This window comes from Brassica napus, chromosome C5 (assembly GCF_020379485.1).
Source record: "Brassica napus cultivar Da-Ae chromosome C5, Da-Ae, whole genome shotgun sequence".
Lineage (NCBI taxonomy): Eukaryota > Viridiplantae > Streptophyta > Magnoliopsida > Brassicales > Brassicaceae > Brassica > Brassica napus.
The window spans coordinates 17,854,143-17,924,566 of record NC_063448.1 but is presented as its reverse complement, the minus strand read 5'-3'; the positions used below and the strand labels follow the sequence as shown (position 1 = coordinate 17,924,566).

General features: G+C 36.8%; 8 protein-coding genes, 1 long non-coding RNA gene and 1 pseudogene across 10 annotated transcripts; 7 read left to right on the top strand and 3 right to left on the bottom strand.

Annotated features, from left to right (window-relative positions):
- The first annotated feature begins 1,237 nt into the window (after positions 1–1,237).
- Positions 1,238–4,666, top strand: LOC106400619 (WAT1-related protein At1g25270-like). Of its 2 annotated transcripts, XM_013840976.3 has the most exons (8): positions 1,238–1,971; positions 2,389–2,451; positions 2,570–2,686; positions 3,156–3,253; positions 3,359–3,414; positions 3,751–3,909; positions 4,008–4,159; positions 4,264–4,666. In XM_013840976.3, the coding sequence occupies exons 1-8, from the start codon at positions 1,742–1,744 to the stop codon at positions 4,430–4,432; spliced, it is 1,044 nt and encodes a 347-aa protein (XP_013696430.2). In that variant the 5' UTR covers positions 1,238–1,741; the 3' UTR covers positions 4,433–4,666. The 2 variants fall into 2 exon arrangements, with proteins under 2 accessions (XP_013696430.2, XP_013696428.2); XM_013840974.3 differs by having other exon boundaries at positions 1,240–1,971; positions 3,156–3,414.
- A 2,379-nt stretch (positions 4,667–7,045) lies between these two features.
- LOC106400070 lies at positions 7,046–9,337 on the top strand. Its single transcript, XM_048757279.1, has one exon. The coding sequence runs from the start codon at positions 7,046–7,048 to the stop codon at positions 9,335–9,337; it is 2,292 nt and encodes a 763-aa protein (XP_048613236.1).
- Positions 9,338–10,941: 1,604 nt separating this feature from the next.
- Positions 10,942–15,237, bottom strand: LOC106402284. Its single transcript, XM_013842989.3, has 6 exons — positions 14,689–15,237; positions 13,397–14,250; positions 12,615–13,316; positions 12,081–12,355; positions 11,905–11,986; positions 10,942–11,827 (listed from the first exon to the last, which is right to left on the bottom strand). The coding sequence occupies exons 2-6, from the start codon at positions 14,246–14,248 to the stop codon at positions 11,141–11,143; spliced, it is 2,598 nt and encodes an 865-aa protein (XP_013698443.2). The 5' UTR covers positions 14,249–14,250; positions 14,689–15,237; the 3' UTR covers positions 10,942–11,140.
- Positions 15,238–28,126: 12,889 nt separating this feature from the next.
- On the bottom strand, positions 28,127–29,381 carry LOC106398798. Its single transcript, XM_013839307.1, has 3 exons — positions 28,908–29,381; positions 28,572–28,835; positions 28,127–28,459 (listed from the first exon to the last, which is right to left on the bottom strand). The coding sequence occupies exons 1-3, from the start codon at positions 29,379–29,381 to the stop codon at positions 28,127–28,129; spliced, it is 1,071 nt and encodes a 356-aa protein (XP_013694761.1).
- A 537-nt stretch (positions 29,382–29,918) lies between these two features.
- LOC111206310 lies at positions 29,919–33,343 on the top strand. The gene is made up of 2 exons (XR_002658512.2): positions 29,919–32,931; positions 33,017–33,343. It is a non-coding gene; the product is annotated as an uncharacterized LOC111206310 (long non-coding RNA).
- A 2,317-nt stretch (positions 33,344–35,660) lies between these two features.
- LOC106397100 (tubby-like F-box protein 10) lies at positions 35,661–38,527 on the top strand. Its single transcript, XM_013837656.2, has 5 exons — positions 35,661–36,027; positions 36,411–36,801; positions 36,880–36,967; positions 37,448–37,574; positions 37,650–38,527. The coding sequence occupies exons 2-5, from the start codon at positions 36,451–36,453 to the stop codon at positions 38,389–38,391; spliced, it is 1,308 nt and encodes a 435-aa protein (XP_013693110.1). The 5' UTR covers positions 35,661–36,027; positions 36,411–36,450; the 3' UTR covers positions 38,392–38,527.
- Positions 38,528–39,881: 1,354 nt separating this feature from the next.
- Positions 39,882–41,575, bottom strand: LOC106398797 (annotated as a pseudogene).
- Positions 41,576–51,370: 9,795 nt separating this feature from the next.
- Positions 51,371–54,594, top strand: LOC111206302. The gene is made up of 2 exons (XM_022702859.2): positions 51,371–52,060; positions 53,198–54,594. The coding sequence occupies exons 1-2, from the start codon at positions 51,676–51,678 to the stop codon at positions 53,284–53,286; spliced, it is 474 nt and encodes a 157-aa protein (XP_022558580.2). The 5' UTR covers positions 51,371–51,675; the 3' UTR covers positions 53,287–54,594.
- A 503-nt stretch (positions 54,595–55,097) lies between these two features.
- On the top strand, positions 55,098–58,070 carry LOC106398796 (receptor protein kinase-like protein ZAR1). The gene is made up of 2 exons (XM_022703690.2): positions 55,098–56,744; positions 57,262–58,070. Exons 1-2 carry the CDS (start codon positions 55,283–55,285, stop codon positions 57,897–57,899), a joined length of 2,100 nt encoding a protein of 699 aa, XP_022559411.2. The 5' UTR covers positions 55,098–55,282; the 3' UTR covers positions 57,900–58,070.
- Positions 58,071–62,518: 4,448 nt separating this feature from the next.
- Positions 62,519–64,118, top strand: LOC106399744 (transcription factor MYB62). The gene is made up of 3 exons (XM_013840203.3): positions 62,519–62,859; positions 63,030–63,159; positions 63,308–64,118. Exons 1-3 carry the CDS (start codon positions 62,709–62,711, stop codon positions 63,891–63,893), a joined length of 867 nt encoding a protein of 288 aa, XP_013695657.1. The 5' UTR covers positions 62,519–62,708; the 3' UTR covers positions 63,894–64,118.
- Positions 64,119–70,424: the final 6,306 nt, after the last annotated feature.

Below are 70,424 nucleotides of genomic sequence, written 5' to 3'. Positions count from 1 at the left end.
TTTTCCTCTATTTTGGAATTCTCTTGTGAATGATGTTTACAAGGTTGACTTTCTTTGGTCTACCTAAAAACGGTTCTGAAGGAGGAAACTTTGTCAAAACGTTGAAATAAAAATCCAATGAAACTGTCAACTATCCAATATTTTAGTTGATTTAAATATAAAATATTAGTAATCTATAACAAAAATATTTTTATTATTAGAGAATTTGTTGGTAGATGCTCATACTATGAGAACATGACCATTTAAATATTTCCCTAAAAGAAGCTCACAATAATAGAAAAAATTAAGTTAAAATTATTATTTTATTAGGTGGCAGATATTTTTAAATATTTCAAAAGAAAAAATTCATATTTTAAAATAATTATTAATAAAATAAGATTTTTATTTAACCTTTTTATTTTTATAAGATATTTTGGTAAACGAAAAAAAACACAGTAGAAATTATATAAATTGATACTCAATAAATTAATAAACAATATAAATTAATAAATTTTGTCAGTTTCGAATTAGGCCGGTTCAAAATATGATAAAAATAAAATAATAAAATAATATTTTTTAAAAGATCACATGTAAATATTTAGTCCTATTAAAGTCATAAATTAATAACTTATATATATAATTTATATAAGTATAAATAATATATTGTATTAATTTTTATATTTATAATAGATTTTATCTCTGTTTTTATTAAAATTTAATAATATTTTGATTGTACCTAATAAAGTTATCTCTAAAAACACATTTAAATTGCATGAGAATTGAATTTATAAATTTTAATGAGTATATAAACAGTTAAATCAATTATTCTTATCATGCAAAAAAAAAAATATATAAACAGTTAAATCAATTATTCTTATCATGCAAAAAAAAAAATATTTTTTATAAATTAATAGCTCTATAAATTAATACAATCCTATAGTCATAACATTATTAATTTATAGAGTTTTTATTGTATGGTGTTCAGATAAAATTGGACAATCCATACACGAACATTTTGCTAATTAAATGAAACACACTAGAAAATGGAAGAGAATCCAAACCCAAAACTTCCGAATTTTGATCTTTACCAAGTGTACCAAGGCTTTTATCTCTTTTGGAATTCTCTCGTGTGGCAAGCCACGGAAGGGAACTATATATAGAGCATGCTTAGCACGTGTCAACGTCAACCCAATATGTCGCTTTTATAATCTTTTTAAAATTTACAATTAATGTTAATAAAACGAACTACCCTGAGCATGCATACAAATGTTTGCGGCACCAAGGCAATGTACATGTCCAATATTGTTTCTCTCTTTTCTTTTAATAAAAGAGAAAAAGAAAGATGCTTTTGCAACGACTACAAAAAGATGCTTCTGCGAACGCTCTTAAGATCTCGTGGTCGTGAAGGTCCATTGATTATAACGATAGTTAAATAGTTCTTTCTTTTATTATGCATAACCGCTTCACTTACGTATTCTATTTCCCTTTTTCATAATATATTTGTATACATAGTATCTCTTTCACACTCACTAAGCCTTCAAAGTTGTATCCTTAACAACTTTTGCTACTTTGTTCACCAGTTTCCATAAACAAACACTTGAATTTTACATCTTCTTATATCACATAATTTTTTTTCATGGTCTCTAAATTTTAAGTGGAGCACAATGGAAAAGGTATAGGAATATAATTAAAGACGAAGACACGTTGGCTAGATAAATAAAGCTGATCATACAAAAGCTCATCCAACTACAAGGGATAGTTAATGGTTAGACTGGGTATCAAAGTACAATATAGAAGTTGTGGGCGAATTGAAGATATGTTGAAAGAAGTTAAAGCTATAAGTATAATGCTGGTGGTCCAGTTTATTTTCGCAGGAATGTACATTTTGTTTAAGCTAACGGTCGATGATGGTACAAATCTCAGAATCCTCGTGGCTTATCGTCTCTCCTTCGCCACCATTTCCATGCTTCCCCTCGCCCTCATCATCCAGAGGTTTCCTTTTTGTTACATATTTTATATAATTGTTATTTTTGCATTATATTAAACCATATATTTTTATATATGCCAAACCGGATTTAAATACACTTTGGGTTACATAATGCGCATCACGACCGTTCTTCAAATTTTAGGGGTGATAGACAAATTAAAAAGATTTTAGTTAAAAAATAATAATAATTTTCGGAGGCTATATTATGTAAATTATCTCTTAAAATTTGGTGTTTATAGACCAATGTTTTATTTGCTCATTTGACCATGACCGGCTCTGATTTGAATGACCATGTTGGAATCTGGCGTCCAACAGATCTACTACATTAAGTCATACATTTGTGTGTGTGTTCATATTCAATAAATTAAATACTCTGATGTTATTTCAATCAAATGTTTTGTTTTTGGACTCTATGTGATCAGGGATAAGCGGCCAGAATTTACATGGAGACTGCTCTTTCTAGCCTTTCTTTCGGGGATGCTTGGGTACTTAGAACTTAGTACAGTAATTTCATTTGAACTGTTACTGACAATCATAAACTATTATAGATATATACATGGAATTTTATAGATGATGTGATTCATGTATTTGACTTCTTTACAGAGCGGCGATACCAAATTTTCTCTATTTGCCAGGACTTGCTCTTACATCAGCTACCTTTTCGACTGCGGCCAGTATCCTTGGTCCGTTGATCACCTTGGTATTGTCAGTCGCTTTTAGGTAAGGCACCGCACATCCAATGCTAAACAATAACTTTTTGGAAAAGTATGATATATTCATTTGGTTCCCAAAATTATACTCTCTCCTTTTCAAATATCTGAAATTTTAGAATTTTTTTCAGTTAAAAATTAGATGAAGTTTTCAGTTTTCAATGTAAAACTTTTTTAAGTTGTACAATATTTATTGGTATTGTGCAGTTTATTTTATTATTGGTTGAATTATGATTAGTTGGATAATTAATGATGGTTTTGTTAGAAAATTTTAAAATTAAATATTTTCTTAATAAATAAGCACAATTTTAAAACATTATCTAATAAAAAATGGAAGGAGTATATGTTAGTTTTTTTCGTGTTTGAATGGAACTTCTTAAACTAAGAGAATATGAATCAAGGGTTACTTCATCTGCAAACTTGGCCTGTCGAGAAATGAAATGAAAAGGCTAACTAATGATATAATTCTGATTTAACAGGATAGAGACTCTTCGGCTGGGAACGAACGAAGGGAGGGCTAAGCTTGTGGGGACGTTGCTTGGTGCCGGTGGGGCTCTCGTATTTGTATTCTATAAAGGTGTTGAGATTCATATCTGGTCAACACACGTTGACTTACTTAAAAACTCGAACACTGGTCAATCTTCTGGCCAAGCCACTGAGAACCACCACATCTCAATTCCAGGAGTTCTTATGGTTTTTGGATGTAACGTTTCCTTCTCACTTTGGTTAATATTGCAGGTAAGTGCTGCTTTTTCATATACCAAACGATTATTTTAAAATAAGAAAAAGAAATCTAACGTCGACATGTTTTATGTGTGATTGTGTTTCAAATCTGAATAGAAAATTATCATATTACTTCCTAGACATTTAATTTATACTGATAACTACAACTAAATACATATTCTTTGTGAAGTAATACACATGTATTTTTATGTACCTTATATATATATACAAAATATAATTTAATATGTTGAAAAAGAACCTCTGTATATTGGTCAAGAAACGTAAAGTGTTTTCTTTCATGTTTTTGGCGTTCATATGATGTTTCAAGAGACGTAATTTTTTTCTTTACAGGCAAAAATAGGCGATCAACTTGGAGGAAGTTATTGGAACGTAAGTCTGATGAATGCGATGGGAAGCTTGGTTTGCATGATTGTTGCTCTCTGTTCAGAACGTAACTGGAAACAATGGCGATTAGGATGGAACATCAGCCTTCTTGCTACGGTTTATTCGGTATAAAACAATCTACCCAATGATTAAGGATCATTTAAGACGTGGTTGTGTATACTTGATACACGTTTTTAATTGATTATCTTGTCCGTGACTTGTAGGGAGTTGTGGTCTCAGGAATGGTCATACCTCTTATTGCTTGGTGCATTAAAACAAAAGGACCGTTATATGTTACAATGTTTAGCCCTATAAGGCTTGTGATCGTAGCCCTCGCCGGATCATTTGCTTTAGAGGAAACGCTTCATTTGGGAAGGTACACCCAAATCATGCATGTGTTTCATCAAACTAATGTTTTAATTGTGTATGATATATATAGTATGTAAATTTCATTCTCTTTTTATTTTGCGGAACGTACAGTATAATTGGTGCTATGATAATGGTGGGAGGTGTATACCTAGTTATATGGTGTAAAATGAAGGAAGCCAAGAGTGCCTCTACTGCATTGGACCTCATTGAAACAAACAAGAATATCAAAGAAGTGAACCTTGGCAATCTCTCAGCAGTAAATAATAGAGATGTCCCGTGAAACAACCATATAGCTGCATCATCAAATAAAGTCCGTAGAAATGGAATATATACGGACTACTAGATGGAGAATTTGGACAATGTCTTTGATTTTTCACCCTGACTTCAATATTAAAACACTATCTATAACTTGCTACTTATATCTCTTAAAAAGCTATGTTCTATGTTATATCGTGAAAATTTCTGTCAACTAATTCACATTGCTCATGATACAAATAGAGTCCTAAGTGTCTAGCTACTTTTAATCGGCTTAAATTTAAGAGCATCATTAACGATAAAACTTTGTAGAACCTTCTCTCACATGTATTATATTGATATACTCCTATATAACTTTTTTTATTAAACTTTTAAACAAAAAGAACTTAACCAATGAAACTGGAAAAGAACAAATGAAAAGAGAGTATCTCGAAAGTGGTTGAAAATCTCTCGCTCAAAAAACATTTCTTGTGATTTTCTGTGTTTCTCATTTTATGATTACTTTCACCTGTTTGCCCGTTTTTCTTCTCTTTTATATAAGACTTCCGACTTCTTTCAATGGATATGTAGCTTTTGCTATTTGTTCATCTTGTCATTTGGGAGTCGTCAGATAAAAGCAAGGTCTTCTCTGAATTTTCTTTAGAGACCAGTTCGATTCGGTTCATGGCATGGCTCCTATAGTGGAATTGGATTAGTGTGGTTTAGAGCCTTAATAAGAGTGTCATGTTTGGTCCTTCAATAATTTCAACTGTGGATGTTGACGTCCCTTTATGTCTTTTTATCATGTTTTGGTTCTAAATTGTATTGTTAAGTTCTTAGCTTGTATATTTGTTTATGGTTTTTGGGGACTTGCAGTTCATCCGCGGACTTAATCTGTAGGGAAGTTTTTTATTCGGATAGATGTTTATGGGGATTGTGTGTGTTCGATGGTTTTGTCATTCTACTTTGTAATGTTGTTATGATCAATGAAATTTATCAAAGAAAAAAATGATTACTTTCCATCTGTAGTAAAGTTCTCTAATGTAATTGTCAAAAAAGTCTAGTTATAAAAAAATTATCATTGTCTTCTTCCTATGATAGTTCAAAATTTCAGGTTTACGACTATGATTACTTTCCAACATGTAGTAAAGTTCTCTAATGTTATTATGACTATGATTACTCAAGTTATGTGACACGTCAATCCATTGGCATCTTAATAGTCTAGTTATAAAAGAGTTAAGATCAAAGGAGACTAAAAAAGGTTTTCATGGTAACACGAGACTTTTATCCGAGATCCGGATTCGATCTGAGATTCGATCCGGATCCGATCCGAAAATCCGGATATCCGGAGGGGCCGAATCCGGATCCGGATAGTAAAATGTTGGATCCGGATATCTTGATTTTTAAGTTTGGATATCCAGATACGTAAGTTTTATTAATAATTATTTCAGAAATAGTAATATCTGTATACGAAAACTAATTTTATTTAATATATTTTCATTTTTATAATAGTATATGTAAATTTTATGTAAATTTTGTAATATTATACATAGAAATAATTAAAACATTATATATTTTTTTAATTCTAAATTATTTTTCATATTTATATATATATTAATATTATTATTTTTATTTATTTTAAGGATCCAAATCTGGATCCGGATATTACAATTTTTAGAAGGATATCCGACACCCAGATATCTGAGAACCCCGGATCCGGATAAAAATAGTAAAATGATAAGGATCCGGATCCGGATACTTTAAAAATGTCCGGATACCAGATCCGTCTTAGGCCCATGGAAGATAGCATAAACGTAAATGATTTACCTTTTAAAGATTCCTCTTCAAATTTGCTTCTGTTTTAATAATAAGGGGATGTTGGAAAGCGGAACAAATTTACTTTGGGAAAATTGCCAAAAGAGAACAAGAAAACAGCATAGTTGTCCCTATGGTATAAATCTTTTTTTGTCCATTTTTTCTCCGTTTTACCCTTTCCATATGTTAAAATTAATGAAATAAATAGTTATATGAATCAGAAAAATTATTAAAAATATAAACAATTAATAAAACACCCATTTACACAAACACATATTTTTTTTTGGGTTAAAAAACATAATAAATAATATTTTTAAATTACGTTCTACTAAAAGTAGAATTCTGTTTCTACACAAAACGGGTAAGTAGAAAATGAATTCTAGAATGAACACATCCATCTACTTGTTTTAGAACGTACAAACTACTTTTTACTATAATTCTAAATATGGGGAATACGTATTCTACTATTTGTAATGATCGCTACTTTTATTCAGAAAACTGTTTCTACTTTTATTGAGTATTCTAAGTTATCAGGAATGCAAAATCTAAAACATATACGAACGTCCACATAGTGTAGAAATTACATTCTGGAATTTTGTTATGTTCTACACAGTGTAGAAGGTGCCTTCTACGGATAAAAAAACTGAATTTTCGAAAATTAAGGAAGTTGCAGTTTTTAAAATATTCTCAAAATATTCTAACTTCCTAAAACGTGTTTTCATTGATTTGGTTCGTGAAAAATTAAAAAAAAAATCGATTTTGAATGTTCTTCTTCACCAATCTATGATTTTCCAATGATTTCTCTATAGTTTGTCTTGTGATTTTTACAAACTCTTGTTCTATGATGCATATCTATACAACATGTGGTGTTTGGGAGTTTGGAGCAACCACGGGATGGGTTTTTACGGCTGATGAGAGAGGGGCTAGGCTACTGTTATTGGAATCAACTTCTACCTTAGAGGATTTTAAAAGAATGGTTTTGGAAGATTTTGATATGGAAGAAGATAGCTTACCCGATTTGGAGTTGAGTTATCTACCTAATGAGTTGATCAATACATCAACTTGTCCGCCTGTGATCATTGCAAATGATCGACAGCTTCAGAATTTTGTTTGTTTTGTTCAAAAGTGTGTTTCTACTCGATTGTGTGTAACATCTAAAGCCAAAGTTGAGAATCTGAATGAACCAGACTTTGATCTTAACAAGTCGCCAGCTGATTCAACTACTGCTCAAGAGGAGGGAAACTCGGTTGATAGGGGGAATGAACCAGCTCCTGTGTTTGTTGAGAGGCAGTGCGAGGAAAAGAAAGAAAAGATTAGAAGAGTCGAAGTTGATGAGGATGCCTATCATGCCGATACCATGATCTCGGCCAAAGAGGACGTACATAAGATGTCAAAGTTTTCTGTGCTCAATGTTGTTAAGAAGGGACAATTGTTTGAGAACAAAACTTTGCTGAAGGCGACTTTTGAGATATGTGCAATGAAGCATAACTTTCACTATGAGGTTATCAAAACGGATAGACAACTTTGGTACGTTAGATGTGAGGATAATGCATGCAATTGGTGTGTTCGAGCAGAGTGTTTGCAGGATTCTGAATATTTCATTATCAAAAAGTATGTCGGTGAACATACATGTGCACCTTCAAACAAAACCAAACCGGGTAGGACTGCTTCGGCCAAAACTATAGGCAGTCTGATTATGCATAGGTATGAAGGGGTTAAGGAAGGGCCGAAATGCAATGATATAATACAGATTATGCTTATGGATCATGGCTGTGAGATCACGAAATCTTTAGCATGGGATGCTCGTGAATATGCGGTTAATGCTGTTAGAGGTATACCAGAGAGAAGTTATGGAAAAATACCGAAATACTTGCACATGCTCAGAGAGGCTAATCCGGGAACACATTCATCGTATGAGATTGACAGCAAAGGGAGATTTCGGTACCTGTTTATTGCATTTGGGCAATCGCTACGAGGATTTAACAGAGTCATAAGGAGGGTTATTGTGGTTGATGGCACTTTTCTGAAGAACAAATACAAAGGAGTTCTATTGGTTGCAACTGCTGTAGACGGAAATTCTAATTTGTATCCTCTTGCATTCGGAGTAGTCGACTCAGAGAATGAAAATTCTTGGGAATGGTTTATGAGACAACTAAATAGTGTCATTGCTGATGATCATCATTTGGCTTTCATTTCGGATAGACATGCGGCCATTGCTAAGGCGCTTGAGACTGTGTATCCAACAGCTAAACATGGTATTTGCATTCATCATTTGTTGAATAATGTGGTAACATATTACCATGGGAAAGGACTTGTTGGGTTGGTTGCAAAGGCGTCCAAGGTTTATAGAGTTGCTGAGTTTGAAAAGATATTTGCTAATGTGTGTAATATCAGTCCGGCAATTGGAAAATACCTAAGGGATGCTGAAGTCCAAAAGTGGGCAAGATGTCAATTCTCTGGATATAGATATGACATAAGGACAACAAACCCTGCCGAATCCATCAACTCTGCTTTGCGTTCGCCGAGAGAGTATCCAATCATTCCCTTGTTGGACAGTATCAGAGAAATGCTGACTCGGTGGTTTTATAACCGTAAGAAAAAGATTTCAAAGCATAATCATCCTCTTACCGAAGATGTGGAGAAAAAGATTGAAAGGAGAACCGAGAAAGGCAAAAGATTTGCAGTTTACCCTGTCAGCGATGGTCGCTTGCTTGTTAGAGGTGATAAAATCGACTGCTTAGTTGATTTGGATAGACGTACTTGCTCATGTGGGAAGTACAACCTGATGAAGATACCTTGTCGGCACGCAATTAAAGCTGGGTTTCATGTTGGCAGACAGCCACACACATTAACTGATTTATTTTACACTACAGAAGCTTGGCGAGAAGCTTATCATGAAAGCATCAATCCTATTGCTGTTCCTGAGGATGCTTGGTCCATGCCAGAAGATGTTGTCGTGGACAATGTGCTACCACCAGAGTCAAGAAAATCAGTTGGAAGGAATAGAAAACGGAGATATGAAACTGTTGAAGATAAACTTCGGTCATCGCAAACATCACAAAAGAGGCAGCTTCGCAAGTGTAGTAGATGTGGTATTAGTGGGCACAACAGAGCAACTTGTAAAATACCAATATAGTCAGTCACATATGGTAAGGGTCAGCTTATATAGCCAGTTCGTTTATATGTTTTTCAATCTCGATTTAATTGTGTTTCAGGTATTTATTTTTCTGTTACAGGTTGGTCTGTTCAAGTATGCAAGTTGTGGTGTTTGAAAGTGCAGTATTGCCTTGTCTCGTATGGTTTTTTCTTCTAAAAATAATCAACTTTGTTTAACTTTGGATACTTTGGATAATTCTTGTATGGTTATTTTATCAGTTTCATTGTTATACATTGGTATTATTTTCACTTCACTTCTCTATCTCTCTGTTTGTTTAGTTATGTTCAGCTATGCTTTTGAGTTCGAGTTTAAGTTTGTTTGACAATAGCTGATGTCTGATTTTTCAACAAAAAAGGTGGATTGTAAGAACAGATCACTGAGCACAAAATATAAGAACCATTTGACTGGTAAAGTCGACACAAATATTGTTGCAACAAAACACTTATTGAAGCCAATACTAAGAACCAAATGACTGGTAAAAATGAAAAAAACACACTAACAAGAAGATACTTAGAACCAGTAGACTGATTTCACTCATTCTTGGCTTCTTAATCTTCCAAAAAGCCATAGAATGCTTCCTAAGCAACCTAATTCGAGTGAATTTTTCTGCTTCCTAACTTCTTCTTCTATTCTCTGTGTGATACTACTTTTCAGATCTTCAATCTCTTCTACAATTCTCCCTTGCTCAGCCTCTACCCTTCGAATCTCATCAAGCAAGGCGTCATCAACCCACTTAAATAAATGATTTTCCTTCTTTCGCTACATAGAAACGAAAATCAAATTAGGAGAAGTAAAATGGAATGAAAAAACATGATGTTTATCCTACACAATCGAAAATCGAATCAGACAAAAAAGGAACATAACAAATCGGTAATTGAATCGAAAAACAAATCAAGACTATGAACCTGTGCCCCTATTTCACATCTATAGAACCGTCGGTAAGGATTGTCATCAGTTCTCGAGTAGAATATCACAACCCCTTTCCCGCACCAGCACCTAGATGGCACCCCGTATGAATGTCGCCTTGAAGTATTCATGTGTGTGAGAAACTGCTTCAGAGAGAAAAAGGAGATTGACGAAAAAGAAGAACAGAAAAAAATGGGAAAAGTCGGGTTTGGTTGCTGAGTTGGTGTTATATATGTCGGGTTTTAGGTTTATTGTGGATCTAGTTCTGGTCGGGTTTGATTGTTGAGTTGGATCAAAAGTCTGGTTTGCAAGAAGCCAAGTTAAGTGTATTACATTTGATTCGATTTATTTACTCCTACGGGATGATCTAGTAAAACAATTATTCTAAATGTTCTTGTGGTCTTGTTCCGGGTTTTTGTTTCGTTTAGGGTATGTTTAGGGTTTAGGTTAGGTTTGACTGTGGTCTTGTTATGGGTTTTTGTTTCGTTTAGGGTATGTTTAGGGTTTAGGTTAGGTTTGACTGTGGTCTTGTTATGGGTTTTTGTTTCGTTTAGGGTATGTTTAGGGTTTAGGTTAGGTTTGACTGTGGTCTTGTTCCGGGTTTTGTGTTTCGGTTAGGGCATGTTTAGGGTTTAGCTTAAGGTTCTAATTTAAAACAGTGTTAAATTCTAGCATTCTTCAGCTAAAAACTCTTAATAACAAAACCACAAGATGTACATTTGATTACAAGAGTCAATCCTAAAAATCATAATTAAACACTAGAAGTTATACAATAAACTAAGCAGTCTTGTTCCTAAAAATGATAATAAAATCTAGAAGTTATACATCAGATTAAGCAATCTTGTTCATTACATTAGAACTTGAAACCAAGCAGTCTCACAAAATCTCTTCTACAGTCGAAGAGAGACACTCCGGGGATTGATACTTTGACATCCTATCAATCAATTCCGGATCATTAGCTGCTTCCCAAAGATCCCATAGAATCCTGTGGCGAGCTTCGATAATGTTACCATCATGCAACAACGACAACTCCAATCCAAGCGCATGACACTCAATGAACTTCACTGCATAGACGCCACAGTCGCATGCACTTTTATTCAGATTCCCAACGGGGACATAGGAAACAGTATATGCACCGACTGCGAAATCCTTCTGGTGTCTCATAGGCTGAACTGCCTTGACAATACGCGGAATAAGGTTTGCGAACCCATCCACCTCCTTGTACCTTTTCTTACCCGAGCAGTCGAACACTTCAATGCTCCTCGTCACGAAACTGATGCACAAGGCGATCCAATGATTCCCACTGACATGAACAGGGACATACAGGCGATCCACATCTATATTCCATATCTCATGTGTCCTGCCATGTGGTGGAAGGACTCCTTTACCGAACTGCAGTAGCAAATTATGAAGCATGTAGCTCTTTCTACCCTGAGCTTCTAAATGACCATACTCTTTTTTAATCATATTGCTGAAGACGACAGTCATGAAGGCGACACGATGAGGTCTCCATCGTTTCAAAGATGTTCTCTCCCGGAATACGTACATTGCAGCGTCAATCTCCTGCATATTTTGAAAATCTTAGCACACACAATGTATTTAAAAGACACATATGGAAGCAAATAGTCTCTAAGGTTTACCAAGCTATTTAACCACTCAGATTTATCCATAAGACGATTAGCAATCTCAAAATCTAAAGTGGCAGGTCCAATCCGTATAGGTCTGAAACCAAATACAATGATAAAATTGTAAAACATTCATTAGTTTATTTTAAATGTATTAATACATGTCAGATGAATGAGAATAGAGTACTTACGTGGAGGAAGTTGACCAAGTTCTAACTTTTTCCCAATCCTCTTCACGGAAAAACACCAACGCGGCATCTGGCGAGTCTTCTTTGGTTCGATCCATTTCCTCATCATTCCACTGCAGTGGAGCCATGTTAAACGGTTTCGATTTACTTAACGTCTCAACTTTCACTTGAGACAGATCAAAACCGTCAACAAATGTAGCTTGGGACAGGTCCCGCAAGTCTTGTGTACTCAATCCAAAATCAAAATCATTAGTTTCTGTAGCAATCTTTTTCCCGTCCTATTCATTAAAATTTAAAACATTGCATATAAGAAGAAGCCATTTATTCATAACACAAACAAAGCATTACATTCATAGAGTTTAATACACAAACATTCAAACATATTACACTTTAGAAACCTATTACACAAAGTTTCACATTCCATATTACATAATATTACACAGTCAATATAAAGTTCCATAAGCCTAGCTCCAGCACCCTAACTCAAGCATCCTAGTTCCAGGTTCATCAAGTTCTACACTTTCTCTTAGGTAGTACCTTTTTTGTTGGAGTAGGTTGATCGCCTTTGCGCTTAGGTTGAGCTTGAGCGCCTTTGCTCTTAGGTGGAGCTTGAGCGCCTTTGCTCTTAGGTGGAGCTTCCTTGGCTTTGCTGTTTAGTGGAGCTTCTTCAGTTTCTTTCTTACTAGGATAGCTTCCTTCACCAGTCAAACTGATTGCGTCCTTGAGCTGTGAAACCTCAATCTCCATCTTTCCCATCCTCTCTGTAAACACCCTCTCCATATTCGCCATTTGCATACTGAGCACATCTCCCAATGAAGTGACAGATGTGCGGATAAGACCCTCAATGAAACTCATAGTTTCAGGACCAAAAGTCAGAAACTTTTCTGCTGATCGCTTACACAGCACCTTCTTCTTTCTTGTCTCTGCTCCTTCATCAAGAAACTTTCTCTTGCCTTTTCCTGCGACCTTAACCGAAGAGTTCTCCTCGTCTGCTACAACATCCGTATGATCCACGATCTTATCAGCTTCTGACCCTCTATCATGGCTGTCGGGTTCCTCCATTTTAGACTCTTCAGGGTCTAAAACTGGCCAGTCTGTGTTGCTCCAATCATACTTGTTCCTGATCCTCCCCAAAACAAGGTCCACTCGTTCATCTTCCATCTCACCCTCCCTTGTGTACTGAGCATCTAGAAACACATCACCATTACCAGTCACTGATATGACCGAGAAGAAGTTATCCTGCAAACAGTTAAAACATGAAAATCCAAACAAAATATATACAACAACCATATAAAAGAAAAAAACAGAGAGAATGTTACCTTCTTAGTTAAGGAGTCCTCGAGCTCAATGATGTCTTCATAAGAAACTTTTGCAACTCCTTTCCAATTGCCACACCTTGGACCTTTGAAGCTGTCTGAGACTCTTCTGCCTAATATTTCTCCAAAATCAGGAATTGCCTCCATAATCCAAATCTGGAGAGCATAGGAGAAACCCTCGAAAATGTAGCTCTCCTTCTTACCCAACTTCTTCATTGCCTTCTCAATCGAACTCAACAGGAAATCATACGAGTGAAGACCCCAATGGAACTTCCGAACCTTGTCAAAATCCATCACCAACTTGATGTACATATGAGGGATGGACACCTTCTCATCTCTCCCCATCACCACACCCACTATTACACACAAGTAGATCAACCTCATCCTATCAAGCCGCGTCCAAGTGTGAACTTCTTGTAGATGAACCTTTCTGATCGACTGCAAGGTGATCTTACCACCTGTGTGCAGTAGGTTACTCCAAAAACCCCCGTCGTTTTTCCATTTCACTACGTCACTGTTAGTTTCCCGTGTAATCTTGAGGCCTGTCACAGCATGGTACTCCTGAAGCGAAAACCGGAGAGGCGTCCTCGCAAAAACAAACCACTTCTCATGCAGCTTTGAGGTAATCAGCTGTCTACATATGAAGCTATCCACTAGTTTCCCAGAGAACTTGAGATCATTTTCGGCAATAGCCATGATATGTGTGAAAACAGGATCTCTCTTCACATCATCGTACTCTGCACACATAGCTTTCTTCAGATCTCTGATAAGTTCCATGCGGCAACTGTTGTTGATCTTCTTAACCCGAGGTTCTGAACCCTCTGCATATAATCGTTTAGGTAGCTCCAGCTCCATATCTACAAAAGATAATAAAACACATGGTTGTTAACAGCAATATCATAAACATGCAAACGCCCGAAACAAGCGTAAGAGTGAAACTGAGCCAGAGTGAAACTGAGCCAAACACAAGATAATAATCAAAAGCAAAACACCATTGTCTAATCAAATTTAAATTTAGAAACACAGTAGATCGATTAATCAAATAAGACAAGTCAATCTCCATCTCGCAATCAAATCAGCAAATTAAGACAATTAACAGTCAAATACACACAAACTTTGTTCAGCGAAATCAGTATCGTAACACTCATAAAGACAAACACAAACACTAACATTGTTCACCAAAATCGGTTCACATAATCAAAAAGTCAATTCAGACAAGCAAACAAATATTGATCCAAGTCAAAGTAACAAACTTAATAATGAAACAAAGACTAAGACAAATCAAAGAAACAAACCGTTCACAAATTGAGACCAGATAGCCGGATGAGAGAGGCGGAGAAGGGGAGAGAAGCCGAAAGGTGGAGAGAAATGGAGAGAAGCGACGAGAAGCAGAGAGGCGGAGAGTAGCGGAGAGGTGAAGAGAATCAGAGAGAAGCGCCGAGAAGCGGAGAGGCAGAGAGGCGGATAAGCTCGATTTTGCCTTTGATTTCACTGGTTCGTCCACAAGATCGCCATCTTCAAAGTCTCAATTTTTTGGCCATCAGAGAGAGGCGGTGAAACAAAAACGAAATTAGTTCAGAGGTGGAGGCAAACAGAGAGAAGCAGCGAGCAGCAGAGAGGCGGAGAAGCTTGATTTCGCCGTTGAATTCACCGGTTATTACACAGGATCGCCATTTTCAAAGTCTCGATTGTTTTTCTTGAGAGAGAGGCGGAGAAACCAACAAGAAATTAGGGTTACGTGTTTTGTTCCCTTTTTGTTTTAACTTTTTTAATATATCTTTGTAACACGTTTTTAAAAAAAAAAAAATTACTTAGCACATGAAACAAACACAATTAAATTATGTTTAATTAGATTAATTCAAGGTTAGTTTTGGAATTTTGGAAAATTTTATACTAAAGGGACAATTTAATGATGGATTTATACCATAGGGACAACTATGTTGTTTTCTTGTTCTCTTTTGGCAATTTTCCCATTTACTTTTATGCAAACTACAAGATTATTGGGAAATCTGTTTTTTTAGAGCAAAAAAATGGTAACTATGTCCCTTTAGACTAAATTATACTACTTTATGTCATATTAGACTATTTTTTTCCAAAATGGCAGTAATGCCCTTAAAATTGTAATCTTTTTAAAAAGATATATATTGAGTTCGACAAGGGAGATCGATCGATCCCACTTTACAAGTTATAGTGGATCGATCGATCCCGATCATTATTCAGAACAAAAAAAAAACGCGAAATATATATAATGATCGACCTGATCCATTTCACTCGATCGGCGAAGGTCGATTTACACAGATCGACCGATCTGTAAGAATAGATCGATCGATCCCGTGCCGAGGAAAGAATCCCAAATCGATTTTTTTGGTTTTGTATGATTATATCCGGATTGATTCCCACTTGATTTAAACCGACCAAGCATGATTTCAACTCTTTAAACTCGATTTCTCTGGGATGAAAGTGAATATTCTCAAATATTCTCAAATATTTGAATTTCTAAAAATAGGAATTTGAATTTCTAAAAATAGGACACGCCTCTTCAAGAATGTTCCATTGACAACAACCAGTAGCACCCCTTGAATTTGAATTTCTAAAAATAGGATATTTTTCTCTGGGATGAAAGTGAATATTCTCAAATAGATTTGTCGCTTTTTTTTGTTCCTTTTTCGTTTTTTTTTTTAAATCGATTTTTTTAAAAAAATATAAAAGTGAATATTCTCAAATATTTTGTTTCCATATTTTTAGGAACAGATTTCTTATCCGTACAATACAACTAATATGTAGAAATCAGTTTCTACAGTTTTTTAGAATTATAGTAATGTTTAGAATTTGATTTCTACATGTTTTAGATTTATAGTAAATCTGTAGAAGTCGGTTTCTACATGTTTTAGAATTAGATTAATGTGTAGATTTTGATTTCTAAGAATTTTAGAATGGTAGGTTAAGCGCGGAATGTGTATTCTACATATTTGTAGAATATTCCTATTTACGTAGATCACGTATTCTAAACATTGTAGATTCAATTAAAAAAGTAGATTTCGTTTTCTACTTCGTAGAATGTCATTTCTACTTTTTTAGAACATAATCTGAAATTTATAATTTTAACTTTTTTATAACTGGAAAATATACCATTAAGTTCATATAGGTATTTTAACAAATGTTACTATTTTTCCAAATTTTTTTTGTTTGTAAAACTATTTATTAAAATTATTTTCATAAATATTAAAGGATATTATAGGAAAATATGACACAAAATATAGATTAGTCTAAAGGGACATAGTTACTATTTTTTAAAAAACAGTTTTCCCAAGATTATTTTAGTACAAAAATCGATCCGCATAGTCTGCATAAAAAATATTGTACTTGTACTTGTCTATTAATTAAATTGACGAGTGATCTAGGAAATCCGCATAATATTAATTCTAATAAGATAATTATTTATATATTTCTAATTATATTTAGAAAATAAAATATATTTATAATTAAAAGTAAATAAATATTTATAATTTTACAAAATATTTTTTAGTTTTTTTTAGAAATTGTGGATTATCAGGTATCAACTGTTTAAGTTCAATCCGGTTGGTTCCGCATCAAATCAATTTAATCCATATCTGTATTTGCATCTCAAACATTCTAAGTTGGTCAGCGTGCATCTGCCTGCTGTAAATTAAATAGGAGGATGAAAAGTTCAACCCGGTTGGTTCCGCATCAAATCAATTAATGACTTCACAGTGGCTGTACAATCAGTCTTTCGTTATGGGTTTCTGCCCAAAGGAATGAATTCTACAATTCTGGCCGTAGTTCCTAAAAAAACAGACTCGTTGGAGATGCGAGACTTCAGACCTATTGCTTGCTGCAATGTGCTATACAAGGTGGTCTCAAAAATTATTGCTAATAGGTTGAAGCTGCTCCTTCCTCGTATGATCACAGAGAACCAGTCAGCTTTTGTAAGAGGTCGACTACTGCTGAAAAATGTTCTACTTGCATCAGAGTTGGTTAAAGACTACCATAAAAAATCTGTTTCTCCTCGATGTGTAATGAAGATAGACATTTCGAAAGCTTTTGATTCAGTGCAATGGTCTTTTGTGCTGCAGTTGCTAGAGGCAGTTGGCGTACCAGCTAGGTTCATTCACTGGATCAAACTGTGTATATCTACTCCTTCATTCTCGGTACAAGTAAATGGTGAATTGGCTGGGTATTTTCAGAGTACGAGGGGGTTAAGACAGGGATGTTCTCTCTCTCCCTACCTTTTTGCCTTGTGTATGAATGTGCTCTCGCTCAAGATAGACAAAGCTGTAAAAGAGAAGAAGTTCAAGTTTCATCTTCGGTGTAAATCACTTTCCCTCACTCATCTATGCTTTGCTGATGACCTCATGGTGTTCATAGAAGGAACCAAAGCATCTATTGAAGGGGCTCTATCAGTATTTGAAGACTTTGCTAAGTGGTCGGGGTTGAACATAAGTATTGAGAAATCGACTTTGTATATGGCTGGTGTGTCTAAGGATGAAAGAAGTAGAGTACTGATGAATTTTCCATTCGCTGAGGGTAAGCTCCCTGTTCGTTACTTAGGACTTCCCCTGATGACAAAAGTAATGAACAAGCAGGACTACTTACCTCTAGTGGAAAGGATTCGCAGTAAGATTAACTCATGGACGTGTAGATTCCTATCTTACGCAGGGAGGCTACAGCTGATCAAGTCTGTGCTGATGAGTATCATTAACTTTTGGGCAGCAGTCTTTAGGCTTTCAAGCAAGTGTATGAAGGAGGTTGAGCAACTGTGTGCTTCATTTCTTTGGTCAAGTCTGGCTTTAAAGTCAAGAGGAGCTAAGGTTTCTTGGAGAGACATATGTAAACTCAAAAGTGAAGGAGGATTGGGGATTCAGGTGCTAAAGACTGAAGGAGGTTAATATGGTCTATGGATTAAAAATCATTTGGAGGATGTTATTGGGTAACTCGCTGTGGGGTAAATGGATAAAGTTTAATCTTTTGAAAAAGAAGAGTTTCTGGGAAGTTAAGGTTACAATTCAAGCAGGGTCTTGGATGTGGAGAAAATTATTAAAACTGAGGGATGTTGCGAGAACTTTCTGTAAAAAAGAGGTGGGAAATGGTCGCCATGTCTCGTTTTGGTTCGATAATTGGTCTGATAAGGGGGTGCTCTTTTATATTCTGTGGGAAAAAAGCATCATTGATATGGGATTTAGGAAAGAGGCTACATTGGAGGAAGCTGCAGAGTGCAGCAGGAAGAGAAGAAGGCATAGATCTGTGGTTCTTAATGAAATTGAAGCCGAGCTGATAGCTGTTAAGGAGAAGATAAGACACAATGTGATGGATGTGGATTTATGGAGGAGGAAGTCGGGGTTTAAAGCTGAATTCTCATCTTATGAGACTTGGTTACTGCTGCGAAAAACTTATGCTCAATGTTCATGGGCAAGATGCGTTTGGTTCTTGATGGCTACTCCAAAGTTCGCATTTATTACTTGGCTGGCAATGTTAGACAGGTTATCAACTATGGATAGAGTATCTAGTTCTCTAGTTGGAACCAGAGAGTAGACACTACTTGTGTGTTATGTAAGAACGCTGCAGAGACTAAAAACCATTTATTTTTTTATTGTTCTTACTCATCTCAGCTGTGGAAGCACCTAACGCTTGGTATCTTGCGAGGCAATCACACCAGTGTTTGGTCCTCCATAGTGACTCTGATATCAGGAAACTCTCTGAGTAAGATGAGCTCTTTTTGTGTACGCTACTCCTTTCAGGCTGCAGTGTATGCGATATGGAGAGAAAGGAACAAAGCAAAGCATGGGGAGCAGGCTTTGCCAATCTCCATTTTAAAGAAGCTCACTAAAAAAGGCGTTAGAAATAAGCTAAGCTTAATGAGAATGAAGAGGGGGAGAGGGCTGGAAGGTGGACTCCAGTTTTGGTTTGGAACTAGAGTATAAAAAAAAAGTAGTAGCTGTTTTTAGTCATTGTCTACACTTGGATGTAAAAAGGCTTTTTGATAAAAATTTAACATTCATTCCAAAAAAAAAAAAAACGTTAGGAGAGGAATATGCGCGGCACATGGACTAGCGGTCAAACCTGGCAACGGTGACATTTCTATAAACACTCACAAAAGCTCACATTAAAAGAGAGAGAAAGAGAAAGAAACCAGAAATAATAACAAAGAAGATCTAAAGAAAAAGAAGAGTGATGAAAAAGCAAGTGACAATATTGGCGGCTCTTCTGATCATAATGGCTTTTTCTTCCAACTTAGATATGGTTGCGGAGGCTCAGTTAGGCCCCGGAGACTGCTACGATAGTTGCTCCACAGGCTGCGTCCAGCGCGACTGTGAGCACTTTCTTCTTTGTCAATAAGTTTTTCTTTCCCTGTATATGAATCCTAGATGCTATAAAACATTGATGCTTAGTCTCAATTTTGATTCGAGATTTCTGGTTACAAAGGAAAACGAAAACATAACCTTTTAATATTCTCTTTTCTGTCTCCAGCGAGAAAGATCGCCCGATGCGATAGCAAGTGCTCCATTCGGTGCGGCCCAGGTAAATTAATGAAACCGGATCCTTACCAGACCGGGTTGTGATATACTTTATATAGTCGATAGCAACCATAACCGAACCGGGTCGGTTAGGTTTGTAGATTATCATACATGTAATGTACTTAAAGACCATGTTGTCTAGCAGAATCGGATCATACGCTGTGGCCCGCGGGATGAGTTTTTGGAGCTGAATGAAAACCAAAAGCGGACTTGGAACAAATGTGTTTTTTTTTTCGTAATTGCAGATGCTAAAAAGGCAAGAAAGACTGGTGCATAAATCTTTATATCCACTATGATCCAATTAGATTTAATGATGTTGTAATCTCCATTCATAACTGCATCGCTTCAAAACATATTTCGTATTGTGTGTTGTTATCGTAATCAGTTAATAAGGCAATACAGCTACAATGCTTGATTTCACTTCTAGTACTATAATGTATTAACAACTTTGAAATGTAATGAAAACCGGACCAACCGGTTTACTAAAAGGCTGTCAATCTCAATCATACGCTGTCTACTATATTTTCTCATTTTCGGCTAAATCTATGCATCTACTAGTTCATCTCCTTTTCACTGAAACTGAAACTAATATTTTAAAATGAGGGAGAGTAGTTTAAGCTTGAACTTTTCATTAACATCAAAGTATGTTTTAACGAATGTGTGTATTAGTGTAGATAACCATGTAATCAATGTTGGTTTAATGCGGTTTAGCTATTATGTCATGTAAACTAGAGATAAACTCATTATATAAAAACAATGTTGTACTCATTTACGGATAAGATGAATGAGGAAGCGTGTTATACTTTTTCTTCCTCCAGTTCATCAACTGTACTAACGTTAAGGTTCAAACCTCCAATCGACTTTTTTGCTTTTGACCTAGATTAATCGGTAAGTTTCTCGATTAATTCTTCTTAGCTTGGTGAGAGTCCTTCGGCAATTCCATCAAAACTAGGTTTAAATCACGAACAAATAATCGACATTCATAGTGTGTGTATACTCGTCGTGGGGTATCTGTTTCTGTTAGGCTGGTCTGAGTAGAAGTTAAATAAAAGCGGTTGATATATTCCCTCGGAATTTTTTTTGTATGATGTTTTAGAAGATAGTTTTGTTTCAATTTGTATAATGTTTTTTGAAGGTTTCTATGCAAAACTATTATAACAATTGCTTAAAATATTAAAAGTTAATATGTAGCTTTTGTTTTATTGGTTCAGAATAACAATGATTAACTATTTTTAGTTACTTTTTTATTGTAATCAAGTAATTTTATCTAAAGTAAAAAAATTCTTAATTTATGTGTTTATGCTAAAACATCTTACAAAAAGAAAGGAGTATAATTTTGCCGTTAATACTGTGAACAATGATGATAGATAACACTATGTGACAATTGTTGGATCTAATTTCGGTCAATGCATTAATGGGCCACGGTTAAAAATGTGAACCGTAAAGAACTGGAGCCCATAGCAAGCATACGAGCTCGAGACAGAGACCTCGAGGTCCCAGAGATCACGGAACAGGATACGGAGATCGCGGAGCGGTTACGGAGATCACAAAGTCGACCTACTATAAAGAGAAGGAGAACACACACGGAGGAGGACACGTTGAAAACCCTAGAAAGAGCTACACCCACACTTGGACCTTGTTTTCATCGATCTTTAGATATTTTCTCTTAACGATCTCGTTGTAACATTCAATCTTATTTTACTCATTGTATTTGATCTCCTTCATCAATAAAAGTCCATTTTTTCCTACCGAAAACTGATTATATCGTTGTGTTCTAAAGATATCGTTGCCTACATCATTTATCTTCTCCTGATTTAACTCCCGATCACTATCAAATTCTTAGTGTAGATTTTAGGATTTACATTTTGGCGCCGACTGTGGGGAAGATAAATGAAAAATATCTTTGCTAAAGAAACCGATCTAAGTTTCCTAAGCGCGACTATGGATCCCAATCAAACTGTCGGAACCATGCCATCAGGAATCGACAACATCGATCCTACCGGATCCAACTCGAGAACCGATACCTTACCCGTAGGACCAACAGGTGCCGATGGGACGACTGGAACGACCCATACGCAACAAAACCCTCCAATCGGAACCTTGAACCAAGAGCGATCATCAGTCCACTATCGATCCTCACCACCAGATCGAACCGGAGCTAGAGTCTGGAATCACCCCGGAGAAAGACAGGCCGCTGACTACCTAATCCGATCTCAATCATCTAGACCTATATCTCCGACCCCGCTAGCACAGACTCGAGAAGAAGTGATCGAGCTTCGGGAAATGGTCTCGTCATTAATCGACGAAGCTCGCAACTAAAAGTCCGCCTGTCGCGCCATGGCCAACCGACTGGACCAAGCCGAGCGGGAACTCGCAGAGCATCGAGCTAACGCCCGAGAGAGACACCAATCGCCTCCTGATCCATTAAGAGAAACGCTAAATCCTCAAAACGTCGGAGCCTTCGGTACTCCAGAAATCCCGAGCGCCCGATTCGGATGCTACATGGGAAAGAACTCGCAACGACCTCCCTACGTTGCATGGAAGCGTGCCTGAAGTTGTGGTTCCTGGTTCCGAAGCGGAAACGGATTCGGAAGCGCTCGGAAGCGTGGTGGAATCGCGAATCCGGAAATATAGATTTTGGAAGCGTAATGGAATCAGTGATTCCTATTTGGAAGCGTTAAAATTTGAAATCGGAATCGTAACTTAAAAAATAATAGAAAAAAATATATGTTTTATGTTTTATTTCCTTAATGAAAACCCTAATTAAAAAGTGGCAAGACTAAGTTAATGAAACGTCATTCCTTGTCGCTGCTTTCTTCTTCTTCATACTGGAGCCAGAGAACTAACAAGGTAATTTTCTCAGATGTGTTCTTCTTGTTTATCAGAAAACAAAAACAAAACTATTGATAAGTGATAACATGATTTTACGACAGATGTTTTTCTAATGTGTTGGTGTGATGATGAAATTTTGTCTTTTATAGAAACATAAACCTCTTTTTATATATAGTTTGATGAGTGAATGGTTGGTAATGGTTGGAAGTAAAATTGAACTTGAATTCTTCAACTAAAGTTAAAGTTTTATGTTAATAACTTAATATCAAATTGTGCTTTGACTGCACAGAACGTTTTGTTTCTGCGACATAACGTACGGTAATGTCTTCATCATCACAATTTTTTTAAAGTTAATTGCCTTTTTTATATTTAGATCATTACTGTGTGAAGTATCCGCATACATAAAAGAACTTTATGAAGATAGGATGTTTAATTTGTTGGTTAAATTTTAACAATTGTTTCAGGAATATGAATTCATCCGATGATGCTGCTGTGGATGATAAAGCACCTTTATGGATTTATGTGAACAAAATTGAAAAGATAGCAGGAGGGGGATCGTGGAGGTTTGAATGCAAATTCTGCAGTAATACATATGTTGAGTCTTATACTAGAGTTCTGGCTCATCTTCTGCAAGAAGGAGTTAAGGGAATCAAACGATGCTTTGTGGGTTTTGGACATTTTTAAATTTTCAGATTTATTTTATATGTGGGTTTTTAATTTATATATATATATATATACGCTTCCAACACGGATTAGCTTCCTATTTTTTTAAAAAACTTGTTTCTACTCTTCCATACGATTCCGCTTCCGCATTTCCGCTTCCCACTACAAGAAAACAGGGGGATTCTGATGGCCGAAATCGTCGGTAATTCGTCGGAATCGGTCTATTCCGACGAATTTCCGACGAACCCGTCCGTCGGTATCGTTTCGTCGGAAAAAAAAAATTCGTCGGAATTTCGTCAGAAATTCCGACGACTTTCTGACGAATACCAAGAAACGTCATTCTGACGAACTTCCGACGATATTACGATGCGGCTACACGAGACTAGAGTTCATCGGAAAACTACAATTCCGACGAACGTGGTTCCTCGGTTTATTCCGACGAACTGTAGGCGTCGGAATTTACCGACGGACATCAGTCGTCGGAATATACCGACGAACCACGTTCGTCGGTATATTCCGACGGAAATGAGTTTGTCGGTAAATTCCGACGGATATATGTCCGTCGGTATATTCCGACGACCGTTGTCCGTCGGTATATACCCTTTTTTTTTTACAAATTAATTTTGCATTTTTATATATTTTTTGATATTAATAAATTTAAAAAATTGGAAATTTAAAACTAATAATATTATAAAATTTAAATTCATAAAAACCGAAATAGGAAAAAAACATTCATAAAGTTTAAAATTCATACAAACCGAAATAGAAAAAAAAAACATTCCGAAAGTTTTATAAAGCCGAAATAAACTAAGAAGAACTCGAAGACATCAAACGATCTAGCTTCTGCATAATCTCGGTGTTGAACTTCTTCTGGGATGCCAACTCAGCAAGGATAGTGGCATTCTCCGAACGGATAGTGGCATTCTCCGAAAGGATAGTGGTGTTCTGCTCCTCCAATGCCCCAATCCGTTCATCTTTGTCATGTAGCTCCTCGAGAATCATGGGATCGGCATACGGAGCTTGCGAAGAAGATGCCGGATACGAAGAAGCACGACGGGCCAACCCAACTAAACGGCCTCCTTTCCTTTTAGGAACCGCCTACAAAAATATTTAAAGTAAGTAAATATGGACAAGTAAGTAATCGACATTATAAAAAAAATATATAATAATAAAAAAATTACCTTTTCAACCATCTCATTTATTTGCAATAGAGACAGGTTGGTTGAAGCTCCCGTGGAGTCGCAGTCATCAGAGAGAGGCTGAGATTGAGAAACTATCTCAGCTTCCACCAAATCAACTACACCTCTGATCACGGGGTCCTGAATTTGACCCGTCGTCTTGTTAGTGTGAGCCACCTTAATGAGTTGGAGACGATCAACGGGATTACCGTCATTTGCTTCGATCTAAAAAAACCGCCATTATTAGCCAAAAAATATATAAAATATTTATTTAAAAAATATAAAGATAAATAATAATAAAAAACTTACAAGTTCATCCTCCTTAGTAGACATGGAGCAAGCGCCGAGGTTGTGCACATACATACCTTTCCCGCCACGATCGCTCTTCCGGTTCCTGGAGTTCCTAGAAGACGTCTCTGCAGTGTCTTCCCTCTCCCAATGAGCTATCATTTATATGTGGGTTTTTAATTTATATATATATATATATATATATATACGCTTCCAACACGGATTCGCTTCCTATTTTTTTTAAAAACTTGTTTCTACTCTTCCATACGATTCCGCTTCCGCATTTCCGCTTCCCGCGTTTCCGCTTCCGTTTCCATATAACGTAGCGACCTCCGCAGCAGAGCATGCCGCAGCGAAGTCTGAGTTACAGCGGGCTGGACGAAATAGACACCGGACTACAAGCCCAAAAAAGTACTCCGATCCAATCGCAAAATAGATATACGGAAAGAACCAGGTAGCCTAGAAATCGAATGCCGCCGCTCGGAAACCTAACCTCCGAGAATCGAACTCCATCAGCTCCCAGAACCGCCCAGCAAACGGGATTCGGCGAACCAATAGGACAAGCTCGCGGTTACGACACCCGAAGACCTATCGGCACAGATCCTCAAAGAGAAAATCTGGGAACCCCGAGCGAAACTGGAACGTTCCAGAATTATATCGAAAGAAACGATGCCAATCTCAAAAGAATACACGCCATCGTCCATATGGCAACGAGCTCCCCTCCAGACATAGATATGGTAATTGAGGAAACGAGGAGAACCCCATTCACGAACCAAATTGCCAGCGTAAGGCTACACCATGTCGGAAAACTCAAATTTCCCGAGTATGCAGAGAACACAGATCCGAAAGCCCACGTACGAGCCTTTCGACTAGCGATATCAAGAGCGCACCTCAACGACGATGAAAAAGAGGGTGGCTACTGCCGCTTCTTTGCCGAAAATCTCACTGGGGGCCGCTCCTGAATGGTTCGCAGGGCTCGAAGAAAACTCAATCGACAACTTCACCCATTAGTATGTACATTCCTCAAATAGTACTCGGTTTTCATAGAAACAAAGGTCACCGAGGCAGACCTCTGGAATCTCAAGCAAGCACCTTTCGAACCATTGAGAACATACATATACAAATTCAGGGAGATCAAAGCCAAGATCTCGCACCCGAATGAAGTCGTAGCCCTGGCGGCGTTAAAAAACGGCGTTTGGTTCTCATCCAAGTTCAAGGAAGATATGGCAGTACGGGCACCAATCTCATTTGACGATGCCCTACATCGAGCTTCATACTTCGCTACCCACGAAGAGGAGGTCACAGCCTTGAAGGAACAGTATAGCGCAAACAAAAATAACATCGCCAAAAAGAACACTGCTCCTAAAGAACCAACAACTAAAGGGCAACACTCGTATGCTATAAACAATTCTCCACAAAACAAATCGTCTACATACGGCCCTAGCAAACACTGCACATTCCACGATCGGAAAGATCATTCGACTGAGGAATGCCGAGCGGCACTTCGTAGTCAAAGCGAAAACAAAAAGACCATCGAGGATACCGAAGAAGAAGAAGAAGAGCCGGGGACCCTAAAATCTAATCGGAATACTAAAGGCTCTTCGAATAAAAGAAGCAGAAACTGAGCCAGAGTCTCCAAGCTCTCCCCTCCAGCGCCGAAGAAAAGAGTCGACATGATCTCGTGGGGACCAGAAAATCATACACCTGAAAGAGTCAAGAAACAAATCGAAGGGAAAATATCCATCGACATTACGATAACAATCCGAACACAAGAGAATCTCAACGAATCTACTCCCCCTCCCAACATTACTCGATACAACCCAAACCTGGGGTCTCCTTTCAGGAAAATCCCCAACTTCAAACGAAAGCAGAAGATGGCCTGAATCCGTGAACTGCTAGAAAGACCGAGTGCCCCACGAATTCAGAAGAAAGACAGCACGCGAACCCTTAATCGCAACCTGTCTAGGGGCAGAGACAATACCAACCAACGCTTACTAAAAGATGGGACTTTTCGATAAACCACAAAGGCAAACAACGAATCGACTTTATCTACGGAGGCTCCAAATTTTGCAACTCGGTTAACTCCATCAAGGCATACCAACAAAGAGCCGAAAACAGCGTAGGAGTTAGAGAACCCTTATCAGGTCCCGACCACGAAATCATTTTCGCCGAAAACGAGACCACAGATCTTGACCAACCACACGACGACGCTATCGTAATACGCGACGTCGGCGGCTGTGAACTATCTCGAGTAATGATCGACACCGGAAGCTTGGCTGATGTCCTCTTCTACGACGCTTTCAAAAGAATGGGATTCACCAAAGCACTCCTAAAGCAAGAACGGACCCCCCTCATCGGGTTCGCAAGAGAAACCACATACTCCTTCGGATCAATCGAGCTCGCTGTAACTGCGGGAGAAATCATGAAAATCGTAGAATTCATCATGATAGACCGTTCGGCCCCATTCAACGCAATCCTTAGAAGGCCCTGGCTATACAACATGAAGGCAGTTCCCTCAACCTACCACCAATGCCTGAAATTCCCGACTCCAAAAGGAATCGAAACCATTAGAGGCAGTCAGAAGAGCTCCAGAACGTGCTACCTTAATCGGGCGACCAAGGCCAACAGCAGACGTACACATGTACACGAACAGCCGAACTAAAGACCCTGTCCAGGGAAAAACAGTCAAACTACGTTATGACTTGATCCTTCACCGAGGGTACGTAGGAAACTCACGACACGAGTTCAGTCACCCACCAATTACACAGCTCGAAGGATACGCGTCGCAACACCCAAAAAACGCTAAACACGACAGCATCGACCCAGAATCGATAGACAAGCTTCTTTCCTTATCTCAATTTTGTAACAAACCGAAAACCAACCTTTTATTAAAATTCGGTTCTTACACTTTGCAGATCGAGCTCGCTAAATCTCCTATATCCGAAAAATCGCAATAATCTTAAACGGTTGACTGTAAACCAGGATCCTGATCAAGTTTTCGGTTACAGCCCGCCCCGCTAACGAGCACGGCAAAACAAGTTAACAAAACCTTTTGTTACATCAAACGTATGTCGATAAAAGTACCTACGACAAATCAACGCACGGTCTCAAAAGAATGGCCTCGCGCAAACGGAAAAGTTACGACAAACAACTCAAAAACTCACAAATCCTTTCTTTATTAAAAAGATAAAGCAACAGAAACAAATGGAAAAACGAAAATAAAAGTCAAATCCCTAAAACTACTCCTCGACGTCGAATTCAACATCCTCGAACTGGCCACCCACGCGCTTCGACCTATCACCCGTGTCGTCCATCCCAGAAGGGACTTTAGCAAAGAAATCTTCTGGCAGATCCTCCGTAATCTGAGGCAGATCAAGCTTCTCAACGGAGAAATCCAAAACCCCCATCACATCGAGCTCCGACCCGACGACCTCTTTCGTTCGAAGACGCAACAACTCATCTGAGGCCAAAAGATTGTTGTTCATAATCTCCTTCAAGAGATCTATATTTGCCATAACCTCCCTAAAGCGAGCTTTGCAATCAGTTGCGGCCTTCTTCTTCTCCCACTTCTCCTTTAGAGATATCAGCACATCCAAGTAGCTATCTGCCAGAGTCTTTTAAGCATCATAAGTTGCGCGACGAAGATCATCAGAGAACTTATTAGCAGAAGATTCAACATTTTGCCTCCAAAAAGGAAACTTTCTCCATAGCCGACTTCCTCTCGTTACTCATGACTCGCAGACGAGCCTCAAGTGAAGCAGCCTGATTCCCCAGCTTCTCAACAGTGGCCAGTTGAGCAGCATTAGCACGCTCTCGATCCTGAGCCATCTCCAGACCAAGTTTTAGCTCCCGAACGACCTTCTTTATTTCATAAAGCTCGTCAGAACGCGGAACATCCTGCAGGCGCTTTTCAAAAGTCGCCGCGAAGTCGTTATTAGCCTCCATAGCCTGAAACATAACAAGTCAGCAATAACAAAACGAACCAAAGATTCAAAAGCAGCAAATATCAAATAGAACAACCTTAGCATGAGCGACAGCCATCTTCACATAAGCCTCACGCTCCGTCATATTTCGAAAAGAAGGAAGCGGACACCCAGCAGGTTTGAAATGCCTCACCAAGTGAGGAACGCTATCCGGATCCTCCGTGATAGGACAATCCTTGGAGTGAGAAAATTGCCAATGAAACGGTTTAGCAACAGCCATCTCACCCGAAACACCGAGACGATGGTCTGAACCATTCGTTTTAGCCTTCTTCGGAGGACGATCATGCCCCTCCGAACCAGTTTGGCTACTCGACTTAATACGAGCAGCAGACTTGTCACCATCGAGGTCCTTTCCCTCTTGGGTAGAAGCCCGCGGGAGTCTGGTCTCTTCACGAAGAACTTCTGTGAGCGCTTCGCTCACGTCTCCGGATCGTATGTGTTCCGCATTAACACTACCAGCTCGAGATCGTATCCTTTCGGAATCACGAGGGGTCGTTCTTCTCGATGCCATGTCCTCCTCACAAGCAAGAACAAAAAATCTAATGGAGTACTGTGGTAAACCCTAAAACGAAGTAAGGCTTTATAAAGACCAAGGCATCACCGTATCTCCACGACCTAAGGAAAAGAATTTCGAAGGCTAAGGAAGCAAAGATTTTCCGAAAATCGTGTTTATCCATTTAAGATATTCGAAACCTCGCAATCGAAGATCGCGGAAAACAAAAATACAAAATACAAAAAGATATCAATTAAAAGAGATTAACTAGAATTGGATCCTTCGGGAATAGACGACCCCCCCCGACTTGATCCACTGAATCTTCTGAAACTTGAGGATGATCGAGCTCGGAGATCGACCAATCTGACACGGCGGCTGAAGAAACAAGACCTTAACAATCTCCTTCCATCTCCTTCAAATGAGCAAGCTCTGCATCTACGGTTAGGACCCCATCCTTAAGCTCATTCAGAAGATCGATGTTGGCGATCACCTCCTGCAACTGGATCTCAGCGGACACTTCCTTCTTCGTACTCGTCCATTACTCCTTCAAGGATTCGAGGACCTCTCGGTATCGCATTTTGATATCACGACGAGCGATACGAGAAACACGACGAATATCCCGATCCCTCTCGATCTCAAGCGCCGCGATTTTGGCCCTCTAAGCAACAACCTGAGTCGTAAGAGCCTCGTTCTCCTGCTGAATTCTCCTCCAATCATCAGTCAAAGCCTTGATCTTTTCAGCATCCTTTTTTCCCTCGCGTTTGGTGGCTTCAAGTTCCTCTGAAAGCCTCTTAATCTCGGAACCAATGCTTTCAATCTCCTTGTCATTCCGAGAAGCCTCGACGCGATCCTCCATCACCACAACATACTCGTTGAAAGATTCCATCACCTAAAAAGAAATCAAAACGGACTAATAAGCACCTTGAAGCGCATTTCAGAAGGAAGAGAACGAGAAGCAAACCTTAGAGCTCGCAACCGCAACCTTAGCGTAAGCTTCCTTCTCGGCCGAAGAAGCAAGGGACGGAAGACGACAGCCTGCAGACCTCATGCGGCCGGCGAGAGAGATCAAGTCGCCTTCAGCCACAAACAAAGAACCATCGCCTTCAGGAACAAGCCTAGGACGAGATGGACCGGGCAAGGTGGCCTTCGACGACTGACGCCGCCTATGGGTCGCGGCAACGGTCTCATCTTCTGAACAAGGGCTCAATGAGATTGGAGATTACTCCTCCAAAGAAGCACCTTCATATTCGGAGTCCCGAATCGAGATCAAAGAAGGTCTATCAGAAGCTCGGCTCCTTGATGCCGACCCAGAAGCATGAAACGACGACCTCCTCACGAGCTGCCTAGCCAGTCGATCTGAAGATTGAGCTTGAACGGAAGGGGTCGCAACGACTTCCCGGGAGTGTTCCGCCTCATCCTCAGAACCCCTAACCCGAGGGGGGCCTGTTGGTCTCTTCTGGCATGCCAAAAGCAGCTCGAATCCTAGTCTGATCAAACAAAGACCAGTTCAAACGACATCTCCGAAGGACTCCGATCAGACCACGAATCTCGTCTGACATCAAAGAACTTCCGGAAGAAGCTGTAACAATCAAAGAAAAACGAGAAATTGAGTCACCAATTCCCCAAAGAGAAAGATTGACACTCAGATTTAAAAACTAACCGATACTCTCAGCCCAATTCCGGGGAAGTCGAGAGAAATCAAAATCTCCCACAGACGCTCGATCCACCTTAAAAAAGAAAAACTGCTCGCGCCACTTCTCATCGCGATAGGGGACGTCCTCGATGACGTGGCGACCCGGGAGCGGAGACACAAGGAAGGTACCGGATTCTGCTTGTTCCGCTTCACCAGAACGAGGTGTCGGAACTCACCGTGGCCGAAAGAAATACCTTCCTCCCTAGCCCTAACCAAGAACGTAATAAGGTGCCTAAGAAAATTTGGGAGGATTTGAGTAAACGATAATCAAAGCTCCGCTAGAATCTCGAGCACATGCTCCTGAATCGGGAAGGTAAGACAGCAAGAGTGAAAGAAAGAAAGATAGGCTCTGCAATACCCTCCCCGTACGGTTTCAGGAGTCTCAGTCGCGCCGGCCAAATCTAGAACGATGGCGCGATCAACCTCGTACACCTTGTAGAGATCCTCAAGATCATCGGTCGTAGTCGTTGGACGAGAAAAACTGAACGATGAAGACATCTCAAGTTCAGCGATCAAGAAATCTTAGAGCAAAAGCAAAAGAGAGATGAGGAAAAAGAATCGGAGTTGAAACGAAAAAAGAAATCTCTCACGTATTTATAACCATCCTAACGGCTATATCATCATTCTCGAGAAAGATAATGATGACCTAGGCCTCACCCTAGCGGCGGCTAATATAGCCGTTACGCGTAAAAAGGAAAAAACGCGCCAAACAACGGTTTTTCAAGAATCATCATTGATTCAAACCAAAATCGCATCGGTTACCAAACGATGAAACCCGAGTTAATAACTAACCACCTCTTTTCTTTTCAATCAAATCAAAAGAGACTGGGGGACAAATGTTGGATCCAATTTCGGTCAATACATTAATGGGCCACAGTCAAAGATGTGGGCCATAAAGAATTGGAGCCCATTGCAGGCATACGAGCTCGAGACGGAGACCTCGAGGTCCCGGAGTTCGCGGAACAGGATACGGAGATCGCGGAATGGTTACGGAGATCACAAAGTCGACCTACTATAAAGAGAAGGAGAACACACACGGAGGAGGACACGTTGAAAACCCTAAAAAGAGCTACACCCACACTTGGACCTTGTTTTCATCGATCTTTATATCTTTTCTCTTAACAATCTCGTTGTAACATTCGATCTTATTTTACTCATTGTATTCGATCTCGTTCATCAATAAAAGTCCATTTTTGCCTACCGGAAACTGATTATATCGTTGTGTTCTAAAGATATCGTTGCCTACATCATTTATCTTCTCCTGATTTAACTCCCGATCACTAACAAATTTTTAGTGTAGATTTTAGGATCTAAAACAATCATGACACATGTACATGTACTAGTGGTCAAACCTGGCAACAAGGACATTCTATAAATACCCACGAAGGCAAACACAAAAAAAGTAAGAAAGGAACCCTGAGAGAGAAAACATGAAGACGCAAGAGAAAGGAACTCTGAGAGAGAAAAACATGAAGACGCAAGTGGCCACTTCAGAAGCAGGGGTGATCTTGTGTGTTGATCGGCTGATCCGGGATCGGCTCCTTTCCATCTCTCCTTCAAGACCACTGTCTCTGTTGCTGCTTCAGCTATTCTTCTCCCTCACCTTTCAGCCTCCTTAGATTTGTTTTTTTCTTTCTTTTGTTCTTGCATTTCTCTTTTTGTAATAAGTGGGTTTCCACAACCTTAAAAAACAGAAAAACCTGGTATAAATCTTAACTTTTACACCAAAAAAAAACATGAAGACGCAAGTGATGATAGTGGTAGCTCTTCTGATTCCGGTGGCTTTATCTTCCAACTCGGACATGGTGGTGGAGGCTCACTTAGGCCCCGGCGACTGATACGACGGTTGCACCACCGGCTGCGTCCAGCGTGACCGTGAGTATATACTCTCTTCTTTCTTAATTGCCACACACACATATTCCATTTCTATATATCCTTTTTAATACTATTTCATTTTCAGCCAAAAAAACGTCCAAATGCGAACATCATTGCGCCAAACGGTGCGGCCGAGGTAAATATACTTTATAACACTAGAAGAATAATGAAACCGGTCCCTACCGTAGGGTGCAGTCTAATCCACCATGTAATGAAACTTTTACGGTGTATGTCTACTAAGCCCATCATATATAAGCTGATTTTGTTTTCCAACTGGGTGAAACCAAAAGGGGTTTTGGAACTGATGTTGGTGTACTTTTTTATTGGAGGTGGTAAAAGAGCAAGTGGTGAGGTCTGGTGCTTAAACTTTGTATTCACTAAGATCTATATATACAATATGTTGAATCGTATCTTTAAATCGTTTCTTTTTAAAACATAGTATGCAATATCGTAATCAAGAAATCAAATGGTTGTGGTTCACTGTTGAGTTAGAATGGTAAAGGATTTGTCTATATATGGGTCAAAGCCTCATACCAACTATGGACCTCCCTTGTTGGGTTTCTAAACAGTCTACGTAAACCGTAAACGCTTTGAGAAGCAAAAGGCATAGGTTTCTACATGCTTCTGGGATTATCATAAATTAGCATATAATCCAGTTCGGCTATAATAGCTACGATGTTTGATTAAAAGTTACTTCCGGGTTGTTTTAACTTTTTCTTTTTTGACGAACCGTTATGTTAACGTTAATATGTCTGCGAACCAAATCAACGATCTAAACAAAATTGTAGCCAATATAACTCAAATCCCATGTTAGAATCACGTCAATTTCACGTCTTGTCTTCTCTTTCTTCAGTAGATACAGTTCTAGGGTATGCCAAGCAGAAAGGCACATGGTGTATTTTCAAATTTACAATATTATTCCAACAACTAAAATGCTGTGCATGTATTGTCAAATGACTTCAAAACTTTCACCAGAATTTGATGTAAGATTGACCTAGCGGTTTATTAGATGGGTAGATGACTCGCTATGTTGGAAAAGGCAACAGAATGAGTTCCACCATCTACACAAATTGTTTACTTTTTGCCACTTTGAACACTTCAAAACGACTTTCTACATGTTTTTAAAGATTAGTTTTTTTTGACAAAGGGATTAATTAGTTTTGAGTTTCATCCTGGGATCTCTCCCTGTTGTTAAATATACTTCATATAAAATTAAGCCAGGTCAGATCTTAGTTATTGACAATTTAAGTGAAATTTGAACTGTGAAAGTAATTTTGTGAGGTAGGGGATCTCAGACCATCAGCATTGGTGAACCTCACTTCTCGATTCCCAATGTTCCTATTATTATTATTTTAATTTCTTTTTTCGTTTCATTTAAAAAAAAAATTAATATTCGTCCAATTGCGGACCGCCACGTGGTGTGGAGCCCGCAGAACAGTAACGATACGGGGTCTTTCCAGCGACCTCGCGCGACGCGGATTCAACACTATTGGAATATTTTAATTTTTTTTTTGTCGAAAACTGTGTGAATTTTTGCTAAGACCTTTCAATGCTGATGCCCTCAGAGATACATGGAAGAATAAAACATGCATGCAACAGGTTTTAAAAAGAACGGATAACATAATTTTGAAACAAATATATTACTCCTTCTGTTTCCGAAAGTAAGATTTTCTAAAGTGTTCACGCTAATTAAGAATTCAATAAATGTTTATAATTTAATTTTTCTTTTACTTTACTATACATTTTCCAATAACTTTTCACCAATAAAATTTAATCAATTCAAATATTTTCATTTAATGTTTCTTAAAAGTATAAAAAAGTGTCTTAAACATATAGAAAATCTATCTTTGTGGAACAAGTAAAAATTCTAAAACATTTTACTTTTGGGAACGGAGGGATTACATTTCTAGATCTAGTCTCATTTGTTAGTGACTCCGCACATTTTTTTTTTTGCTCTCAAAAATATATATTAAGCTCAAATACTTAAATTGTCCTACAAAAGATGAAACGAAACTATTTGTGAGATTCCTGATTGAGTGATTTTTAAGACCTTTTATTAATAAAATCTTTAAGATGTATTTATTTCATCAAAGTGTTTAACAGAAGGTTTTTGAACTAAAAAAAACAAATATCCTTGTAAGATCACGTCAAACTAATTTTGAAGATGAAAATGATTTTCTTAGACGAGTTACATGTGGATAGGTTTGCATTTCATTTTTCATAGTGTATCCAAAAAGATGATGTGGAGCTTCAGATTGCTTCTTGGATGCTAGCGTGCATGTTTATGCTGGAGAAGGATCAAGGAAGGAAGGCAGTTTACAAAAAAAAAAAGGATCAAGGAAGGCATAGACAATTAAACATACTTTTACCAACCATCCAAAATATATTTTTTTCTGAAGAAACTTTAACAAATATATGTTAGTTTAAGATTTATATACTGTAAACAAATATATATAACACCACCCAAGTGATTTGTATTCAGTGATATGACTCAAAGTTTAGCGGTGTTAAATCTCTTTCAATAACGATTTGGTTAAAACTTAAAAGGTTTAAAAAGTTAAAAAAAAAAACAAAACATAAAAGGTGAAGAAAGTCAAATGATAGTTGGGTCTTTGCTTAATGCGAGGCGTAGATCGAGCGGCCTCGTGGACAATAATGCTTCACAATGTCCACTTCTTACGAGCCCCTCTTTAAAAACAAATATAAAAATGGTCATATAAATTTGATAGTAAAAAAAAAACTATTCTTTAATTATTTTATTGCTGCCTCGTGAACTATTAAAGAAAAATCAAGAAACGCTCCTGAGTAGTACCGGAAAACAAAGCAGAGAGGAAAAGAGAAACCAATCAAAAGAAGAAGACTTTATCTTTCTTTCTTTTTTGTTGCTCTTTTGACTTTTATGGGTTGTTTTGTTTTAGACTTAGTCAGCTACGGATCTGCTAAAATCCTTGTGATCTCCGGAGAGTTCGAGTTCTTGAACCAGACCAGATTCTGTTCTACTTTTTGCTGAGCTTCTGGGTTTGGTCGGAGAATCTTAAAAGTTAGGTGGACTTTGTGATTTAAGCTTCTGGGTTATATCACCTACTTGTCTGAAAGGTTCATCCTTTTACCCCTTCTCCTTCTCTTATTTATCAAATTGACTCCTCATATTACCAACTACTCAGTTATCTGATCTGGATGTTGCATTTGGTGAACTGATGTCAGTTTATCTTTGATAATTAATTATTTCATAAAGAAAAAAAAAGGTTTGTGCTTGAGTAAAAGCTACTATGTTAGAGACATGGCCTAGTTTCTTTATGGAGCATGTTGTGTAATCTTTTCTTTCCTTATGCTTTAGCCAAATCTTCTTTCTCTTTTGGCCTACACTTTTCTTTTATTTTGGGCTCTTTTTTACTTTAATTTCTTACTTGTTAAGAAGGTGACTCATAGTTGCCTAGCTTTATAACCTTTTTCTTCTTCTTATGGACTCTCTTTTTCAGATTTAGGCAATTAGAGTTGAGCTTAACAAACAAAGAGAATATGTCGTTTAGGAGCATTGTTCAAGATTTGAGAGATGGGCTTGGGAGCTTGTCCAAGAGGAGTTTCGATTTCAGGCTTCACAAAGGGAAATCTCAGGGCTCTTGTGAGTATTCGTCTTCACGCGACCTCTTGTCACCTTTGATAGTTCAGACAAGCAGATGGGCTAATCTTCCTCCGGAGCTGCTCTTCGACGTGATCAAAAGACTAGAGGAGAGTGAGAGTAACTGGCCTGCAAGGAAACACGTAGTTGCTTGTGCTTTCGTTTGTCGGTCTTGGAGAGCTATGTGCCAAGAGATCGTCTTATGTCCTGAAATCTGTGGGAAGCTCACTTTCCCCGTTTCCCTCAAACAGGTTCCCTCCCTCACAACAACTTGTAAATGTGATGTTGTTAAGTTTCAAGCTACTGATGAAAGAAGTTTCCTTTTCCAGCCAGGACCGCGTGATACGATGATTCAGTGTTTCATTAAACGGGATAAATCAAAGCTAACGTTTCATCTTTTTCTTTGTTTAAGTCCTGGTACGCTTTCTTGTTAACTCAGGAATAGCTGTTTGTTCCTGAATACACTTTAGTTTAGCCCAGGGCATTCCGAGTATGGGTTCGGGTATTTTGGGTATAGGGTAGTTCAGGTAGGGGAATAATTACCCAAAATATCCGAAAAACCCAGATAACCAAAAAAAGGGAATATTTTGGATATTCTGGATAAAAGTATCCGTATACTTCGGATAGTTTCAGGCAGTTAGCGTATTTTTTGATAATTTGTATTTTTTTGATATTTTTGGATACTTTTAACAGTTTAAATTATATATATTTGGTTATATTATATGTATATTTAATTAATATATTTATATATTTGAGTGTTTTGGTTATTCTCCGGTTTCTGTTATTTCGGGTCAGTTCCGGTTAGGTCTTCGGTTTCGGTTTTTTTTGCCCATGCTTACTTTAGTTCATGGCTAAAGACTAAGTTGTGCATAATGTTTTTTTTTGTTCAATCTCTAGTAGTGGAGAATGGGAAGTTTCTTCTTTCAGCTAAACGAACTCGCAGAACTACTCGGACAGAGTACATTATCTCCATGGATGCTGATAACATCTCAAGATCAAGCAACTCATACCTCGGAAAGCTCAGGTTCGTTTTGATCTCTCTTAAATAGTTTTGCTACTTTTTATATATTCGCTTACTGAAAGTTTCTTTTTCCCTCAGATCAAACTTTCTCGGGACAAAGTTCTTAGTGTACGACACACAACCACCACAAAACACACCATCTTCTTCAAGTGCACTCATCACCGACCAAACAAGCAGAAGCATGTTCCACTCCAAAAGAGTATCTCCCAAACTCCCATCCGGAAGCTACAACATAGCTCAAATCACATACGAGCTCAACGTGCTGGGCACGCGCGGGCCACGGAGAATGCACTGCGTCATGAACTCCATCCCAGCTTCTTCCCTCGAACCAGGCGGCTCTGTCCCAAACCAACCGGATAAACTCCTCCCAAACCCTCTCGACGAGTCGTTCCGCAGTAACATCTCGTTCTCCAAGTCATCACTGGACTACCGTTCAGTAGATTTCAGCAGCTCTAGATTCTCGGAGTTGGGAGTAGTAGCACCATGCGAGGAGGAGCAAGAAGAGACGAGTTTCAGACCGTTGGTGTTGAAGAACAAGCAGCCGAGGTGGCACGAGCAGTTGCAGTGCTGGTGTTTGAATTTTCGTGGACGTGTGACGGTCGCGTCGGTTAAGAATTTCCAGCTTGTCGCCGCGAGACAGCCGCCGACACAAGGAGCAGCGGCGGCTGCACCGTCTCATCCAGAGCAAGAGAAAGTGATCTTGCAGTTTGGTAAAGTGGGGAAAGATATGTTCACGATGGATTATAGGTATCCGTTGTCAGCGTTTCAAGCGTTTGCGATTTGCTTAAGCAGCTTTGACACCAAGCTCGCTTGTGAATAAAGAAGAAACACTCATGCTAATCCTTGTTAATCTATGCTTTGGCAAAAGATCAATGTCTTAATAGTGAGAGTGAGACATCAATTCAACATTCACTAACTGGCTCATAACTGATATAATCAGAATATTTGAGATGACACTCTTCTTTCCTTTTTTTTTTAACTAAAAGAAAACTTGATTTATGAAAATAGTTATAAAGAGAGGGGTTACATAACTAAAGAGCAAAAACGCATAAATGAAAACACACCAAAAATGACACCTAACTCTAATGAAAAAATGACACCTAACTCTAATGATCGTCTCTGGTGCTGTGCGTTTGGTCACCTAGGTGATGCATGGTGTTGTTCGTTTGCTCACAAGATGCAAAATTGATGTTCGTTTTGTGCATTTTAATGTTACATTCAAATGAATCACCCAGCTGAACTTTTAAAAATTCATTAAATTCTCACTCAAACGAAGGTGAGTCTTGATGGTGCATCGGGTTGCAGATGCATCTACTTCAGTCCAAAATGATAAATGACAAAAATGAACTTTTAAAATCAAAATATTATTTTCAAACCGTAAATTTTATTTTTTTGCAAATACATTTTTCTGTCATAACCAAAAAATACATTTTTCCGCAAAAACTGAAAAACACACTTTCCCGCCAAAACCACAAAATACGTTTTTCCTTAAAAAACGTAAAACACACATTTCCATAAAACACACTTTTCGGCGAAACCAGTAAAACCGTACTTATCGGCCAAAACCGGAAACACGCATTATCCCGCCTAAACCGAAAAATGCATTTTTCCGCCAAAACCCAAAAAACGTATATTCTCGCCAAAACCCCAAAAGTATTTTTCCGCCAAAACCAGAAAAACGAATTTTTCCGCCAAAACAGAAAAAGCGTATTTTCCCGCCACCAAAACCAAAAAAACGTATTTTCCCGCCGAAACTAGAAAACACATTTTCCCGCCAAAACTGGAAAAAACATATTTTTCCGCCAAAAATGGAAAAAGGTATTTTCCCGCCAAAACCGGAAAAATGTATTTTCCCTCCAAAACTGGGAAACGTATTTTTCCGCCGAAACCACAAAAATAAAATTTCCGCCAAAAACGCAAAAATGCATTTTTCCCGTCAAAAATGCAAACATGCACATTTCCCGCCAAATACCGTAAAAATGCATTTTTCCCGCCAAAATCACGAAAAAAACTTTTCCCGTCAAACCCGCAAAACGCACTTTTTCCTCAAAAACACATTTTCTGCCAAATCCGCAAAAACATATTTCCCGCCAAACCCTAGAAAACGTATTTTCCATCAAAACCACAAAAATGCATTTTTTTGTCAAAAACACATTTTTCCTCAAAACCCGCAAAAATATTTTCCGCAAAAATATTTTTCGCCAAAACCGTAAAAATGATATTTTTCCGCCGAAACATAAAACAAGATATTATAGTCATTTTATTAACAAGTCCACCTGAATGCAGATGCAAGTTAAAAAATGAAAAGCAAACGAACATAGTTGCATTCAAATGTTTCATTTGGATGCATGAATGAAATGAAGAAACGAACAACACCCAGATGAAGCATCTGGATAAAAGATCTAGATGGACCATCTGGATGCATCTTCCAGATGTACAAACGAACAGGGCCTCTATCTTCTCCTAGCTAGCTACCTTCTTCTTCTTGCTCTTCCCCTGCTTTCTTCTTTTTCTCCTCCTGCTTTCATCTGGTTTATTCCTCTTCCTTTTACCATTAAAACAAGAAACACCATCATACTCTTCTTCGTTCTTCAAATATGGAGAGTCGATGCTTGACTTGAGTAGCTCTGGATCCTTTACATTAAGATCTTGTACATGGTGTGCAAAAGAGTAGAATCTACTACAATCGTTTGCATGCAAAGACGTAGACTCTACACTTTGAAGCTTCAAGGTATTCTCCGAAACCTTGGATTTCAACACGTCAATTGGTGTTCTTTTCAGAATTGTAGTAGAAAATATAAAACGGTTGGGTAGATGTATAATCAGCCATTGACAAAACAATTTCACCAGTCGAAATCACTCCAACCACGGAGGCATAATGGGGGAAAAGTTTATGCACCCCTCAAAGTGTAGGAATATTTCGACCATTCCTGTTTATCCACATCTTCTAGAACCCAAGGCCGCAACTCTACAGCATCATGAGTGAGATCATCATAGTAAATCACACCCAACTTACCATTATAGTTTGTCAATTCACAAAAGCTTTCCGGATAAAGAATCTTGAACTTCTCAGACCGGATATCAAAGCAAGCTATTGCAAAACTAGACTTCTCCCTAATCTTTTCCTTACACTCAGACGTGTCACCTAAGTAATATAAAACCCCATTAATGCATACCCCTTCACTCAGATTATCAAGTCTTAATGAACAATGGATCTTTCTCCACCTCATTCCTCTAGTTCCTAATGTCATAACTCTGTGATCATTAGGACAACATGGATAAGCCATGTGCAATACCTTGTATTGCTTTTCAACCGGATCAAACCCAAAAAAACTATACGACCTTCTGTACCTTGAAATATAAGGTAAGGTCTCGTACCGTCCAGTATTAGGGTTACATATCACTGGCACTTCATTTTTATCGGTCCACATACCGTAGAAATAGATCAAACCAGAGGCATAGCCACATGCGAATTGTCCGTTATCACGACGAAAGATCCACTTATCGTCTGGAGGGAACTTCATATGAAATTCGGGGGTTACTACAAGAGACGAAGAAGGCTTCTCGTATGGTGTCAGATGCTGAGACAGCGAGAAGATGCTCCACACACCATTTTCTTCGATGGCGAATATGAGACGAGGATGAGACAACGAGGATTGGTCAGGAACAAGTCTTTGAATTGTCGACGATCAACTATTGATGCCCATTGCTTGGACACACTGCGAAACCTAGCGATTGATTTTGCTGGCAATCTTGACAATATCTTGAGGTTGAGTTCCGTAGGGATATCATCTGAAACCATGATCGTTTTAGTTGCTGAGAGAGAGAGAGAGAGAGAGAGAGGTGTTGAAGGTTATTTTTTAAGACCTAGCTAGTTACCAAAGCGGCTGAGAAAATAATACAAAAATAAATTAGGACACCGGTAAATTGCTAATGGGCAAATCTCCAAAATATCACCATTCTAAGTTTATATCACAAAAATAGCACTCAAAAACTAAAATGAACAAAATAGCATCTTTCTAAGTTTATACTTTGAAAATTTTAATTTTTTTTATTTTTCAAAATTTGAAATCTTATCCCCAAAACCTCTATTCTCAACTCTAAACCCTAAACCCTAAACTCTAAACCCTAAACTCTAAACCCTAAACCCTAAACCATAAACCCTAAACCCTAAACTCTAAACCCTAAACCCTAAACTATAAACCCTAAACCCTAAAATCTAAACCCTAAACCCTAAAATCTAAACCCTAAACTCTAAACCCTAAACCCTAAACCCTAAATCCTAAACCCCACCTTTTAACTCTAAACCCTAAGTTTGTGACTTTTGATAAAACATTAAGTGCTATTTTTGTGACTTTTGACCATGAGTACTAGTTTGAGAACATAAACTTGATTTAGTGCTATTTTTGTCTTTTTCTCATTGCTAATTTTTACGTAAGGGGATTTCCTTTTCTTGGTATTTTTCTTTAATGACACTGTTCTTTCTATGTAATAATAGAAGAAGTAAGATTTCATGAAATCGTTTAGAGCTTGTGGAATATAAACGTTTCTAGTATATGTGGAGTTTTCATGATACCAAAGACTCATTCTATTCAATGGATCTTAGCTTTCTCCAGTTTAGAGCTGATGGGTCATCATCTTCGTCATTCATATGCTACTACAGATAGGAAAAAATAATGTCTTTTGGTTTGATATTTTGCATTTAAAAGATGCTTGACAATTATGAGTTAAAAGGGAGGCTTAAAAGTTTCATATTCATAACAGGATGTATATAGCACAAGTTGCATCTAATTAATGGCTAAACTATTTCTCTTTTGTTTAGATAAATTGCTACTCTTTGTCTTTGGATTCTATTGGACCAACTGCTGAGAGCTTAGGTGGCCCAAAGAGATTTCTTGCCGTTTACTTGACATTCGCCGCTGTTGCAAGTAATTAAATGGCTCATCGACTTGCTTTGATGTGGATGATTACATTTCTCTGTTTCGAGTTTCCTCACTTACAGAAACCATCTTAAGAGTTCTAGGTTCAACAATGAGCTACTTGTTCAACGAAGCGTCATCAGTTGGTGCTTCCGGTGCAATTTTTGGAGTGGTAAGTCCCTTGGAGCCATAAGCCGTTTGTTTCAGACTCGTCTCATAGAAATGAAGTTTGTTAAATGGTACTCCATTTTCCTTCTTTGTAGGTTGGATAGGTTGCTGTATTTGTCATCAGACACAAAAAGGTGGTCAGAGATGGCAATGAAAATCTAAGGCAGATAGCTCTAAGTTATTGCCCTGAACATGGCAAGTAATATACAACATTTTAATTTTGTATAAAATTTTCTCAAGTTCTAACAATCTTTGAATATGCAGACATTAGGTCTACTGTCCAAACACTACAAGAAAACACGCCGAATTCCGACGGAGGTTCCGACAGACATCAATGTCGTCGGACGTTTGTGACGGATTACCGACCAATTTCCGACGAAATCCAAAAATTTGAAGTCGTCGGAATTCCGTCGGCCATTTCCGACGGAATTCCGACGAAACATGGGTCGTCGGAATTTTCCGACGACTTTTCGACGACATTCCGATAAAAAATGTAACCGTTGTAGTCGTCGGAAATTCGTCGGAATATACCGACGAACTTCCGACGACATTCCGATTAACAGTACAGTCGTCGGTATTCCGTCGGAATTTTCTGACGAATTTCCGACGAACCATGTGACCGTTGCCGACAAATATATATGACCGTTGTATAGCCGTTTGAGATTGGACAATACCGACGGAATTCCGACGGACTGCTTTACATCCGTCGGAATTTCGTCGGAAAGTCGTCGGAGGGCCGTAAGCAATTTTCTATAAATACAACCTCTCCTCATTCAACTCATTCACACTTCATTCTCTCTTCATACTCTTTAGTCATAACAATTCTGTGAAAATCATGTCTTCAGAAGTTTATTATCGTTCGTGGATGGATAAACCTCATTTGGATCCGAACACCAATTTGCTTACGGAAGAATACGTTCAAGGGATTGGAGAATTCATGAGGTTTGTTCAACAGCAACCGGATGCAAAAAAGTGGTATGTTAAGATGTCCCTGCTCTACTTGCAATAATAATAAGGTTATAAAAGAATTTGATGTTTGGACTCATTTGTATATGAAAGGGTTTTCACGTAATTATAAAGTTTGGTACCTTCATGGGGAAACTGGTTATGAATATGGTAGTACTAACGAACCTCAGCCTGTTAGTGAACTTCAGCCTGATATTAGGTTAGAAGAATCTAGAACGGATATAGATTATGGTGTACGTACTGAGCAGATGGTACATGATCATTATAGAGGGGAAGAACCAAATCCCGAATCTAGGAGATTTTTTGACATGTTGGATGCAGGAAAACAACCTTTGTATCAAAATTGTAGAGATGGTCATTCAGTCTTATCATCTGCAACTAGATTAATGGGTATTAAGACAGACTATAATTTGGCTGAAGAATGTATGGATGCGATTACTGATTTTGTCAAAGGTATTCTACATGAGGATAACTTTGCACCGGGTTCATACTACGAGGTTCAAAAACTTGTTTCCAGTCTTCAACTACCATATGAAGTGATAGATGTATGTATTGACAACTGCATGATCTACTGGAGAGCGGATGAGACACAGAATGTATGCAAATTTTGTGGGAAACCTCGTTATCAGGAGATTGGGGGAAGAGTTCCGATCCCATTCAAAAGAATGTGGTATTTGCCTTTGACGGAAAGATTGAAGAGGTTGTATCAGTGTGAGCGCACAGCAAAAGCAATGAGATGGCATGCAGAGCATTCCACAAATGGTGAGATTAGACATCCTTCAGATGCGAAGGCTTGGAAACATTTCCAGTCAACATATCCAGAATTTGCGGAAGAGAGAATAAATGTTTATCTTGGATTATCTACTGATGGTTTCAGCCCATTTGGAAAGCATGGAAGACAGTATTCTCTATGGCCAGTTATTGTGACACCGTACAACTTACGGCCGAGTTTGTGCATGCGACGAGAGTTTTTGTTTCTCTCAACTCTCGTCCCCGGGCCAGATCATCCTAAAAGATCACTAGATGTGTTTCTTCAACCACTGATATATGAGTTGCAACAACTATGGGCGCATGGTTTTGAGACATACGATGTTTCGTGCAAAGAAAACTTTCAGATGCGGGCAGTACTTACGTGGACAATAAGTGACTTTCCAGCATATGGTATGTTATCTGGATGGACAACACATGAGAAGCTATCATGTCCATATTGTCAAGATGACACAGATGCTTTCCAACTAAAGAACGGAAGGAAAACGTGTTGGTTTGACTGTCACAGACGATTTCTACCACCTGATCATCCATACCGCAGGAGTAAGACTTCGTTTACGAAGAACAAGCAGGTGTTTGATGGTCCACCTGAGGAAGTTAGTGGGAAAGATTTGTTGAAGCAGTTTAGGTATTTTGATGCAGAAAGGACGCCATATGTAGGTGGACATGAAAACATTCGAGTCAGTGCGGTTGGAGAGCTACATAACTGGCACAAAAAGAATATTTTCTGGGATCTGCCATATTGGGAGAGTCATATATTGCGGCATAATTTAAATGTCATGCATATTGAGAAGAACTTCTTCGACAATCTGATGAACACAGTCTTTAACATCCAAGGTAAAACAAAGGATAATTTGAAGTCAAGGTTGGATTTAGTCGATATCTGTGATCGTTCTGAACTTCACGTTGATGAGAACGGTACGGCCCCTTTTCCCATTTATCGGCTGGATGGTGCTAGAAAAGAAGAGTTCTTGATTGGATTACAGATAAAGTGAACTTTCCTAACGGATATGCATCAAATTTGGGAAACTGCGTTGATAGAAGCGAAGGAAAGTTTACTGGCTTGAAGAGTCATGATTGTCATGTAATTATGCAGCGCCTCCTTCCGTTTGCTTTTTCAGCATTATTGCCACGTAATGTTCATGAAGCAATTGCGGGTATCTTATATTTTTACAATTTAATTTATTTTTATATTTAACAATTATGTTTATAAAAACTTAATACTTACGAAAATTATGTTTTTTATCTATGTAGGGATTAGTGTTTTCTTCCGCGACTTATGCAGCAGAGTAGTGACTGAAGAGGGTATTAATAATTTGAAGACAAACGCACCAGTCAGCATGTGCAACCTTGAGAAGATATTTCCTCCATCATTCTTTGATGTAATGGAACATCTTGCTATTCATCTCGCAAGAGAATTAGAACTTGGTGGTCCTGTGCATTATAGATGGATGTATATTTGTGAGCGTTATATGCATCATCTGAAGAAGATGGTCAAAAATCAAAGCAGGGTGGAAGGATCTATAGTGGCACAGGTGATCAATGAAGAAACTGCAATCTTTGCTGAAAATTATTTTCCACCAGAAGTGCATACAAAACACCGAAGACCTGCTCGGCATGATGATAGAGGGGAGAGAGCAACATATCATGTTACTGTCCCAAGCATGTTCAAGAAAATAGGACGACTTAGTGGAAAATTCACGAAGCGGAGACTTACGGACACTGAGCACGCTCATTTGCAAACATATTTGCTCACCAACTGTGAAGATGTTCTACAATATGAGAGGTAAAAATATTTATTCATTTATTGTTAGATTAATATTCAATAAATTTATTTCATATTGATAATATTTTTGTTTATAATGTATATATGGCAGAGTTGCGTATGACTCACAGGCATGCAACAGAAGATGAGCTTCGACAACTTAGAGATAACGGATTTGCTGCGTGGCTTCGTAGTTATGTGAGTCATATACCATATTACCCTATGCAAATGATTAGTTTAAATTTAATACTCCCTCCGTTTCTTATTGTAAGTAGTTTAAGGAAAATTTTTTGTTTCAAAATATAAGTAGTTTTCAAATATCTAGATAACTTTTACATTTATTGGATATAGTGTAACCAATCAAATAATATTAATTTTTTTATAATTGGTTGAACTAATTAATTAAATATTATTTTTTTTAAAGTACCAACTTTCTTAATATTAGTGTTTTTATTCTAAACTACTTACATTGTGAAACGGAGGGAGTATAAACTAATTAACTTTTCAATCATATATGTTTTTAATTTATAGGTGAATGATGGTTTGGCCAGAGGTCTTGTGTTCGATGATTGGATACGCGAATTTGTGTAGGAACCAAACTATGTGGTCAAATCATATCCTAAATTTTGTATGCGAGTATATGCATTCACAAGGAAAGGTCATTCTAAAATAACATATGATGCTGGTGTTTCATCTTCTTCCGGTGACGATGTCTACTACGGCAACATAAAAGAAATATTGGAAATCCAATTTCCTGGAATGGTTGGATTGCGTTGTGTAGTATTCTATTGTGATTGGTATGACACCACTCCAGATAGAGGAGTGAAGATTGATGCGTTTGGTGTTACATACATTCATTCGCGGCGGAAACTTCAATATTATGATCCCTTCATTCTTGGTTCGCAAGCTGATCAGGTATGTCAATCTATTCATAATTTTTTACCAATATAATTAATTAATGTTATATATTTTACTAATACTTGTATAATTGATATGTATAGGTGTGCTACATAAGTTACCCTCGGGTGCCAAAACTATGAAAATAACACATAATAAGTGTTTAGTATAGTATTAGATCGCAACCGTTCAAATATAACAACTCATTAAAATATTTATGTATGCATATCATTGTTTTCATAACATCTCATCTTAACACTCATATACTTATACAATCATATTCATATAATCTTATATTACAAAAAATGTTGTTGTGTAAAATCGTGTTACAAAAACATTTTTATTGTTAAATCTTTATGCAAATACTATATATGTTATCAAAGATATGGATTTTGCATTTAGAAACTTGTAATAAACACCCTAAACACTAAGTCGTCGGAAGAAGTCGTCAGTATTCCGTCGGAATATACTAATGGACACATTCCGTCGGAAATCCAATTTGCCCGGGAGAACCAAACCGCGTAAAAATTTTCGCGAATCGCCATTTGGTATATTTTAATTATACCGACGGAATACTGACGAACCCGTGTCCGTCGGAATTTTCTGATATAATAACCCTTCTTCTTCCTTCTTCGTTATTTCCGCCTCTCTCTCAAAACGATTTCTCTCCGGCAATTTTTCCATCTCTCCGGCGATTCCGGCCCTTCTCCACCTCTCTTCACCGGCGAATCCTCTTCTCACCCTCATATCTCTTCCCCAAACCCCAAATCATGTAAGAATCATCCCAAACCTTCTTTTATATCAATTGTTTAGGGTTTTGGAAGTTAGATCTCAGATTTTAGGTTGTTTGATTGAAAATTTTAGGACTGAATGTATAGTTTAGGATATATAAGTTATGATTGTTGTTTGGATTGTTGTTTTAGTTTTTCTTGGAATTTTTTTTTTGTTAAAATTCAAAACGTTTTAATATTTTTAAAACGTTTTTTGATTTTTAAAAACGTGTTTCAAGTTTCCAGTAATGAAATATATATAATAAAACGTTTTTAAAATTTTTTAAAAATATTTAACAACATTTTTCTATATTTATAATTTTTTTATAATTTTGTATACATATATATATATATAAATCATGTATAATAAAAATTTTAAAATTTTTTATAATTTTTTATAAGTTTCCACTAATAAACTATATATAATAAAACATTTTTTAAAAAAAATTTATAAATATTTAACAACATTTTTCTACATTTATAAATTTTTTATAATTGTGTATACATATATATATATATATAAATCATGTATAATAAAAAAATTTAAATTTTTTATTATTTTTTATAAGTTTCTAGTTATAAACTATGTATAATAAAAGGTTTAATAGTTTTTTTTTAAACGTTTATAAAACATTTTGTAAATATATAAATGAAAACATTAAAAATAGAAATGATTTGAAAATATTTTTGATGTATTAATCTTTTTTTAGGGCCGAGGATGAACCCCGCCCCGCAGCCCGTCTTCGACGTAGTTCGGTGAGCAGTTCCCGTGCATCGGGATCGTCTCATGAACAAAACTCGGTTCCCGCATATATTCCCGCTCCAGCTCCCGCTGCCCCTAGCGCTGCTGCTCAACAAGAACCGGGGGTCATGCCAGATCAACTATTGGTTCAACAACCAGGTCGAGAGCATCTCCCGGTTCTCCAACCCAACCCACGACGAGGACATAGCACTTGGTTAGTATTTTTTTTATTTGTACCATTATGTTTTTTTCCTTTAATTAACTTGCTAACTTGTATTTTTTTTAAAGGTTCACCAAGTCGAAAAATGGCATTAGCCGGAGCATCAACCAGATGATGTACTCCATGCTCCGTTTTGGATATCCAAAGTGGAGTGTGATCCCTTCCGACGAACGAGAGTTGTGGTTTCGTCAGTTTGCGGTATAGTAACTCTTCATTTTTTTTAAGTTTTTACATTTTTTTAAATATATTTACTTATTAAATTATGTTTGTTTTGTAGCAAAAGTTCAACTGGCACTCCGATCTTACGGAAACAGTCCATAAGAAATTCAACGAAAAGGCCATGGACTCTTATACGAAGCAGATAAACGCGTGGAAGACAGTTTGGCAGTAGAACAAGAGGCCACGGGTCATCAACGGGACGGTGTGGGAGCAGTTGATAGCTCATTGGGAGAAGAAAGAAACTGCAAAGACGTCTTCTAGGAACTCCAAGAACCGGAAGAACGATCGTGGCGGGAAAGGTATGTATGTGCACAATCTCGGCGCTTGCTCTATGTCTACTAAGGAGGATGAACTTGTAAGTTTTTTATTATTATTTATCTTTATATTTTTTAAATAAATATTTTATATATTCCTTGGCTAATAATGGCGGTTTTTTAGGTCGAAGCAAATGACGGTAATCCCGTTGATCGTCTCCAACTCATTAAGGTGGCTCACACTAACAAGACGACGGGTCAAATTCAGGACCCCGTGATCAAAGGTGTCGTTGATTTGGTGGAAGCTGAAATAGTATCTCAATCTCAGCCTCTCTCTGATGACGGCGATTCTACGGGAGCTTCAACCAACATGTCTCTATTGCAAATAAATGAGATGGTTGAAAAGGTAATTTTTTTTATTAATATATTTTTTTTATAATGTCGATTACTAACTTGTCCCTATTTACTAACTTTAAATATTTTTGTAGGCGGTTCCTAAAAGGAAAGGAGACCGTTTAGTTGAGTTGGCCCGCCGTGCTTCTTCGTATCCGGCATCTTCTTCGCAAGCTCCGTATGCCGATCCCATGATTCTCGAGGAGCTACATGACAAAGATGAACGGATTGGGGCATTGGAGGAGCCGAACACCACTATCCTTTCTGAGAATGCCAATATCCGTTCGGAGATTGCCACTATCCTTGCTGAGTTGGCATCCTAGAAGAAGTTCAACACCGAGATAATGCAGAAGCTAGATCGTTTGATGTCTTCGAGTTCATCTTAGTTTTTTTGGCTTTTTAAAACTTTCTGAATGTTTTTTTTTTCTATTTCGGTTTGTATGAATTTTAAACTTTCTGAATGTTTTTTCTATTTCGGTTTGTATGAATTTAAATTCTATAATATTATTAGTTTTTAATTTCTGATTTTTTTAATTTATTAATTAATTTTTAATATAAAAATATATATAAAAATGCAACATTAATTCGTTTTTAAAATTAGTATATTCCGACGAACTTTGGGCGTCGGAATATACCGACGGACAACGGTTCCTCGAAATATACCGACGAACCAACATCCGTCGGAATTTACCGACGAAACAATATCCGTCGGAATATACCGACGAACAAATATCCGTCGGTATATTCCGACGAACAAATGTCCGTCGGTATATTCCGACGAACCAACGTCCGTCGGAATATACCGAGGAGTCCACTACGTCGGAATTGTCCGAGGAATGTTCTCCGTCGGTACATAGTTTTTCCGATGAACTCTGGTCTCGTGTGTCCACATCGTAATATCGTCGGAAGTTCGTCAGAATGACGTTTCTCGGTATTCGTTAGAAAGTCGTCGGAAGTTCTGACGAAATTCCGACGAATTTTTTTTTTCCGACAAAACGATACCGACGGACAGGTTCGTCAGAAATTCGTCGGAATCAGTCTATTCCGACGAATTTCTGACGATTTCGGCCATCAGAATCCCCCTGTTTTCTTGTAGTGAAAGGCATAGATAGCTGGGGACATGTAAGTAACCCAATTAAATCATGCCTTTAAAATGTATTAAACCAGTCTTGTTTTTCTAGGATCAGTAGTGGTCTGATTACATCTCTGGTGAATTAAGAATGGTGGCTTGCTTGGTTAACCGCAGTGACATGGCTTGTTGGACCACATTAGAAGTGTGAGTCCACAAGAAGAGACGGTCGCAGAGTCTTCATGGACATAGCTCCTCTTCCGCTTCTTTTGTGGTGTAGAAACAAACAGCTACTGCTTTGATTCAATAACCGACGAAGCTTACTTTTCTTTCTCAAGGATGTCTGAATATAGGAATTATCTGGGGCTCGTGGCCTGGTTTATCCGGGGCTCGTGGCCTGGTGGTGATTAACTTGAGGAGAAAACCCAATATTTAAAGCCATCAGAATTCGAGTCCTAACCACTGGAAAATCAACATTTTGACATTGCTAGAGACATGAGACCAACATATGGCTAGTATGGACTCACTTCTATGGGAGCCATGATACCCTTGTATAATTCAAAAAAAAAGAATATAAGGAATTGTATATTTTTTTTTTTTTATGGGGATAAATATAGGGATTGAATATCTTTAGACTGCATACCATGCATATACATCATTTCTTGTTTACTTGAACAAATTCACATTAATTACGCTTTGTTAATATATATGATGAAAACTCTTCTTAAAGGAACACATTTCCTTGGAGATCTTCTTTAAGCAATCAACACTCTTTAGTAACTCAAAACTATCTCGTACACGTAAACTAAACACAAACATATTAATTACAAATTCATATCATACGTTAGTCATTCATCCGATCTTATATATAAACAACCGTTTCCATATGCTTCTTTCCCACAAAAACTCAAAACTCTTCTATAAAACAGATTCAAAACTCAGAAGGAAAAAGAAATGGCGAAATCAAATGCTTACCTCATCTCCATACTTATCATTATATCTTCACTCTCTTCCCCGTCCCAGGGCCTTACAATCGCTGGCTACACCATTAACCAAGTCATAATTGACGATGTAGTGTACTGTAGATTCAACGGAACGCCTAACCCTGTCTCGAATGCCACTGTATACCTAACATGTGGCGGCTCAACCACCAGACTCGTTGAAGTACTGACGGATACATACGGTGCATTTCGAATAGTGCTCAACGTCTTACAAACAGTTTTGCTTAGCTCTAATACATGCGGTCTTGGAGTTAATATTCCAGAGGGATATTGTGCTCTTGTCGCACCCGAAAACGTCCTCTACGCCCGACTAATGATGCTCAACATCGTCAGGAACGGTACCATAACTACCGCTTATTATACCGCCAACCTAATTTTCGGATAATATTCTTGCATGGAAAGGGGACTTTTATGCAATATAATATAGTCATTGAGGCGTTATTTGATAGTAATGGTCATATTTTTTTACCTACATTTGAGGCGTTGCGTAGAGAAATTAGTGTCTTTAGAGCATCTGCATCGCGGTCTCTGCGCGTCTCCAAAGGGGGGTCCACGATTTTGGAATAAACCGTATACAAAGTGTGCACAATAAAAAAACGTATGCTGTGTGTTTTTTATTTTTTTTTTAAATAAAAAAAAATAATTATAATTATAATAATAAGAGATTTCAGCGATGCAGATGATCTTATGCTCCACAAAGAAACCAATCTTTTATACCACCAGATAGATTCCCATACATATAGGTTATACATCAGATACTTGCAAAGTAAACTAGAGAAATTATAGATAGATTGTGAATTGGAGTATTTCATTAACATGTTGGTTAATATATATACAGGAGATAGTTAGATAGATCATATGAGATCTTAGCTAGATAAGTACAACATAAGCTATGAACTTATCTAAATATATTCTCTTAGAGATAATCACAATCTATACCAATAGAAATCTTTTTTTTGTAACACAGAAACAATATAATTCTAATATATATATGAAATATATGATAGTACTATAGACAGAAATGTAACGTGTTCATTTTTATTACTCAAGTCATAGGTTTCTGACAAATTAGAGATTTTGGAGTAGATGAAATGTACAGAAAGTTTACGACATTAGGACCTTACGGTCACGAGGCGCTTGGACTCATTCACTCAGAATCCCAGTCGCATCAGAATTTTTCAGCGTATAACCAAATATTTAAATAAATAACACAGTAACGTGAATTTTGAGATTAGAAGGGTTCAACCGTTCAAGATAAACCTTCCGGGTTGCTAAAATAGTTTGGTAGCTCTTAGCCTCTGAGAAGTTCGGTCCGGTTTAAGATATTCGAAACGGTGAAAAGTTTGGCTAACCAGGTTCGAGGATTTTTTTTTTTTTTGAAAATATGTTCGAGGATGTTTGCGAGGGATTTAATCATGACGAAGATATGTACATCGTTGTTTATGGAAGGCGTAATTTAGTAATAATGTTCTTAGGTGGTCGACGGCAACGGCTAGCTTCACGCACACACGCTCCTAATTTTGCATGTGCCAAACTCGGAGCCTGCGCTTACACCTTTCTCTAATATACTCACATTTGGCTGCTCCATGCATGGGACACACTATAAAGTCTTTTTACTGATACAAAAATAGTAGTCAAATATTTATTCAAACAAATTACGTTCTTTTACTATTCTTAAAGACTGATAGTATTAGTTTCATATACTATAAATTTATAGTGTTGGTGGTATAGATGATTGAGATGATAAGAAAGCAAAGCTTGATATAACACACCAGGCATGTCTGTTCAATGTATGACATCTCTTTTAGCAACACTTTTCTTCAATCATACTGGAATTGTTATAACTTTTCTGGTGTCATTCATGTGATTAATTATCTGAAATTTTTTTAGTTATTATAAAAGAAGTGCTGTTCAAAAAAAAAAATTATTAAAAGAAGTTTCTTATATCTCAGCATCCATGATTTCATATAATTCATCACCATAAAAATTTACCCTTGAAACATTATTAGTTGTGATTGTGATTTACGTTCGGAGGAGCTAGACAGCTGTAAACATAATGATTCACTCTTTTCTCTGAGTTGATCAATTGAATATACATGTTAACGGCTGGAAAAATAGAAAGAGGGACATCATAGTTCATAAAGGTGTTCCCTTTTGTAGTTTATACAGAGAATGTGGGATCATCATGGAGCCGTACTAATCACTCTACTACTTTCAATACGAATAAAGTATAAGTATAGGGTTAATTAATTAGAGACTTTCTCTCCTTCATCTTACTCCTTACTCCTGTCTACTGCAAACTAAGTTTAATTTGACTAACCGTTAAGAATCATATTTTCTACTTTAAAATATATATGTATATACTAACCGTTAAGGAATAAGGATCATGAACCCCTAGCCTTCACTCGAACCACGTGCCTCACTCGTGACTGAGAATGGCCGAGCCGAAAGAAAGACTACTGAAGCCACCTGATTCCAGCGAAAACGGCCCAGTGTCCCACCACCTTATCTAATTACCTAATGTAAAATGACAATTTCTATACAACCATGTGGATGATTTGGTTATATGTAGTTATAGAAATATTACTGTATTTAATCTGTATAATTTTTTATGTAGTCTGATGTATCTGTAGAAATCAAATGAAAAAAAAAATATTTATAACAAATCTTTTTTTCTATAACTCAGTAAATACTATTTTTTCAAGATATGTCTTCTACAACAATTTCTTTACATTTCTCTATTTAGTTTTTTTTTTGTCATCATATTTCTCTATTTAGTTAAAAAAAATCTAAATAAATCATGGTTGGTAAATTTTAGGGCTGTAGAAAGTAACTAAAGCTATATACAGTAGGTACATCTCAACCAAACACATTTTATAAATATATAAGTTTACAACTGATATTTCCTTTATTTCGAAATTACAAAAATTTCAGATTTCTTATATATTAAGAAAATTGGATTAGAAATATATCATTTTCTATATAACTACTATAATAATTACAACCTAATAGTAATTCAATATATTCATTTTAAAGTATAAAATTTATCATTATTAACTTATAAAATATATTCAAAAATTCAAAATATATATTTTAAACAATTTTGTACACGATATTTTTGGTAGGGAGTAAATATGCATGATTTTAGGGCCATATAAATACTGAATTTTAAAAGTTTCTTGAAAAATTGAAGAAATATAATGTAGAAAAGAAGTGCATGAATATCTCCGCAAGACTTTCTCTTTAGTACATTTGTCATCGTTATTCTCAAGTTTTGTTTTTCTCCATCGTTCTCTTTATACCTTAAACAATTCAGCATTGATTTTTAATTTACTTTACCGACAAATACAACACATCTTTTTATTAATAAAAACATAAATAACTAAAATGTGGATATATTAATAGGCAGAAGAAACCAGAGTCCAAATGGTCCAGGTGTGGAAGCCGAATCTCATTTTCAACGACTCTCGACTCTCTCCTATGCCTTCACACTCTCACTTCTCTCTCAATCAATCTCCTTCGTCTCTCTTCTCTCTCAAGAACACTAACTTCTTCTCGAAATGTCGGTGGGATCGCTGCTACTCTTGCTTCTCCTAATCTTGAACTTCAACGGCGAATTGAACGCTTTAAACGACGAAGGGTACGCTCTTTTAGCTCTCAAGCAATCATTCTCGAGAGATCCAGACGGGTCTTTAACCAACTGGGACTCAGAGAATCAAACCCCCTGTTCTTGGAACGGAGTCACGTGCGACGATCACAGCCTCGTCGTCTCTCTCAGCATCCCAAAGAAGAAACTTTCAGGTCACCTTCCTTCCTCTCTGGGCTCGCTCTCTAACCTCCGCCATCTAAACCTCAGAAGCAACGAGCTTACTGGGACCTTACCTCTCGAGCTCTTCCGCGCTCAGCGCCTCCAAAGTTTGGTCCTTTACGGAAACTCCTTATCCGGGTCGATCCCAAAAGAGGTCGGCGACCTCAAGCTCCTCCAAAGTTTGGATCTTTCGCGTAATGGGCTTGATGGGCCGATCCCGGATTCGATTTTGGAGTGTAAGAGGCTTAGAAGCTTGGGTTTGAGCCAGAACAACCTCACCGGTTCTGTCCCTAGTGGGTTTGGTCGTGCTTTGGGTTTGTTGCAGAAGCTTGACCTTTCTTACAACAACCTCAACGGTCTCATTCCTGATGATCTTGGTAACTTGAGTAGACTGCAAGGAACTCTTGATTTGTCTCATAACTCGTTTAGCGGCTCGATTCCAGCGAGCTTGGGGAGCTTGCCTGAGAAAGTTTATGTTGATCTAGCTCATAACAATTTGAGTGGACCGATCCCGCAAACTGGAGCTCTGGTTAACAGAGGACCAACAGCTTTCTTGGGGAACCCGAGGCTGTGTGGTCCTCCTTTGAAGGATCCTTGCTTGCCAGAAGACTCTCCAACATCTCATCCTTTTGTACCAGAAGGAGAGTCCAAGAAAGGAGGAAGAGGAGGAGGTTTAAGCAAATCTGCTGTTATTGCAATTGTGGTGTGTGACGTCATTGGTATCTGCATCGTTGGGTTTCTCTTCTCCTGCTGCTACTTAAAGCTCTGCTCGCGCCGCAACACCGTGGACGAGGAAGGCCACGTGTTGGAGAAAGAATGTAAAGAAAAGAAAGGCTCCTCCTTTTGTTTCAGGAGAGATGGTTCAGAGTCGCCTTCTTCTGAGAATCTCGAGACGCAGCATGATCTTGTTCTGCTGGATAAACACATGGCGTTGGATTTGGATGAGCTGCTTAAGGCTTCGGCTTTCGTGCTTGGGAAAGGCGGGAACGGGATTGTGTATAAAGTTGTGCTGGAAGATGGAGTTACCGTTGCTGTTAGGAGATTGGGAGAAGGAGGATCGCAGAGATGTAAGGAGTTTCAGACGGAAGTGGAAGCTATTGGGAAGCTGAGGCATCCGAATATAGTTAGCCTTAAAGCTTATTATTGGTCTGTGGAGGAGAAGCTTCTCATCTATGACTACATTCCTAACGGAAGTCTTGCCAATGCACTCCACGGTAAGTATGCATACCTTTATGATAATATAGTTTATAGGCCTGCGGATTTTGTCCAAACCGAAAATCGAAAATTTCGGTTCGGTTCAGTTTGGTAGGGTTTTGAGAAATGATTCGGTTTTCAGTTTGGTTCGGTTCGCTTTTCGGTCTTTTCTGAAAAAAATAATAATAACCAAAAATAACTGAACCGAAGTTACCGAACTAAACAAAAATAACCAAAAACCGAATTTAACCGAAAATATCCAAACTTTTTAGAAAATTGTGCCGAATTCTAACCAAAAACAAAAAGATTGGTTATTTACGGAAATAAAATTAAAAACCAAAATTAACTGAAAAATGAACTGACTCATTTTTTCCGGTTAACTTTGGTGGGATTGTGGCCAAACCTAATAAACCGAAACCGAAACCGAAAGTACCTGAACCAAAATAACCGAACAAACGGTAACTACAGGCAATACTCACAGATCGTTTCTCTGTGTTAAAACTTATAACTCAACTTTTGCTTTTGTTTGGTTGCTAGGCAATCCAAGTATGGTGTCATTCAAGCCTCTGGCTTGGGATGTTCGGTTAAAGATAATGAGAGGAATCGCGAGAGGGTTGTTGTATCTTCACGAGTTTAGCCCCAAGAAGTACGTTCATGGATCTCTAAAACTCAGCAACATACTGCTTGGACAAGACATGGAGCCTCGCATCTCGGATTTTGGACTCATGCACCTCTCTAGCATCGCAGGAACATTGGAAACAACAACAGTTGACCATCCATCATCAAACAAGAGCGCCTCATCGATTGGTCCACTTGCAAACTTGAGCTCGTTCTACCAGGCTCCTGAAGCCATGAAGGCAACGGTGAAGCCGTCTCAGAAATGGGATGTGTACTCATTCGGAGTCATCTTGCTGGAGATGATAACCGGAAGGTTACCGATTGTTTTTGTTGGTAAAACAGAGATGGAGATAGTGAAGTGGATACAGATGTGTATCGATGAGAAGAAAGAGATGTCAGACATTTTGGATCCATATTTGGTGCCTGAAGACACAGAGATTGAAGAAGAGGTCATAGCTGTGCTAAAGGTTGCAATGGCTTGTGTTAGTATTAGTCCCGAGAAACGACCAGCGATGAAGCATGTCGCTGATGCTTTGAACCAGATTTTCCTTCAGTGACTTTAGAACAATGTTGTTGCAAAGTTAAAAAGTGTGAGTATATGTTCGAGGTAAATGTCTTGTTTTGATTGTTTTTGTTCTTCATGTAATGTCAAAATCTTGTGTTATTTCAAAATAGAGTTTCCTTGTAACCACCTGTATATATTTTGCTTAATCATGTTTCTTCACATCCTTAGGCGTTGTGATAAAACCATTGATGCATCGCCCTATAGCTATAGGGTAATAAGGTGGTGAAGTAACTTCATTGCGAGATACTACTACTTCTGCAACTGTTATAACTTGTGCACTAGAAAACTGTGATACTGCTCAAGAGATGATACCATGGCCAATACTTTGAATTATCATCAACATGATCATATCCAGGGATGGGCGTGCTCTAGATAATGACTTTCCCCGTGCTAAGAGGTTTAATATATAGTGAACTGAACACCATGACAACAATGGACAAAGCAAGAATCGATATAATTTTAAGTCATAAGCCATAAATCTGAAGATGCAATCTGCTGAGACGATCTGTATCAGTTCGTGAAGTACTACAAGAGATAGTATAGGCGTGTATCATGAATATAGAGCTGAATGGGAGTTCGAGTTTTGTGATGTGCGTGATCTTTCTGAGCTTGGAAAAAGAAAGAGGATATGTGTTTGAAGACATATGGACGTTTTCCATAAAACAAAAGAGAGTTTACTTGAAGATGAAGTTTTCCATTAAAGAAAATGGAAAGTTGTCTTAAGTGTATTTAGAATACTTGGAGAGCAAGTTGAAGTCGTGGAGAGCAAGATCTGATCTGCTATATAAGGAGGGGCGTGCTTTATGAGTAAAATAGACCTCAGAGAGAGAGAGAGAGGTTTCCTTGGTGTGTGGTACTGCTTGGTGTCGAAGGATATTCTGAAGCATTGTCTGATGGAGTCCGATGTGAACTTAGTTTGGTGGCGTTTGAGTTGGCGCTTTGTGTGGTGGAGTTAGCCATCCTGTGTAGCTCGTATAAGCTTTGTGTGTGCTTGGGTGATCAAGCGTTTTGGTGTCACTTGTGTGCGTTGGGTGTTGATGTACTTGGTGAAGTACTTATGTGGAGTTGGAAGATTGAAGCCTAGATTCAGGGAGAGTTTAGCAAAAGAGGTTTCACTGAAGAGATCTGTGAAGATTGCAGTTGTAGAAGACAGTGTGCTCCGGTGCGCCGGATGGTGATCTATGCATGCGTGCTTGATTCCTAATCTTTGTAGATTGCTTACTTAGAAAACAGTGGTAGACACTAGTGTGTGTTGTACCATATAACAATTGTAGGTTGTTCCTTGTTCTAAGTCAATGAAATCTGGACAAAGTCCCGGGGATGTAGGAAACGAACCCCGTTAACAAACTTTGTGTCTTTTTGACACCCTAAGTTAATTTTCTGCGTTTGTTTTCCATCGCCTCATCTGCACTAAAAAAATCAACACATAATCACTCTAATTCATCTAGCCAAATGTTTAAAGGAAATAATACACTAATTTTGCAAGTTACAAAACTAAAATAAGCTAAAAATATATAGGTAAAACCATTAAAAATACAAGACATCGAGTATGCACAATAAAAATCAATAGACTTGTATTTCAGATCTTTAAAGCTCTTTACTAATTCAAACTAACAATATAAATGTTTTATTGAGAATATATATGCTATTAACTTAGTTATCTGCAAGTGTCAGTCATCGGATCAAGTCCGCTAAATACACAAATGAGTTGTCCCAACTTTAAATATATCTTTCAATTTCACCAATGGGTTTCCAGAAAAAGAAACTGATGGGCACAATCTACCATTAATAACTTTCTAAATTTGGATATCATAATTGTGTTTCTCCACCTCCTCTTGTTCCTTTATTCATTCCATGTGTTTCTCTATCTTTTCACTTTTGTTCTGTCCCACTAAACTTATCTTCAAACAAGAGGCAGAGGCGTGCTTAATGTACATTTAAAAAGGTTATTGCCTTAGGCTCCCAAGAGATAATACGAATTATAAAGTCCTATTTTCATGAAATATTGTGTATCATGCTGATTATAGCTATATAACATTAAATTATATTTATCTTTATCTCAAATTTGACACCCTAAGTTAATTTTAGTTTTATTTGTTTTCCAAATAAGATTTAAAGAAAACAAAATCTTTTTTATCTCGTCAAGTTTCCAAATCAAAATTATGTATTTCCAAACAGAAAATTAAATATATAAATAAATAAAAAAAAATACAAATGTCAGTTAATTTTAAATATATTCTCTATTCAATTTGAAAATTAAGGATTTAAATATACTTTCTACAATTGTGTCATTTTTCTTTTCTCTCACCGACATCAAAATTATGTTTGAAAACATAAAAAAAAAAAAAAATCAATTATGAATTTGTAAGGAACCTAATAAAAAAATTATTTAAAAACTAAATTATAAAAATCTAGTGAAAGATATATTTTTTTTGAACTGAGGCTAAAGTGAAAGAGTTTACAGTTTTTAAAATTAACTGACAAGAGGCTGTGTGATTGTGTTATTTACAATTTTTAAAAAGTTTTGTAAACCAATAATTGGGAATTTGAGAAGGAATAGTCCCCAGAGAGACACGTATCTTATTAAGATAATACGTCTTGCTGACTACGTAGATTCCCTCTGGTGCCAAGATTGATTGTTTTTACATACGTCAAAATTACATGCGTGAACCTTTATACAGTTTGTAAATCATGTCCCTTATTACTTTCATAATTGCTGAAGTTCAGATAATTATTTTTGTTTCGTCTGACCATTAAGTTCCGAGTTTTTGTTGTAGTCCCTCTAAGACTTGAACTAACCCGGGCCAGTTTTTGATAATATTTGTGGCTAATTGATGTCTTTTTCTTCTAAACTCTAATATTCATTTGTAGATCTAGTTTTGGATATAGCTTTACTGTTTCAATCAAAAAGTCATCAACTATTATTTTTATTTTTGAATTTGAAATTCAATAATACTCAAAACTAATAAAAAGGACAAAAAGAGTGGGATGAGGATCATCTATATCTGTATGGAACGATTTATGGCTTCCAACCACTCGCCCGAGACCAGCAAAAAAAAATCAACGCAATTTCAACCTAGACCTAACAGTGGATTCTCTTATCGATTCTACTTTGCAAACTTGGAACTCGCAAGCACTCCGGGCTTTGATGGATCCCGAGGATGTGAAAATCATAGAAAGCATACCACTGAGTAGATCTCAGATGATGGATAGGGATGGATGGCATTTTACAAAAAATGGGAAGTATACAGTTAAATCAGGATATCAGATAGAACGGGTTTACCCAGACAGGGAAAGACCACCTTTAATGTTTGGACCTACAGTTGATGCATTGAAGGCGTTCTATTGGAAAATACGGTGCCCTCCAAAGATAAAACATTTTCTATGGCAATTGGTGACATGGTGTATAGCAGTCAAGAAGAACCTGAAAGCGCGGGGAATACAAGGGGATATATGTTGTGCACGATGTTGACCGGACGAGGAATCGATCAACCATGTGTTTTTTGAATGTCCTCCATCACTTCAGGTTTGGGCTCTCTCCAAGATACCATCAAACTCATCTATTTTCCCAACAAGCTCCCTCTTTACAAATATGGATCATCTCTTCTGGAGAGTTTCACCACAGATGGATGATCATCAGTTTGTGTGGATACTATGATATATTTGTAAAGGAAGGAATAATTTAGCAATCTGGACATGGATCCTAGGGACACACTCAAATTGGCAGAAACAGAGTCAACACTCTGGGCTGAGGCACATGTATTGAACGGAAACATGATAGTATCATCGGTCGAGGTTACAACTATCCCATCAATCCCAGGAAGATAGTGCTTCACAGATGGTTCCTGGAAGGAGAATGATATTTTTTCTGGACAAGGTTGGCTCAGTACTCTAGAAGGATTTGATGGTTTGTTGGGGGCGAGGAATGTCCGGGCTTGTCTAACTCCGCTGCATGCGAAGATAGAAGCACTAATTTGGGCAATGGAATGTATGAAGAACTTACATCAATTTCAGGTTACGTTTGCAATGGATTGTTCTCAATTGGTGAAGATGGTTTCAGAACCAGAAGAATGACCAGCATTTGCAAGTTATTTGGAAGATATTAAGATCCTGAAAGGAAGCTTCATACGATCAGAGATTATCTATGTACCAAGGACGCAAAATTCAATGGCGGATAGCCTAGCACGTAGTGTCAGGAAGCAACCGTCTTTCGTCGTTCACATGGACCAAGATCTCCCGGTGTGGGCCACATAATCAATATGAGTCTGTATAAGTTGATGACAAAAAAAAAAAAAATGTTGTAAACATAAATATATACCAGGGAAAGAAAAATTCAAGCCTATATTTACAGACTATTTTATTTACATGTAGCCTTTCTGCCTTAGTCTCTTGACTAATAACATTGAGAATCTTCAAATATGTTTGGAGAAATTAAATTGTTTTATTTTATTATGTATATCAATGTTTAACAACTCCAAATGAACGAACACTTAACTATTCTAGGGGTTGAATAATCAGTGATTTTAAGAATTTTCATTGTTCACTTATCAAAAAAAAAAAAAATTTCATTGTTCAAGTTCGGTGTGTGCTATATATATATGTATAAAACAAAGTACGACATTATCCAATACCACGAGTCTATAAATCCTCCACAACCATTGAATCCACTTGCACTTCTCACAAATGCCTCTCTCTTAATTAGTCTTTAAATCTCATCTCTATCTCTATCTCTCTCTAATATATACACACAACTAAATAAAGTTTAGGAACTGAAATATATCTAATAATAAAAGGAACATATATGACAAGTAGAATGAAGAAGAGGTGTAATGAAAATGAAGAGGGTGTAGAGCAGAGAAAAGGGCCTTGGACGCTTGAGGAAGACACTATTCTCACCAATTACATTGCCCATAACGGTGAAGGCCGATGGAATGTACTCGCTAAATCTTCTGGTAATATTCTTGTTCTTTTATATTTTCTTGTTTTTCCAGAAAAAAATGTAAAATTGCACTTCATGTGTGCATGATATTAAAGGGCGGTTAATTGTTCTAGAATCAATATGTAGTTTATTGCCACTTCATATCATAAGCAGTTTGCATTGAAAAAATGATCTCTTTCACAGGGCTAAAGAGAAAAGGAAAAAGTTGCAGATTACGATGGTTAAATTACCTCAAACCCGACATAAAGCGAGGGAATCTCACTCCTCAAGAACAACTCTTAATCCTTGAACTCCATTGTCAATGGGGTAATAGGTATGTTCTAATGTATTAGCTTTGTAGACTTTTATTCTTTGATGATATGATGTTTTGATTATAAATTTACACAATATATACAATATATATATATATACCTTTTACTTATAAACAACATGTTAATCTAATATGTTAACATGGTTTGTAGGTGGTCCAAAATTGCGCAGTATTTACCGGGAAGAACGGACAACGAGATCAAAAACTATTGGAGAACTAGAGTTCAGAAACAAGCACGCCAGCTCAACATCGATTCCAGCAGCCACCAGTTCTTGGAAGCTGTACGTAGCTTCTGGGTTCCAAGATTAATACACAAGATGAAAGATAACTCAAACACCAACACCAAAACTCCTCATCCGGATTCACTTGGACCCGTCGATTCACTTGGACCCGTCTCTCACGATTCAGGTTTCAACAACATGGGTTGTTCCACTTCCATGTCTAAAGAACTCACGACGAAAATGTCACAATTCATGGATTTGTCTGATCTTGAAACCACCAACTCAATGTCCTTGAAAGGATCACGAGGGAGTAGTAATCAATGTGTGAGTGAAGATTATTGTTCCCTCCCTTGCCTGGAGGAAGAGTACATGGTGCCCACCATGGGCAACTCGGACATTTTACCATTTAAGGATTGTCACGTAGCCGATTCGAGTTACGAGGAGGATGTGACACAAGATTCAATGTGGAACATGGATGATATTTGGCAGTTTGAGGAGTACGCACACTTTAACTAGGATGTGGAGCCAGTGGATAAAGATGTTCTTACAACCTTAAATTAAAAAAAAAAAATTGCCAAGAAAACTTAATATCTTAAAGGAGAGTTTCTAAGTATTGTATCATCTTTCTTATACTCACTCCGTTTCATATTAAGTGTCGTTGTAGAAAAAATTTTCGTTGCAAAATAAGTGTCGTTTTAGTATTTCGATGCAGAATTTATTAACTTTATTATGCAGTTTATTTTTCTATTGGTTAAAATAGGAGTAGGTATATGGGTAATAACATTTTTATATGGAAAACATGCAAAATTAAATGATTTCTTAATCTGTGTGCAAAAGTCTCAAAGGATACTTATAATGAAACAGAGAGAATATATTTTTGGCTTGTTAAAGCTTATATTTAAATTATGAAGTAAACGGAAGATGGGAAAAAGATGGATATCACAATTTTAAATCTAACTGCTTTTTAATAATACGAATGCAGTTTACAAAAAGAAATATACTTCCATATTTATGTTTTAGAGAAGTTTTGATGTTTCAAAATATAAGATGCACTTTAACTTTATTGAAAGTTGGTTAACCAATAATATTTTAGTGCATTATTTATGATTGGTTAACTTATTTTCAACTTATATTATTAATAATATTATCTTCTAGAAAAGTAAAATTTTTAATTATTGTGCATTCAATCAAAACATATTATATCATGAAATGGAAGGAATACAAGGAGTACGAAGTAATTGAAATAAAAGTCAAAGAGAGCTAATATGCAAAACTGAGAGAGCTAATATGCAAAACTGTGAGGTAAATACTACGTAAATAAATAAAAAAATTATAAATATATAATTTATTCAGCTTCCTTTTCCTCATTTTTCTGTATCTATATTTCTTTTTTGTTGTAATGCATTTTTAAAATGATGCTCCTGTAGCACGTAGAAGAATTAGTTCGAGCAATTAATATAAATGCTGACTAATCATGAAGAGGTGACAACTGAAAGAATAATCTTTGAATATCAAATCATTCTCATTTTCGTTAATTTGGATCTTCTGAAGGAGAACAAATCTAATATCACCTCTTACATGTGAAAGAGTCCAAGGGCTTATATATAATATTAAATCCAAGAAAATGGCGGTGAGAAATTAAGTTCAAGAAAATAATTGATGAATTGTCACCTCGGAAAATTAGACGTGTGCATGGTAAATAAGTCGACGGAAAGTCGATATACATTTGGCATTATATGTTTATTTTGATTTAAAATACACGATACGATCATTGATGTGTTATAGTAGTTTAAGTGAACATCTTCTTCAATAAACATTGGAATCTTAAGAAAACAATTGAATCTAAAATAATATCTACAAATTATTTAAAATACTCTTAAAATTTACTTTATAAGGATTGAAGAAATTGCCAAATATAATCCATAACTTAATTTTAAACACAAAAGTATGCTCCAACTTGAATCAAATGCAAAACTAACCCAAAAAACTAGTGAAATTACAAGTAACTCCTTATGACAAAAAAAAACCAAAGTATACATTTACGAATATAACCCCTGGAAGTCTTCTGGGGTTTTGTAAGTCTTCTCGGAAAAGAATTCCAGGAAGTCTTCTTATATTGTAGATCTTAAAAATAATTTATAAATTTTATTTAAAATATTTTGATGGGTAAAAAATTAAAATCATCTAACTATAAACATTTGTAAATGATATAAATTAAGATATAGTAACATTGAAAAGTTTTCAACACAGATGAGTGAATGTATTGAGTCATAGTATTCTTTTGTTAGAGTTTGGTAACATATATTGTAGTATTGTTTTTTTTTAGGGTTAGATTTTGGAACCTTAACATTTTTTTGGAAAATTAAAATTTAACATATATATGTTTAGTTTCATGTATATTAAACACTTTCAAAATTTATTTTAAGTTTAGTGAAATATTTTTTTCTATTTAGTTAGTTATTTAAGTTTAAGGTATAAATTTAGAGTTTAGAAGACTTTCTGGAAGTCTTTTGGGCAAGTAGTATATTTAGAGACAAAAGACTTCTAATAGAAGACTTCCCTCAAAGTCTTCTCAAAGTCTTATGAATCAAAAATATTTAACCTAAATAGAAAATTTTGTCTAAATATATAAAGAAAATGTGCACATTTTCTTTTTTTCTTCTCAAATAGTTGCAACCAAAATTGTAATGATTCTCACTGAAACTCTCAAACCTCTCTCTAATCTCTTTAAACTTGAGAACATCAAATTTTCTATGAATTTTTCATTTTTTTTTGTCTCATCTTACTAATTTATCTTATTTTTGCAGATATTTTATCACATGGTTCTCATCTTCCACTCATTTAAAGGTAAATCTATAAATTTTGGATATTTTATTTTTTTTGTTCTATAAAGGTAGATATCTAATATTCCACTCATTTTTTTTTCTTTTTGAAGTCATTTGAAATTTTTTGAATATACATGTTTTTCAGATCTGGATCAGACTCTGGAATACTTATGGGAATTCTTCTCGGAAGTCCTCTAAAATATAATTCGCCAGAACTTCTGATTTCATGGAAGACTTCTTGGAAGTCTTCTTGGAAGTTTTCTAACGGAATCTTCTTCCATGTTTTCTCTTTCATAATAGATCTGAGCGTTTTGGTAAATCTCCATGTCTGATTTTCTTTCCATTTGGTAAATTTTTGTTGCATAAAGCTCTTATTTTTTCCAAACTAACATTTTCTAATCTCTTTCTAATCTCTTTGAACTTAAAACACCAAACTTTATATCAATTTTTCATTTTTTTTGTCTCATGTCTTTATCACTAATTTATCTTGTTTTTGCAGATTTTTTTTATCACATGATTCTCATCTTCCACTCATTTAAAGGTAAATCTACAAATTTTAGATATCTATTTTTATGTGTTTTATAAAAGTAAATATATCTAATCTTCCACTCATTTTATCTATTTTGAAGCCATTAAAACATTTTTGGATATGCAGGTTCTTCAAATCTGCGTTTGGATATGCAAGTTTTTCAGATCTGGATCTGACTCTGAAATTTTTTTGGAAAATCTTCTCGAAAGTTTTCTAAAATATAATGCATCAGAAGATTTCCTGAAAGTGTTCTGACTTCATGGAAGTCTTCTAAAGGAGTCTTCTCTCATGTCTCCTCTTTCATAACAGATTTGAGCGTTTTGGTAAGTTTTCATGTCTGTTTTTTCTTCATTAGGTAAAATTTTGTTGCATAAAGCTCTTATCCTTTTCTCAAACTAAAACTCTTTAATCTTTCTCTAATCTCTTTGAACTTGGAAACACTAAACTTTATAACAATTTTTCATTTTTTTTGTCTCATGTCTCTCTAACCTCTCTCTGATCTCTTTGAACGTTTTTGGATATGTATGTTTTTCAGATCTGAGTCATATTTTGGAAGTCTTCTCGGAAGTTTTCTAAAATATAATGTTCTAGAAGACTTCCTGGAGTCTTCTAAAACATAATTTCCTAGAATACTTTATGGAAGTCTTATGACGGAGTCTTCTCTCATGTCAAGTGGAGTCTAAACTTATATTTGTAGAGGAATAATCTCTAACTTCATGTATAATAGTTTTATTTATGGCATGTTTTGTGATTTATGTGTGTACTCTTTTAATTGTGAATTCTTTTGTAAATTTGAAGAGATATTAATGAATTTTTTTTAATAAATATGTTCATGTTTACAATATTATATTTCCAAAATCACTTGAATTTATTGATGCTATTGATACAATTTCAATACCAAAACAAAATAACACAAAAAAATAATCAAATTTACTAAATCTAAGGGAGAAGACTTCTAAGAAAACTTAGTCAAATTCACAAAATATCAAACATTACATAAGTTCAAACATATAGCACTTTCACTAGAATTCTTTTGGGAAGTCTTCTGGGAAGTCTTCTGGGAAGTCTTCCAGGAGTCTTCCATTTAAGTCATTTTTGCAATTGAAAACTTACAAAGGAAGACTTTCATAGAAGTCTACTCTACAGCGGACTTCTTTCGAAGTCTTTCTTTGTAAATATCAGCTTACTTTTGTTTTTGAAAAAACCTCAAAAATACCAGAGAAGACTAACCGGTAAGTCTTCTAGGATAAACAAGTTAGTTTTGCAATTGACCGAATTGTGTCAGAAAATTGATTTTTTCTAGAAGACTTACATGGAAGTCTTCCACCAGAAAAATAACTTAAATATTACATTTAACTAGACGACTTTCATGTAAGTCGTCTCAGTTTACTTTTGCAATTGAAAATAAAACTTAAATATTTAATTTTTATTAGACGACTTCCATGTAAATCTTCCGGGAGATGACTTACACATAAGTCTTCTATGATAACTAAGGTATGACCAAAATCTCGGAATAAAATTCTGAAAGACTTTCGTGTAAGTCGTTTTCTGGAAGACTTACATGAAAGTTTTCTAATTAAAATTAAATATTTATTTTTTATTTTTAAATTGCAAAAATAACTCGAGACAACTTCCACCGACAGTGAGAAGACTTCCACCGAGAGTTTGGAAGACTTACAGGGAAGTCTTCTGACGGAAGATTTCCGTGTAAATCATCGAGAGAAAGTCAAACTCGTGACACAATCCGGTCAATTACAAAACTAACTTGTTTATCCTAGACGACTAACCAGAAACTTTTCCCTGGTATTTTCGAGATTTTTTTGTTAACAAAGAAAAGTTGGAAGAATTCCAGAGAAGTCGTCTCTAAAAACACACATAAATTCAATTGCAAAACTAACATCTGCATTGACCAGAAGACTTTCGTATAAGTCTTCTACGACCAGAAGACTTACATGGAAGTCTTCTGACGAAGAGATCTGGAAAAAACCAATTTCATATTTTCAACCAGTGAGATAACTTGATTAGCTTCTCCTATCATACAGACATTCACCACGAAACAGACCCACTTGTTAATGACCAAGAATCATGAGTTTGAACCTTACAAAGTTTAGAATCAAAATCTTGGTCTTTTTGGGTGAATATAGAGAGAAAATGAAAGAGATGTAGTTTGTGTGCATAAGTAATGGAATATGAAGAGTAAAAATCGAAACTTTGATGCATTAAGAGCTTCAAATTGGTTGTTCATGGTGGGCTGGTGTATTGATGGCAATGACAATATTGTAAATATTTGTTGAAAATGAAGATAGTAGAGTAAAACACTCATTTTCAACAAAATAAAAAATAATATAATGGCATTTTTGTGAATAATCCGAATTTTTGGGTTGAATAAGACAAATAAAAATTCTAAAAAAAATCATGAGTTAATTTTGTGTTTAGCTTTTTGTTTTGAGTCATTCGAAAAAAAGAAACCAAAAAGATTTAGGCTCATATGTATAGATTTGTAGATTTCTGTTTTTCGTTTCTTTTCTTTTCAAGATGTATAAATCTCTTTATAAAATATCATTGAAGATTCGAACCAAATTAAAACATTCGTAACACGATTAATAATTACTTAAATTTTAAATCCTAGTCTTTTGTATGCCTTGACCAAAAACAATAGACCATCTGTAAATCCGTAAATTAAATCAATCTCTTTCGATTTGACATGATACGTATAAGTCCATTGCATATAGCCATTTACATTTTGGAGGAGCTTGATCACCATCGATTGGCTCCTATACGTGGCATTAAAAAGAAACTAAATACAAAATTAGTAAAAGATACCTATATATAGTCCCACAAGAGCTTCAATTTGATTGAGATAAGTAGTTTCTATTTTCACTAATAATGTGTATAATCATGAATTATATTTTCACTAATAATGTGTATAATCATGAATTACCTGGATGTAATTACTTCCAAATGAAAAGTGTAAGTCTTAGATTTTTTGGGAGGTCAGTTCATGGAAACTTTAGAATGATTTTGACACAAATGTATTATAAAGTTGCAATAAACTTTTTAAGTAATTTCAAAAGGTCAGATATGCAATTCACACACACACTATATATATATTTCATTAGTTTTTGGGTAGAATGTTAAATAATTTATTTCATTACTTTTGACAGAAATGAAAGTCTGTGCATGCGCTGTCTCCTTCTCATCTCCAATAATTCAAGTTTTCTATGGATCATTCGTATATCAGACATAGGCATATACTTATACATTATTTGTAACGACTTATCTTAATCTTAGGAATAATTATAAGAAGAAGAAAAACGTGTTAAAAACGTGTATGTAGATACTTAGTCGTCGTTTACTTTAGATATGCATCTAGACATGTCACCTAAGATCGAAACCCGCAGTCCAAACTCGTCCATCTTTTAAATTATGAGTTGAGTTTAGTTATGTCTTTTTTTTCAGCAATATAAATAAAATCATGTAGATTTTGCAAACCAAACCGGTAGCTCCGCATCCATATGGACAACAATAGACGATTGCTTTCGTGCATTGTGTGCAAGACTGTCCGTCCTTGAATTCTACGTCCGTAGTACATGAATGAGCTCTGAGCTGTGAAAAGTTCTCTTCAAAACTTTTATATCTTCTAAGAGCACCTCCAATGGGGGGGTTCTACCCATTGGAGTTCTAAACATTTAT

Excerpts from the sequence above, each read along its gene's own strand:
- LOC106402284 (XM_013842989.3), bottom strand. The coding sequence starts at position 14,248 with ATGGAGCTGGAGCTACCTAAACGATTATATGCAGAGGGTTCAGAACCT. Across the intron at positions 13,317-13,396 it reads AGGACTCCTTAACTAAGAAG|GATAACTTCTTCTCGGTCAT; the intron begins GTAACATTCTCT and ends AACTGTTTGCAG. Across the intron at positions 11,828-11,904 it reads CTGAGTGGTTAAATAGCTTG|GAGATTGACGCTGCAATGTA; the intron begins GTAAACCTTAGA and ends CAAAATATGCAG.
- LOC106400619 (XM_013840974.3), top strand. The coding sequence starts at position 1,742 with ATGGTTAGACTGGGTATCAAAGTACAATATAGAAGTTGTGGGCGAATT. Across the intron at positions 2,452-2,569 it reads TTTCTTTCGGGGATGCTTGG|AGCGGCGATACCAAATTTTC; the intron begins GTACTTAGAACT and ends ACTTCTTTACAG. Across the intron at positions 2,687-3,155 it reads GTATTGTCAGTCGCTTTTAG|GATAGAGACTCTTCGGCTGG; the intron begins GTAAGGCACCGC and ends CTGATTTAACAG.
- LOC106398798 (XM_013839307.1), bottom strand. The coding sequence starts at position 29,381 with ATGGCATCGAGAAGAACGACCCCTCGTGATTCCGAAAGGATACGATCT. Across the intron at positions 28,836-28,907 it reads TGGCTGTCGCTCATGCTAAG|GCTATGGAGGCTAATAACGA; the intron begins GTTGTTCTATTT and ends GTTATGTTTCAG. Across the intron at positions 28,460-28,571 it reads AGAAAGTTTCCTTTTTGGAG|GAGAAGTGGGAGAAGAAGAA; the intron begins GCAAAATGTTGA and ends ATATCTCTAAAG.
- LOC106397100 (XM_013837656.2), top strand. The coding sequence starts at position 36,451 with ATGTCGTTTAGGAGCATTGTTCAAGATTTGAGAGATGGGCTTGGGAGC. Across the intron at positions 36,968-37,447 it reads TTTTCTTTGTTTAAGTCCTG|TAGTGGAGAATGGGAAGTTT; the intron begins GTACGCTTTCTT and ends TTCAATCTCTAG. Across the intron at positions 37,575-37,649 it reads TCATACCTCGGAAAGCTCAG|ATCAAACTTTCTCGGGACAA; the intron begins GTTCGTTTTGAT and ends TTTTTCCCTCAG.
- LOC111206302 (XM_022702859.2), top strand. The coding sequence starts at position 51,676 with ATGGCGAAATCAAATGCTTACCTCATCTCCATACTTATCATTATATCT. Across the intron at positions 52,061-53,197 it reads GCTCAACATCGTCAGGAACG|GTGGTCGACGGCAACGGCTA; the intron begins GTACCATAACTA and ends TAATGTTCTTAG.
- LOC106399744 (XM_013840203.3), top strand. The coding sequence starts at position 62,709 with ATGACAAGTAGAATGAAGAAGAGGTGTAATGAAAATGAAGAGGGTGTA. Across the intron at positions 62,860-63,029 it reads TGTACTCGCTAAATCTTCTG|GGCTAAAGAGAAAAGGAAAA; the intron begins GTAATATTCTTG and ends TCTCTTTCACAG. Across the intron at positions 63,160-63,307 it reads CATTGTCAATGGGGTAATAG|GTGGTCCAAAATTGCGCAGT; the intron begins GTATGTTCTAAT and ends CATGGTTTGTAG.
- LOC106400070 (XM_048757279.1), top strand. The coding sequence starts at position 7,046 with ATGCATATCTATACAACATGTGGTGTTTGGGAGTTTGGAGCAACCACG.
- LOC106398796 (XM_022703690.2), top strand. The coding sequence starts at position 55,283 with ATGTCGGTGGGATCGCTGCTACTCTTGCTTCTCCTAATCTTGAACTTC. Across the intron at positions 56,745-57,261 it reads TCTTGCCAATGCACTCCACG|GCAATCCAAGTATGGTGTCA; the intron begins GTAAGTATGCAT and ends TTTGGTTGCTAG.